This window comes from Platichthys flesus, chromosome 16, assembly GCF_949316205.1.
Source record: "Platichthys flesus chromosome 16, fPlaFle2.1, whole genome shotgun sequence".
NCBI classification, from domain to species: domain Eukaryota; kingdom Metazoa; phylum Chordata; class Actinopteri; order Pleuronectiformes; family Pleuronectidae; genus Platichthys; species Platichthys flesus.
The window spans coordinates 13,722,615-13,793,750 of record NC_084960.1 but is presented as its reverse complement, the minus strand read 5'-3'; the positions used below and the strand labels follow the sequence as shown (position 1 = coordinate 13,793,750).

Here is a 71,136-nt window from a genome sequence, read left to right as displayed (position 1 = left end):
CTCTTCGGAGACAGAAAAGACAGAATAACCCAGTTCCATATAGAAAAGTTCAAGTGAGTGAGTGAGAGAATTTAAAGTGCTGCCATGTTTTCAAGCCAGCAAAAGAGGAGGAGGAGGAGGAGGAGGAGGAGGAGGAAGAAGAGGAAGAGGAGGAGGAGAGGCCGGATGGGTGTCCGGGGTGTCTGGGTGCCGTGATGGGGTTGGCCCAGCAGGGGGCAGAGGTGTGATGCAGGGAGTGGGAGGTGACAGCTCAGTGTCACACTAGCACACAGGGTGTCACCTCACCAGGCTGGGGGAGAGAGAGGGAGAGAGAGCGAGGGAGATGGAGATGGAGCGGGTGAGAAAGTGGACAGGGAGTCAGAGGAAAAAAGGTGAGAGATCAAACTCAAATGTGTCCATGAGCGTGTGTACAGCTGAGTTTTAGACCTTGAGGATGTTTCGGTCTGTCTTTACTTCTTCGTAGACCTGTTGGAGGATTGAGGTTAAGATTAGGTTTAGGAAATCAGGAAACATATTATGTTATCATGACGAAGACGAACTTAATGAGATATCAGAAGTGATTCGAAAACAGACACTATCACTTTACTACACGAAAACCTCAATGGAAATCCTCTTTAAATGTGTGCGTTGCTTTTTATCGGACAACCACTATGGGCTTGGTTTCTTTGTGTGAAAGTGTGTATGTGTGTGTTCATGTGCATGTGTGTAAAATCCTTTTTATTTCCTCTTTCTTCTCTCTCTGTCCCCTGTATCTGTCTCCAGGGACTCACTTGGCATCTCTCCCTACTTTTAATTCTCGCTCCTCAAACTGCTGCTGTCTGAACACAAGCTGGCGACGCACGCACACACACACACGCACACACACACACACACACACACACACACACACACACACACACACACACACACACACACACACACACACACACACACACACACACACACACACACACACACACACACACACACACACACACACACACACACACACACACACACACATTCTTGGTTTCACAAATGCACCCCCCCTCCCCTCCCACCCCAGCCCAAATAAGCAATGAAAGACACCCACACAGTCGCCCCTCATGCGGTTGAAATGCAACACACACGTTCCTATTTCACGTCACTGTCATCTGAAATATTGGAATGGAGCTCACAAACATATACAAGGGACATCAGTGACACAGTACAAGTGGAATTCAAAGAGATAAACACAAATACACACACAGTGATGAAAGACTGAGATGCTCGCAGCCTCCCAGGAAACACACACTCACTCCCACAGTCACACACACACACATTTCATCAGTGACAGTAGCTGAGAGACACAGGGGCAGCATCCCCTCCACTCAGAATACAAATCCGGTGTGAAAGGAAAAGGCAAACTATGAGCCCTAAACAGAAATCAAGGAAGTAAAAAGGACTTGAACATTTCACGTGTATTTGTTTGTTTCAGTCGCTGCTAGCTGCTCCTTCAGTTTCAGAGCCGCCATAATAACAACATCACTGTCAGCAAGCGCTCACGCAAGCAGCCGCACGGATACAAGTTCCCCAGAAAAACACACAAACACTGACAGGCAGGCGAGCCCGACTTCAAAAGCAAGAAAGAAATAAATTAAAGACGAGTCTGATAGGGATGAATAAATAACATGAGGAGAGAGAGAGAGAGAAAGAGAGAGAGGCAAACAGGAAGGAGAGACGGAGAGGAAGTGATTTCTGGAAGGAGGCTGGAGGTGCAGGAGAGAGAGAGAGAGAGAGAGAGAGAGTGTTTGTCACACACATCTCCAGTCTTGTTTCAAGTTCAACTGAGCTCGAATGCAAAGATGGGAAACGATCCAATGATTATTTTCATGGTCGATAAATCTGTCGATTATTATCTTGATTATTTGATTAGTTGTTCAGTCCATAAAGTTACAAAATGGTAAAAACAATGTTGATGATTGTCCCCAAACCCCAAGATGGCCTCCTCAGATGTCCCGTTTTGTCCACAAACCAAAGACGTTCACTTCCATTAGAGGGGGAAAGAAAGGTGTAGGTGCAGAGTGGCTGAAAGACGCAGCGTGAGGCCGGGTGACTCGCTCGTCTGCTAAGTTTCCTACACTGTCTTTTTTGTAATGATTTGGAGAAGGGGTGCGAGTGTGAACGCAAATATGCAAATGAAACGGTTATTATTGCGTTGCTCATCAAGCAGCGCGGAGCAGACATTAATAGGCTGATGAATATGCATGTGAATTTGTTAATTAAGTTAATTATTCTGCTGAAAATGCATTCGTCTTCCAAGGACATCTTCCCCAGGATTCCAACCTGCTCCGCTCATTAGTCATGCGATATTTTACACTGGGCGCTGGGACAAGAGGTAGGGGAAGGAAGGAGCGGAGAGGAGGGGGGGGCAGCGGGGGCCACCGGGGTTGATACGTATACAATATAAGGGCATCGCGGCTTTCAAGTCCACTTATGAACAGCAGTGAGAGCCTCAGAAAGAGATGTAACGGCGGTGTAATGACGCCTAATCATTCATCAGCTCCTCAAACGTGAAGGGTCAGTGGGAGAGACGGGGCGGCCGCGGCGCGGGACGAGCACGCGCTCCCGCCGTGGCCAGACGCTCTCGCTCCGTTCCCCGCTTCTCTCTTTCCTCTCCAGCAATTCCCCCTCTTCGCTGCTTTTCCTCTAATTGCTTATTAAAACCCTCTTAAATGAACTTTTTGTGCCAACTTTCCAACACATTAATTAATTGTTGTAGCCAATTAAGTGTCGCTGCGCAAATGAGCTTCAGCACAAATGGTCCTGCAGGGCCCCCCTACACACACACACACACACACACACACACACACACACACACACACACACACACACACACACACACACACACACACACACACACACACACACACACACACACACACACACACACACACACACACACACACACACACACACACACACACACAAGCCCACCCCTCTCCCGCCACCCCCCCTCCCCCTCCCCACACTCCTCCTCTTCCACCATACTCACCGACTGCTTTCCCAGCAGCCCCTCTGCCCTTAAAGCGGCAACATCAACACACACACAGACAGAGAAGGAGAGAGAGAGAGAGAGAGACAATAATCTTGCCTTGGTCGTCGAATTGAATCAGCGATGAGATGAGACCTCGCAAAAGTGCTCGGGTTCACCAAAGTGCAGCCTCATGCAGAGGGGGGGGGGGGGGGGGGGCGTGTCTGTGGCTGCGGAAAGGTCAGAGACAGATTTTTCTTTAGAAGTCAGCACATCCTTCGTTCTGAGCTCTTTCTACACGATTATTGATCATTGGCGGAGCAGGCACAAATCAAACTCCTCAGCGCAGGTGGAGTTTACACCGACACAGTCATTATTCTCATTTCATGACCTGACACCGGTGACTTTACATAAAAACCAACGCACATCTGTGTCGTCGGGCCGACTCCTAAAACATAAATATAAAAAAAAAAAAAAACTCCTGGGTTGGTCTCACTGCTGTTGAGCAATCAAGAAATAACGAGTGTGTGTGACAGCAGTTTCTCACAAAACTATAAAAATGGGAAGAAATGGAGATGGTGTTATGGCATCAATAAAGCATGCTGTTGCAGCAGTAAAGCATACATCAGCTGCTGGGCTAAAGTCAATCAATTTTCAGATATTTCATAAATAAAGATGTAGCCATAAACGAAATGACTGACATTAAAATTTGGTCTGATAGCAAGACAAAGGAGGGATCTGATGAAGACAGCACAATTTGCTGCACCACCCGAGAGGCATTCATAATTAAATCGTTTTGTTCCTGTGATAAGTGGCTCAACTAGAAGGGTGAAATGCAGAAACTGTGACAAAAACACACATTTTCAACTGTTAATGTGATGTTGGACATGTTCATATATTAAATCATGCTTTAAATGATCACTGTGTGTGTGTGTGTGTGTGTGTGTATCTGTCTTAGATGTGGGACTGTGGGAGTCCCAGTCCCCCTCCACTGAGTTTACACATAGTCACTGATCAAACAGCCCCAGTCATCAAACTCAACATCAAACCGTAGCACGGCTCCGAGAGACAGCGGCGGCCCAGATTTACACTGCACAAAGGAGATACCACACACACACACAAACACACACTAACACATACATACATTACCTGGGCATTTAGAGCAAGAAATACAACATGATTTTAAAGAGATCTCTAACTAAGAGACTCGCACGGATCCTGTTTTCGTTTCACATCCAAATCAAAATAAATAAATTTATCGCAGTAACTTGCAAGAACAATAAAAGTGAATGATGGAATTTATGGAGTAGCTCAGCTGCCGAACGCATAGTTAATGTTTTTTGTCTGCATCCGTCACATCTCGTACTCACACTGTGGAATGTTAATGCTGCGAGGAGTTAATAAATCTAAATCACTATCTTTATCTAAAATGCTGTTTGTGTGTAAATGTTTGACTGACTCGAATGTGTCCTCACACTGGAAGTTAAAAGTGTGGGATCACACTTCTCACAGCCGCTGGGTGTTTGCCCGCTTGTCCATCGCCCCCATCGTCTCAGTTTGCACGTGATCGTCTTTGTCCCTCTCCAGCCCGAGTGAGTTTGCAAATGAAAACATGGCGCCCGATGACGGCGCCTGATTATTTTGTGTTTTGTGACGTCGTGGGCAAAAACATGTGCTGTGCAGTGACCTTCACCCTTGACCGCCAAGATCTAACCAGTCCAGCCGGAGCCGACGCTCTCGCCAAACTTGGAGGGATTCCCTCATGACGGACGGACAGATGGATGTATGGGAAAGACAAAATGCCTCTGGCTATGTCGGTCGCCGGGACAGACGCATTAAAACTGCAGCTTGGAAAGTTCGAGCTTGAGAGGAGCATCCTTAAGGTCCCTAGACGGAGGATAAGATTAAATCTAACTAATTGTGGCAACTGTTGAGACAGATTTCCTTTGCTCTGAATTTATCAGCATTTTTGTCTAGTGGGTGGTTGTGTTTTTCACCATAAGGCTACACAAAACCCGTTCGCCCCTTTGTGTGACGCGAGAGCCGGGTTCGTCATTTTACACAATCTTTAGACGGAGCTGCGATTTGTTCCGGGGGATGCCAGATTTCACACCGAAGAGAAAAGGTATCCAACTGTTGAGATCATGGGAACGTGCATTGCGGATTCCAAAATGGCCGCTTGCCCACGATAATTGGACCAAGCGGCGATATTAAAAATACACTTTCATGAATAAAATTTGGCATAAACTGACTGAAACCGACTGTCAATCAGTCCCCTCCTTGTCTGGACGTCTACCAGCAATCGCTGTAGCTGACAGTCAAGCGACGGCTTCCAAAATGGAGGCTCCGTCTTTGAACGCCGCCGCCGCCATGCGGTCTCTGCCATGGCGAGAACCGTGCTTCACACTGGCAGCGTGGCACATTTATGGGCATTCCCCATAAGGTGCCTTTCTGATTGATGGCACAGCCTCGTGCACCTCCCTCCCTTCACTCCTCAGTCCTGATTTATTCGTCTAGTCTCTGTGACTTGGCACTGGCATTGCCCACTACTTCTCGTTTGGAAATTCCCTCCGGGCACATTCACTATTATTTGGAGTCCCGACAGGCACAAGCATCAGACAGAAACATACATGTACACACATACACACACAGTCACACACACAGGCACTAACTGCAGCATCCCATCTCATTCACACTGAGCCCGTGCAAGAGGGCAGGTGAGCCTCCCACCGCCTCCACTCTGAAAGGATCTCTCACCCAGAGGGCTCAGCTGCTTGGCGGGCCAGAGGGGTAAGCGGCTCTGTAACGCTGCCAAGTGAGGAGCGGGTCTGGGTGTGCATGAGGCCAATCCTAGCACACAAAATGCACACGTGCATGCGTGCAGACACACACAAAAGCATGCAAACACAAGCGCAAACACACACACACACACACACAGCCAGTCTGCCTTTGCCAATCTGAAGTTTATGATCCTTGTCTGCCTGTCAGGATTTTTCATAAAGAGATCAACCTGCTTGGTGGAGGAATGGACACAAATGCGACAGACGCACAGGAAGCACTTTGTGTTACTGTCTGGCTCAAGCTATATCACTAAATTTCCTTCGGGAGCAGTTTATCTATCTATCTATGAATCCATCTTGCAGAAATATACTTCAAATAGCAGGCAGTGTGCAGGAAAACAAATATAAACCCAACTGCATTTCACAGTAAAAATTAAACTATATATTTAAGTCTGCCACACATGTCTCTGTTGTTTAAAGTGAGCTGCCAACCATTTGTTCTTTAAAACAGTTTGACCAGATCCAGACGGTTTATTTCAAAAAATCGAATCTTAAATAAGAAAAAAACACCTTTGATACAAATTCAAAAGAATAAATCAAAACACCAAAATGTGTACCCTTATTAAACCTTTTCCATGTTTAATAGGTCATTATGCAGAATTTTTGATTGATACATGTAGCCTTTTTTAAATTCTGGATATGAATCATGTGCACTTTTAGTTCAGATTTAAGTTACCTGGGCCTCTTGTACGATCAATGATTTCCCCTTGATCTTAATGTCTTTATTCCCAGTATCCTGTGAAATGAAAATGAGCAGACATGAGTTACCTGATCTAAGTTATTAAGCGATACTGAGAACCTGACGTGTAACTTGGCTCATTCTGCAGCTCTTCACTTCAGTCAGATTTCACCGAGATGACTTTGAGCAGCCCGAGCTGCAGCGTGAGTGAATGCCTACCATCTAGTGGCCGCTTCGGGAAAACAAACATTCAGAAAGGCCAGGAGAGACGATTCAACTGGTCACATAGCTTCCTTTAATAAACCGAACCAAGAATGCACATATTACAAAATATTGTTTTGCTTTTTACATACACGTGAAATAATTTTCTCCTTCCTTTCCTTTTCCAAAGCAAAATATGGAAACAGAAACATGGACCGTTATTTAATTTTTTTAGAGTGGATCATTTTCTTAATGTAGGAAATAATCGAACCAGAAAAAAGAAGAAAGAAAGAAGCTTTTGTTGCACACGTTGGTAGGGAGGCGAGTGGCAGACATGTTAGACGAGGCTTTCAGGGCCCACCAGTTAAATTCAGTTTCTGAGTGTGTGTGTTTCTAGCTTTATACTTCAACTAGCAGAGTAGCATGTGTATTACGGAGCAGTCCATATAAATGGGGTGGTTGAATTCATATTTCAGACATTGACATGATCACAATCTTAGGTTTGTTACGACATAGAGGTTTCCTGTATGTAAAAGAAGGAAAATCTTTACGTGGGCCGAGAACACGTTGCAGTTCAGCTGAATCGATGATGGATTGAATATGTCATGGGGAGGGGGGGGGGGGGTAAAAAAAGAAAAGTGCAGCCTTGGAGATGTGCACTGTTGTAGGTGACATCCAAAGCAGAATCTTAACCGAAACATCCTCGCTACAGGCCGAGATCATTCAGGGGTCGCTGGGGGTCACTAAAGGAGGCACAGGCTGAAAGCAGGGGGAGCCAGCCAGCATGTAGGTTAAACACAGTCCTCACAGCCTTAAATCTACCCAAACTTCATCTTCAACAGACACCCCTCCATCACAGAGCAGCGGACAATGACTTGAATCCCCAAAACACTGATAACCTTGTTAAAAGTGGGCACTGCAGTGGACATGACAATCATTTGTTTAAGGGGAGTTGGGGAGGGGGGGAAAGGGGATATCACAGCTGCTTTCAAAGTCGAGCGCCGGCTGCATGGCACTCAATTTGGAAGCTTAACTTTCATTGGAGGCAAGACCTTCAGTGGGGAGGAAAGAGCAAGGGACTACAGGTGGTGACAGTCCTGAGCGGGACAGGTAAAGGTCAGATCAACCCCTGTTCTGAGCACAACAGCACGTCAGCTTGTTCAGAGGGCAGTGGTGTTCCTGGTCATACCTGAAAAGGCCCTTAATCTTTTTCTGTCAAGACATTCATATTCAGAATCTTTGATTCAGCTTCCACTACCTGCGCTCTCTCCCTCTGTCTGTCTCTTCGGGTCACGACTGCAGCAGCCATCCCATGATCCCTGGCTGGGTCTCACTGGAGAGGGTGTGAGGGTCAGCGGGCGGCTCCGTGGGAAAAGCGGAGGTCCTGGTCCTTGGGGAACTGTGCAGCATTGGTTGGAGCAGCAGTCACCAGTCCCGCCGGGGCCTCGGCTGCAGCAGAGGGCTTACGCGGAGAGTCAGTCGCCCAGGATGGAGAGGGCCGTCCCCGGGCCACGGCTTCCACAGTTGGAGAGGGGTCCTTGCCGTGCTGAGAGGCCCCAGCTTCCGAGTCCTGCTGAGAGATGAGCTGGAGCAAGGCGGCTGCCACGGCGGGACTGATGTCCTGGCTAGGTTGGGTATCTGAACCGGCCTGAGGAGCGTTTCCATGGGGAAGAGCTGATGGAGGTGGCCCAGGTGGAGAGGGTGGACGCTGCTCACCAGGCTGAGACACCTGCTTGGCACTGGGTGGTTTCTTTTTTGACACTGCACCGTCTGAAGGGACCAAACAGGACAGAGGACAATGTTAGGTATCAAGGCATATTTGGCATATAAAGACTAATGTCAACACAATGTGGATAGTCTTTACACTAAACCTTCTTTTAAACATATCTCTACAGCTTAACTTTCAATGGCGTTAAAATGTGTTTCTGTCCAACAGGCCCGACATGAAGGTGAAGTTAAGAGTGATGTTCCAGCCTTCAACACAAGAGGGAGGGCAGAGTGCTTTAAGTGCATCCTCATACCAACTATAAGGACTTACTTAAACTGTTTTATGACCCTACAGTCACTGTGTAGATTTGTGCACAGTACATATTTTACATGTTCAGATTGAAAAAGACCTTCCATATATTATATCTCAGTGACAACATGGAGGAAATGTCCTGTTTTTCCAATGTTTTTTACTCTGATGAAAAACTTCAGACTCCACTGCTTTAAATGAAAGTAAAATCATGGGAACCACATGAGAAAAACTTAAAGGGTACATACAGCTGGATAAACAGGATGGGTGACTTATCTGGGACAATGTCAAGTATTCAAAATGGCTAGTCAGTGATTTTGATTGATAAAGTAAACCAAGGCTGTGAGGGTTTCACAGGCCTTGAGAGCATAAATAACCAGAAGAAAACAGGACCGTTACCATTCCAGGGTCAGCAGCAGAGTAACGTTTTATTCAACTTACTAATCACATGTTTTTAAACTAATATGAGTCAGAGTGAACAGTTGAGGGGGGGGAAAAAAACAAAAAATGTGTGACAAACCAAAAAGTTAAGAAACACATGCAGGTGAGGTCTAAAGATTCAAAGCATTTATTTGTCACTTTATAATTTATTAGACTTTCTTCATAAAAAGGCTGACATTACAGACCGTTTAAAGCAACATGTTCGACTGTGAAGGATCCATGACACCTGCTGCGCAATGAAAATGAAGTGAGGACGAAAAAACATGTGAAAATGGGACAGATACAGAAACAAGGACTGTGAGGAGGTACCGAGGAAGAGGGGGAAGATGTGGAGGGAAGAAATACAGTGTGAACCTTTCTTTTTACTGAAATGAAGAGAACTACAGTTTCTTCTGGTTTATGGGGTACACAAGGAAGTGATGGCCCGTGTGCACCAAACCTTTAACTGGTTACTGAGGTCACATGAAGATCAACACCAGACAGATATTTCACCAGCTTTTTCATCTGCATGTTTTCTTAGGGAGGGACGAGGGTGTGTGGGGTTTTCAGGAATGTCAGGGATGAAGAAAGGGGTGGGAGATTCATAAGTCTTATAGCCCAATTCATTTGGTTATAATTCTTGATTAAGTCAAGTATTCTAATATAACTAATTTGAGTATATAGGAACCTTGAGTGTCAGCTTCTGTGTTCACTGCTCAGTTCTCATTCTTGCAGTCCCCAGTGATTTTCACCTGAACCTTGCTTCACCCCCCTTCTTTTCTCCCACCCTCTAAAGACTAAACCCAGACTTGCCCTTGCGATCAGTAGTAGAGGCGGAGGAACCGCGCGACAGTGCCTCCTCTGATTGGACGCCATTGCTCTCGTCGCCTTCACCCTCGGTTTGAGGCTTAATGATGTGACCCAAAATTAGAGCTAGCAGGTTTGCTTGGTCTTCCTGGCTGAGCGGAGGCTCTCCAGATGTAGGTGAGGGTCCCTTGGGTTCGGGAGGTGGCTCTGGGGGCTGGGACCTTGCTGCAGGCTGGGCCTGGTCCTCTTGAGCCCCCTGGTGGTCGGAGGCCTCGCTGAGGGCAGACAGCGTCTGGCTGAGAGTCTCTGGGTTGGAGAGGTTGAGGAGCTGGGCTACCTGCGGGAGGCTGAGGTCTGTCTGTCCCTGGAGAAGGTTCAGGAGTACTGCCATCTCTGTCTGGTTCAACTGCTCTGCCACAGCTCCCAGACCTGAACACACACACACACACAGCCACAACACGTATGACAATGCAGCACAGAGCCAACAAAAAGGTCCATAAACACTTAATTTATATTGTTTAAAATAGCATTTCACATTCAAGCAGTGCCACTGTGTGTCAAGGTTCTCTACTCTTTCTACATAATGCAGCTTTGCTGAGAAAGTATAGTCATGATGGGACAATCATAGCTATGATGGGGGGGGGGGGGGGGGGTGATCATCCAATCACAAAATCCCCAAGTCAAATCTGGCCAGCTACTCTATTTACTTCTCTACTGTTGATGTCAAATAAAGACATAATATCCTGAAATATTGTAAATAGATTATACACGATATTGGAGGAAAACAATGGAATTGTATATTTTTCTGTGATTGACATGGGGACATGACCATTTGAAAAACTGTTTTTGATTAACATCATCTTTTCCATTGCAAAAACATTCCACACAACTGGATCTTCCTTTTCTTTCTCCGGTTCCTTGCTCATTTTCTCAGGTCGATGACTGGTGGTGGCCGAACTGGCTTTTCTTGTTTGATGAAGAGATCGCAGAATGAATGTGATGACAAAGTTGGTGCACAGTCTGCACGTCTCAATAAGCAAACACAGGGTCAAAGAAGCCTTAAATCTGAGTAAATTCAATTACGTGTAATTTGCCTAACTTGACACTGCACATGCTCACATGATGATGACAGTGATCTATCAAGCAGCCCTAATATGAATTAAACCTTAACATTTCCTTTATGGTTGAATGTTTTATCAATGTTACCCAGATATATAAATGTCCCATGTTTTTTTTTAAGTCAAAAAGTCAATATTGATACATTTCAAACAACTAAGTGCATTTCTGCTGAGAGGTATGCATTACCTGACAACTCACTGTCTAGGTTAGCTGTGGAGGGCGGTTTTCCTGGCAGAGGCGGAGGGGCTCCAGTCGGGCTGGGTTGTGACCGACTGTTCTCTCCGCCAGAGGTCCCTGACGCATCTTTACGGGGCACTTTGGGCACAGGCACATCTTCGGGCACCCCACTCTGACGCGCACGCCGCCTCTTCTTACTCCAGAGCTCGTGGCAGTCCTGATGGTGCGGAAGACTAGGAACAGAGTGGGCAGACATATCAAACATTAGGAATGACAAAACAGACATATATAAGAAACAAAAAGGATTCACAATAAAAATATGGATTTAATACTACATAGATTAATAAATGTCAATATGTTCATGTTATGTGTTCTAAGGGACAGTTTAGATAATCTAATTGTATGGATACATAGACCATGAGCTACTAACTCTGGTGGCGGCATCCTGCTGGGCTCCACATTACACAAGAAGTCACTGATGAGTGCAGTTTCTGCTGAGCAGCGTCGTGCAGGGTCAAGGGTCAGCATTCGGTCCAGCAGTTCCAGGGCAGAACTAGGTAGACTAGGTTGGGAGGAGAGATTTGTAAATTGCAGAAACAGGCAGCGAGTTGATCACAGCAGCGACTTTGATGAAGCGCAGCAACATACAAGGCAAACTCCTCCCGTAGTCTCCGTCTGTACTGCTTCTTGGGTTTCATGGTGTTGAAGAGGGGAAGTTTGATGACGTCCGGCCACACTGCAGGAGAGGGGCTGCCACACAGACGGCTGAAGGACAGGACAGAGATGTGGGGTTAGGAGATTGGGGGTGTGACATTTGGAACAGACGTTATCACTGGAGATGTCGTGTCAGCAGACCTGATGAGCTCCAGCTGCAAAAGTTCCTGGTTGGCCTGGAAGATGGGCTTCTTTGTGAAGAGCTCTCCCAAAATACACCTGAGCCATGACAGATAACGTGGAGGCGGTGAGAAATGTACATTCTAAGTATATGACCTATATTTAGTGCCACAGGCTTAATAAAACCTCTGTTATAAACAGACCTGATCCATCTAGTCATTTTCTTTGTTAGCGAAATATAATAACAAATTGCAAAGTGAAATAATGTTCACAGCCTATATGATGCAATTTTAAAATGCAAAAAATCCTATCAATTTCAATAGTCTAATTAAAAAAATATTTGATTAACTTGAATGAAAGATTGCCCCACCAAAGTACATTGAAATGTACATAAATGAATATATAGGACCCGTTACTCACAGAGGAAACTCAAATACATAAGTTCATGAAGACAGAAAATGAGATCTGAGAAGTGTGGATGTCAAAGAAGAAATAAAGTGGTAGTGAAAGGACATTCAGCTGCGTCAGTCTTACTCACCCACAGCTCCAAACATCAATTGCTGGAGAATACCTCTCCTCTCCCAGCAGCAGCTCAGGGGGGCGGTACCATAGTGTGATGACTTTGTTAGTGTATGGCCGACTGAGTGCAAGGAAAGAGGAGACGAAGTGAGACCCTGGCTAAACTGTGTGGCGAAAATTACATCAAGATGAAGTGTTCACATTAGTCGATATCACAATAAATGTCACATTGTTGTTTATTTTAGGGTTAAAGACAGAGTAGGTTGTGGTTTTAAACCATTTTATGAAAAGAGAATGACAAACAATTGATAAACTGCAGACATTTACAAAATCTGAGGTCAACCCATTGTGTGCTATACCTCCTCACTATGCTTACACAATGCATTAGCAATATATCGCAACACATATGCCTAACACTTGTTATGCTTTGTGACAAAAATGATATTATGATCACTTTTATTGTTTCATTGCCCAGCCCGAAGTGAGACTCTGCATAAGCACTTGGGCGCCCTAATCATCTCAGCTTTAATTAACCAGGGCCTCTCTGAAGGGTAAACAGCCCCATCTAGTGGGCAGTCATGTAAAAATAAATAAGCTCATGAGGCGCAATTACAGCTTCGATGATCAACACTTAATCACATATTCACTATAACGTCTCAGGCAGAGGAGGTGTCCATCTGTTGCATATATGTACAAAGATGATAAAATAAACTCTTGTCTTACCTTTCCTCTGAACTGTAAAGTCGGGCCAATCCAAAGTCCGCCAGTTTGATCTGACCTCTGGACAAAGAAACATATATAAAAAATCTTTGAAAAAAGTACCAAAAAAAACATGCTCGGCCCAGAAAAATCTAGCCCTAAATTTCTTATACTCCAGAATAAGCAGTTTATTTCAAATTATTGTAAATCCTTCTTCACTTCACTCCCATTGCCACAAGGAGTTTGTCTGTCTGTTTTTTACCCCGGTGCGTCACGTACAACATCATGAACGCACTGAATCCTGAGGTGATCTCTCAACTCCCTCTCTTGCCAAAGTTGCAGGTTCACCCAGGAGTCACATTTCTATCAATGCCAATTGGATCTAAAGTGGATTAAAACCTAATTTGACCAAGGCACACAAAAGCCAGATGCAAGTAGGTTTTTTGACCATTGGAAAAGTGGCTTTACTTAGCATATCCATGGTCTGATCCAAGTTATTAAACCTGACACCAAAATCAATAATTCAGCAATGATGTACAAGGCATTTTCAGAAGGTAGAAGACAAAAGAATATGTAAATTGCAGACTTTGTCCACACATCTTTTCTCGCAAATGTCCAAACCCCAAGTGCAGCACAACAATGGCCAGTAATTGCACGACAACCACAGCATGGCTCTAAATGCTCCATTAAATCCAAAAGCCACATTTTATTTTGTTTCTTTATTTGCATTTTAGCTTCCGCAGCTCATTTAGCTCGGTTTCCTTGTGCATCCTGTCATGTTTGCAGTTTGGATGCAAAACTGTCCTAAACAACCATCTGTGAGAACTTGCTGTACTCCTACGTTATTGTATATGATTAAATTAGTAGCACTGTAATTGGCTTTGCTGCGGATGCAATAAAAACAATTGTAATCTGATCATTAAAGATGACATTCGACTGCTTAAGGTCTTGAGTTTACATCCTGCAGTTGCATTTGAACATTTTCAAAGAAGCTGGGGTGGGTAATGCTGCAATCAAAGCAAACCTGTAGGCAAAAATGATTAGTCGAATTTTCTGTGTGATGGCTACAGCAAATGCACCACAACACATAGTTCCTGGTGTGTGTGCTCTTCACCTGTTGTTCAGCAGAATGTTGGAGCATTTGATGTCTCTGTGCAGGAAGTTGTTCTTGTGGCAGTAGTCCAGGCCCTCCATCAGCTGCCGCATGAAGCTGCGGACGTGCTCGTGGGAGAACTGGACCAGGCCCGACTCCAGCAGGCCCATCAGGTCGTGGTCCATGTACTCGAACACCAGGTAAAAAGCACCTAAAGCAGAGGGAAGGTGCAGCGAGAAATCAGACCCATCTACAATGGCACTCAGAACACATACTTCCTCCTAGGCCCAACAGTCCCTTTTAATCCAATTCAGCCACAACACATTTTACACACTCAGTAGACATCACTCGGCTAAATGTGCCCGATTCTTTCATTGAGATCCATGAATTCTTCCCTGGGAAATTGGTGACAATGTCGTAAAAACAAGCAATGTGAAGGTAAATGACAATAATGTTTCCCTTTCAACCATTGGCCCAGAAGTTAACAAGTTCTTCCTTGGCCCATACCCCTCCCCTCTATCATGTTTAAAAAAAAAAAAGCCTGTACATTAGACTTTGCGTAATCCTGCCGACAAACAGTAAAGATATTATAACCTCTTTGTTGGGGGGAGATGTTGACACAATAATAGAGTCTGGAGGCTTGAAATGTGGACATGTGATGCAAAGGTTGCTCTGTACTTTGACCAGAAAATGTACACCTACTTCACTTTGGTTTCTCAGAAGCTCAGAGCTATTGACAGGGGTTTTACTGAAACTATTGATCTGTTGTGTGAACAGCAATGCTACAATATGAATGTACATTTAAGTTCAATTAAAAAAAAGGTAAATCATTAATAATATAAGGCCAAAATAAATGAGGTAATAGAGCTGGTTTTTAATAGTTTATATTAAATTCAAATATCATCTTATTTGACAGTGTTTGTACAAAATAGGGCATCGCTTCTTTTGCGACAAAGAAGTTAAAACACTGTGTTGCGTTAGCGGGAATAACTTCTGTCTGCAGGTGTGAGTGTGTCTCTCTTCACACACAAACTGATAATCACACGAGTGCCACGGTAAATGTATTCGGAACCGAACATGTTCTCTACAGGCTTTTCAGTTTGGTACAGACGTCTCAATTCTGAGGGACAACTTTTGAGAAGGAGCGCATGTGCTGTAAGCAAGAGGATCGTTCAAGGGCTGTATGCAGACATTGCGCAACTGCTATCGGATATGTAGCTGGTAGCACATCGAACATGCTGACTCGTTTGAAACGTCATCACCTGAGTGATGTCCACCAGCGTTAGTGGGGCAAGGGACAACAACTAGTCCCGTGCAAACCCAGCTCCCCGCAGCAGCTTTTTCTAAATACTTCAGACCGTGTCAAAGCAATAACAAACGACATGTGTTTATATAGCAGCGGACATGCGATTGTTCTCCGTTGTGGAAAACACAGGGTTCAGTTCAAACTGAAAGTAAATCGGCCCTGTTACGAAGTTCCCTCTTGTCCACACTTCAGCCAGCGAGTAACAGCAGCCCTTTATGAACCTCTGTTAAGAGTGTTCTTCAGTGAAGTCATTGTTCGTACCAGCAAGGCCAGCCTCCACAAACTATGTGGACAAGTTCCTTATTTTGAATACAGAATAAATAGATATACTTAATAATGATAATAATACAACACAATATCAGTGCAGTTTAAGTACAGGTCATTTTCTACATTCTACACCTTAAAGAATATTTATTTGAGTATTTTTGTTTATTTCTGAGAATGTTTTACTTTAGTAAAAATTACTTAGGTAAGATGGTTTTAGTTATTAATCGATGATGTCGGATTATGACACCAGATTGTTCCGGTCAGTTTAACCCTGATGTCCTGTCTGTGCTTGTCACGTTATCTCTCGTGTTTTGTAGCAGGTTTAAACATGTGTCTCAAACTCTGGATAAATCCAACAAACACAAAGTAAACGTCTGTCTTATACAGTTCCTAATAATGTGTTATCAGTGATGGTCGTTTATTGTTAAAGTGTAAAGTGAGAGCAGGCCAAAGGAGGAGGGAGGAGAAAGCAGACTCCGACAGAGTCTGTCCGGATCCTGAAGGTGCGGTTATAATTATTCAGCGGTGGAAAACCATTAAAACAACAGAAACCATGAATCCATTATGATGAGTCACTGCATCGATACAGTGTCATCCTCCCCTATACTGGAGCCCAAATATAAGCATGTGTGCTGGTGCTGGTCCTACACTCTGTGCTCCTAATCTGACGTGGCTGTTACTCTATTCCAGCAACATGATTTTCCAGACTTTCTCCAGAGTTTTGTCCTGCGGGCCGACTAGTTAAAAGCTCAAGAGAATGTATCCCATGGTGAAGAAGAGGAGCCTCTCATGTAGAAGAATGTTTCTGTGTTGTGTTAACACGTTTGACCGGGTTTTGCTGTTCTATATGTGTGAAAGGCCAACACATGAGGCAGAGTGTGTGTTATTGCACTTGCATTTAACTTTAATATATTAACTAAAATACATCATATATAAATCGTATATAAATGTCAACTGCCATTTCAACAGCAGGGGTAATGATGCACAGGGTCATCTTTTAGACCATGAACTCTATTTTGCTTAATGTTTCTATCGGTTTAATGTAAGTTAAAGAAAACCCACGTCATGGTGGCTCTTCTTTCAAACATGTTGCCGGTCTGTCCTCAACCTGATGCGATTTGTCACAGCAGCCGTTTGATACGTTATCGCAGATTAAAGCCAGAAGTTTAAGAAAAAAATCTCTAAAACTTTTCAAAAGTTCAGCTCCATATTTTGCATATTAGCCAGTCTTGTAAAGGATCATTCTTACCTTTGTCCTTTTTAAAGTCAAGTGCGTCCTGCTTGTCGGTGACGATTTCCTTCATGTTGACGACACTGCGGTGCTTGAGCTGCCGCAAGATCTTGATCTCTCGGATGGCTGTGATCGGGAATCCCTCTTTTTCATTGTCTAAGCGCACTTTCTTCAGAGCCACCAGCTCACCTGGGCATTTAGAGAACCAGATATAATAATTTGCTCTGTGACACAAGTTAAGTGGTATAGTGACTAAATTCAAGCTAATATTCCCTTACCAGTGACTTTGTCCTTGGCCTTGTACACTTGACCATAAGTGCCTTCCCCTATGATGCCAATTATATCGAATTTATCTACACAGCGTTTGCCCCAGTCACTCTGGTTGTGTTTGCGCTCACCATATCGCGGGCAGCAAATCCTGGGAACCATCAACAAGAAAAACAGTTCAGACTTTTGTGTGGGTTAAGCAGAAAAAAAAGAGGACAAAGGGGAGTAATAAAGGAAACTGACTTTGGTCTCTTCTTTAGGGCTGTCTGGGGTAGCGGAGGAGCCTGGCGGATGGGGGACTGTGGGGGTGAGGAGTCAGCTCCATGTAAGGTGGGTGGTAACGGAAGGTCGGTGAGTGATGGCCGGCTGCGAACTTCTTTCTCCTTCTCCTTCCTAGATAACCTATGAGGAGGGGTGGACTTCTTTGGACTGAAGAGGGGAAAAAAAGGAAATTTTAGACAAAATGCTGCAGTTTAAAGAGAAAAAAGCAGAAATCCTATTTATCTAAAAAAAAAAAGGTGCTCTTTAGATTGTGTACCCATGATCACCATATTGTCAACCTGGTCACCGTCAAAGGTAAATCAACTGTGCAGGAAAAAACATGCAACTGAAAGGGTGTGGCAGGGTCTTAGCTGAAAATCATAGAGATTCTGCGTATGTATCTTCTATAACCTGTGAAATTGATCCAGGTATCAGATCAGTTATCCTCTACTCGTTTTTTTGTAATTATGAGCCAAGCGGTTTCCCAGAGAAATGTTGGGGTACAGTCACCCAAAGGGGTCTAGTGCTGATCACAGACCACACCTGTCGATACTAAACTCCTTTGAAAAGTCTGATACAATGTCACTATTCTTGTGTGAGAATGTGAAATTAATTTTAAACACAGCAGGTCAGTGTAGCCGAATGGAAGTGAGTCCAGGACAGAAAAATCTCTAACAAATAAAACAAAAGTCAGCAATAACAAGATTTGCTCATCAGAACTTTCAATAGTTGAAAGAGATATTTTGTGTGCTCCTGTTGGAGCAGGCCTCACCTGTCCTGAGCGTTTCCCAGCAGTGCAGGTGGTAAAGGCAGGAGGGGCAGAGTCGATGTCTTGTGGAGCGGGGTCTGGCGGACTGGGCTGCGTGTGGGAACTGTTGCTGGCGATTTGGCCTGGGTTGTAGTGGAGGGTGTAGGAGGCTGAATACTTTTTTCTGCCTGAGGTGGCGGTGGTGGATTCTGGTTGGTTGAACCAGGAGGCACAGGAGGAGAGGGTTGAGGAGGAGCAGGTGCAGGGGAGGAGGTGGAAGAAGAGGGGAGAGGTGCAGAAACTTGATCTTCAGCACTAGGAACGTCCTGGGGTAGTTGTACAGGTGGAGTGGGCTGAGGTTCTGCTGCCGAGTCTCTTTCTGGTGGCGGAGCCTCGGTTTTAGCCGGCCGTGAGGAGGGGACGACTGTAGATTTACGTGCTGGGGTAAGAGGGGAGGCGGCGCCGCTGGCACGAGCGGCCGCCTCAGCAGCCTGACGTTCCTTCTTCCTACGGCTCAGTTCTGCTCCCAGGCTGGAGTTAAGTGGCAGGCGGGAAGTGGGAGGGGAGCGGCTAGCTGGCCGACTGCTATGGGAACTGGGCCCTGCTCCAGAAGACGTGTGCCTCTTAGTGCGGGAGCGAGATGAGGAGCGACGGGAAGAAGAGTAGTGCAGAGGGGAGCGACTCCTGGAGCGGCCTGAGCGTCTACAGAAAACAAATACAGGTCTTTAAATATCATAAAAAATGACAGACATCTTGGATTATTCCTGCAGTCACAATAGGATTAAACATGATGCTTGCTATTTTATATGTAGAGTCGGTCATCTCAAGCAACATCATCAAACTACAAAATAGCACTTGATCACATAATGAAAACCAAACCATGCAGGAGATGTTATTAGATATAAAAATGCAAACGATGGAACAGTTGAAACTCTCAAGATACACATTATTCAAGGTTTAAAACTTTACAATGAACTGATGATGTACGGTGTGCTTCTTGTCCAACTTCCTAATTTGCATTTGCCACTGTTTTCCTCAAAATAAGAAAACAATTAATGGCAGGAATGTCAATTAATATCTGTCCTTGGTAAATTTTAACAGACGTTCAGTTACATTTCTGAAAAAAACAAAACTGGGAAAGACTTACCATTACCAGTAAAACAAATGTTGAGGGCTCTCACCCACAGGTGATATGATTTTAGAGCTAATTTCAAATTGGCTTTTGAAGAGAAAGTGGCTTATATCTAATGTAAATTAAAAAACATATTCTGCAGTAGCATGGAATGAAACCAAAGATTATGTTTTACTGAAATTTTACAATAAAATACTTGTCACCTGCCTGTATTGAGATTTAGGTCCATTTCGACATGGAGAACATATAATCCATTGTGACTCTTGCAGCCAGCTTTCTTTTACAGTAGATGGTTTGCTGGAGGCTGAAGAACTCTGCATGTTCAACAGGTGTGTCTGAATATAAACTGGTTGAATTGAATGGCCCATTTAAAAAAAACTGGATCATAATAGGACTAGCAGAGAGAAATGTTCAACAAGGCCTCAGATACTGTACACTTCCTCTATCGATGTATATAGGGGGGTGCATGCGTAAGCCATCTAACTTTTCCAAACAGACCTGCAAAGGATAATGCACGCAGTCAGGGTGCCCTGCAGCATATACTCACCGAGACATGGGGCTGGTGCTGGAGGACCTGCGTGTACCGTAAGGGCTGATGGAGCGTCTCCTTGAGTATGGGCTGCTGTCCCTCTCGTAGCTGGAGGACCTGTGTCTGCTGCCATAGGGGCTGTCTGATCTCTGTCTGCTGCGACGAGACATGTCCCCATAGGGACTGGGGCTTTGCTGAGCTGCCCTCCTCCTGGAGTAGCTGTCCTCCCCCTGCTGACCATACCCGCTGCCCAGTGGACTCTCGCTGCCGGCCCCTCTCCGGGGACTAGGCGACAGAGCAGAGCTGGTGCCCTTCCTACGAGGGCTACCCCTACTTGAGGACTTGCCCTTGGGGCTCGACTTGTGGCTCTTGGAGGACTTCCGGTGGCTCCTGTTCCCCTGGCTCCTCTGGGAGGAGGTGCGGCTGCCCTCCCCTCGGCCTTCCCTCCGCTGCTGCCTGTCTTTGCGGGACTTCCCTGAGCGGCCGCTCTCCTTGCTGCGGGATGAGGACGTGGAGGACGTGGTGCTGCCCACACTGGCTACAGGCTGGACCTGGGAGGAGAGCATCAGCTCCCCGCGTTTCGATTCCCCGTCTGGCTGGACCAGGCGCTTGGAGGAGGAGGCCGAGGAGGCAGCCTTCTCCTTGCTCTTCACCGACGCCCCCTTCTCGCGGTCTTTGATGTTCTTTTTCTTGTACCCACGCTCCCCATTCCCAGATTCAGCGAGTTTATTAGGGTCCTTGGACTTTTTCCGGGGTTGTCTGTGCTCCCTGGTCTCGCTCTCGCCTCCTTCTCCTCCGACGTCGTCCCTGTCGTAGTCGGGCGAGAGCTCCAGCCTGTCCCCGCCCCCCCTCTCAGAGGGCCTGGAGGACAACGGGTCCGAGAAAGTGTCCGAGTCGGAGCTGATATCGTCGTACTCAACCAGAGGCTTCACTGTGTTGACACCAGGAGGCGCCGTATCGCCGAGGGTAAAACCATCGTGGGCCGCCGACTCCCGATTATGTTTGTTAGATTTGTGCCGTTTGCGTTTAGAGGAAGAGGGCATTGGAGATTTTAACTGCACCTTGCCACCCTTGCTCGTCATGTCTCCCGCAGAGGCACGGGTCTGGGTTTGGTTCGACACACCGCCGATGCCGGATTCCGACTTCTTCTTGGTCCCATGGTGTCGGTCCGACCCAGGCATCCCTCACGCCGGCGTCGGTGCCTCTCCTGCGACTGGGCCTAGGCGGTCCAGGCAGGTCATTCACGGGAGAAAAGCGGCTTCTCCCAAAAAAGTGTTACTAAGCAGAAACAGCGAGTGAAAAACACACGAAACAAACACACCAGGCCGCTCACGTCCAGTCCTCCGCAGCGACACTTCACTCCATCCAGGTCGCCAGCATAGCTCGTCAAAGCAGGAACAAAAAAAGTCCACAGCGGTTCTCCGGTGCTGTGAAGTTTGTACTTGGAATTAGTCAGTGAATGAGAAAGATCCCGAGCGGACATCGGAGCATTGTGGTGTCGTCTCCGTCTCAATTTAGCTAGCACCGCTAGCTAATGCTCGGCAGCTAGCGAGCTGACTCGCAGAAAAAGAAAAAGTCCCTCAGTGAGAGCTGTCCGTGTCCGCGGTCTAGTTTAGTGAAGGAGTTTTTTATTCCACGGAATCACGCTGTTTGCGTTCAGAAACAAGGGTCTTCATTTAAAGACGCTCGAACAAAATGAAAACTTGACCCGGTTGGTTTACATGTTCCTTTTAATGTAACTTTTATCCACTATAAATTCACTATGGATTAGAAATCATAATATTTTCGTGTGCAGTAGATGTTCCAGTTTATTATCAATGGCTCTGGGAGTCAACCAGGCCTGTATTTAGGACGATGCTGGTGGATTGAATATCATCCACAGCCCTATCTGAAGGAGACTACAAACGCCATTGTGGCTCCTGTGAGTAGCGGAGTCTGTGCAGAGCGGAGTGAACCGGAAGCAGGGGCGCTGTCACTCTCCGACGTATAAACGCAACGACCTATGGCGGCAAAGAGCCCGCCCCCAGTGTTGGCTGTGGCGCGACTTGGACGCAAAAACATAGAGACGAGAAACGCTTAGATATGAGTAAAACGTTTGTCTTGACTTGTTAAGTTATAGCAGGGGACACATTTAAATGATTTATAATAACAAATGTACGGCAGGGAAATTAACCGATATGGTGGGTTTGGATTTTTAACAGACAGGAAGCAGCAACAAAGGATGTGATATTTACCCACGCAGGCAAAGGTTGAATTACAAACAGGCAAAACCTACAACTACTCTAGAACAGTAAGGGCTCCTAAATATCTGTATACAGTCTATGTTGCCAACTGGTATCTGCTAATACAACTTAACAAAAATGCACTTATTCGTGAGGTACAATTTTGTACTGTCTTTTGGCACATTTGAATTCGGCAAAGCACTTGTTTCATTTCCATGCAGTACTTGGGTAAAGGATCATAAAGAAATACAAATATACAGCAATATAGAGGTGTATTTGTCTCTTGGTGTTTTCAAGACCTGCTCCTTGATGCTGGTGAGAACAGGGCTTATTTTATCCAGAGTCAAACCACACAGGTCCCCATTGCACACAAGGCCTTCTCCCTAGAATTCAAGGTGAAAGTATCACAAGGATAACTCAGGTCCAACCAGTTCACGTCATGTGTCAAGTTCCCACACCTGGTTCATTAGAGCTGCATAGTATCACATGGGCACTACACTGCGTTACAAGGACAAAATCTATAATGTATCTCAGTTAACACTGAATGATGGCATAAGTTACTCATGATAATACCCCTGAAAAAAGCTCATTAATCAGCTTTACTCATGTTTTCTAATGTTACATAATTTCCTTTTCTCATTTAATGCCGTCCTTTTTGGTTGGGTTGGGTTAATTTATAACTTTATTCTAACAATGTATTATAACCTTTTTACAAAAATTTGCACTTTTATAATTTAGAAAGCCTAATGAGGGACTGAGATTGGAAATTAGCCCAGGATTGGACTCAATTCAAGCTCCTGCAACCTGTTAAAATGTTTCTACGCGTGGTTCCAGTCAAATAAAAACATAATGAATCAAAACATTTAAATTCCAGCCTTGTGTGAAATGTGTGTTGTTCTATTTTGCACAGAAGACGGACCTTCACTACACTCAGGATGATATATGTAAGTTTGATATGAGATGGGTTGTTTTTAACTTTGTCTGGTGAAGGTGTCAATTTACTATGCTCAGCTAACACCTGGTTTGGAAGCCAAGTCTCGTTTAATAGGCAACTCATTCAGAAAGTTTTTAGAAACTTAAAGCCCTTTTACAATTTAGCGGGAATAATCTTAAAATCACGTGGAAGACATTTTGAATCCTGTTATTCAATCTATGAAATTAAAATGTTTTCTAAAAGACATTCTCAGGATTTGTCAGTGAGAGTAGGTCATACTTAGAATTATTAACCCGGGAATTTCATTTTTCATTTTTCATGTTATCATTATTCCCTTCACAATAACCTATAACTGCACTGATATTTAGCATTTTTTTAATACTCCTTGAACATTTATGATACACATATAGCAACAATTACACATGTATATTATTATTGTGATTATTACTGTGATTATAGGTCAAGGAAGAAACATGGGTGACGTATCAGAAATGTAAATAAGTCCACCAAGATGCATAAATGTTGCACTTTAGACCCAATGACCTGTTGTCAAGCGATATGATGACGTAGCGTGACGAAGAGCCACCTTGGATGCTGATTGGATTAGCTGTCTGCCTTGGGCGTGGCCTCCGGGAAACAAGGAAGTGGCGTCTCTTGCAGAAATAACAAAGTTGTTTGAGGAGATTAAACGTGATAAAATAGAGAAAAGCCACATTTCAACGGTTCATATTTCACAAAACACCAAGTCCTCTGATTCTGTGGTCGTCTATATGCACTAAGATGAGCGGTACACGATTAATGAACGCTTCAATAACAGAGCTTTCATGGAAATCAGTTATTATTATTATACGTAGATTTTAAGAATATTTGTCACTTGAGATTCTAGGAGAGAAATTAGAACTTTGTATATTCTCACTACTGTTGTAATCGTTGTGCCTGAAATACAACTTTTTTTTTCACAGATTAATTAAAAAACTATTAATACATCCTGTTGCCTTCATCCACGTATTCATTATAAGGAATTTAATGTTTGTATTTATTCCTGAGCTTGTTGCTGGGGCCCTGTCTCAATATGAGACAAGCCAACAAGTAGGCAATATAAGGCAGTGTCAATATTAATTTGTTTGGGGGGAATTAGCACTTATTCGTGCCCCAGTGCGACATTATATGTATTATTTCCAATGTAGGCGTAGTACCAGCTCCATGGTAGTCGACCAGCTCGTATTCATGTCGGGCTTTTGTGTGGATGGATGAAGGCTGCACAGGGGGGAGGAGGAGGTGAGGACGAACCGAGCAGAAGAGCGACCACTGGCTCATTGGCCGGCTGGTGCCAGTAGCCTCCTGAAGCCCGTGTATTATCACAAAGTCTGCGTTCCTGCTCGAGACCCAGCGGCACCGCAGCCCCGGAGCTACCGAGAGGACGGTAGCATGATAGTCGTGGAGGGGACTCGGCAGGTAGAGGGCCCGTGTCTGCTTTTCACTGCGCCTACACCGAGTTCACTGAGTCGGTAGCCGTCAGCGTCCCGACATGGGGAAGGAGGTAAATGGTGTTTCCCGGAGCCGGTTTGAGGTGAGTGTTTTGTTTTTTTCCCGTCCATGGATGTGAACTTGACAGTCGTCGCCTCGCATTCAAGCGGCTGTTGTGAACGTTCGGATCCGGGCCTGCGTGAGGACAGTCGCTGTGTTTATTGCAAAACTGCGCGTACGGTGAAGGCGACGGGCTGATGCAGCTTCCGCAGTCGGTCGGTGTTTGGGATTAGGTCAATCGCTTGTTTTGTTGAAACGACACAGCCGAGGCCCGGCGTGTCAGCCTCCCGGGACACAGCTCGGTGTTTCCCCGCAGCTCCTGTCGTGTTGTCCGGCTGTTAATTTGGTAGTTCTCTTTAAAACGGTGTCTAAAATATTGTCCTCATTTTCTTTTGCGCCGTCAAAACAAAGACAATGAGGCTACGGAGCACGCCGAGGACAGCCCCTGTAGATAGTAACACGTTTATTAAAACATTAAAAGACATTCACTGACTCAAGTTTGGAAATAAACAGAAGCTGATATATAGATTTGTCTTCATATCTACTTATGTGACTTTTGTATGTTTGTCAAGCGAGTGTTGTGCCTGTCCACGGCCGCTGCGGCTGTAGGGGGCCTCGGGTTGTGATGCTACACTCTCGCTATGTTAGCACACAACTTTGCAAAAGCAGGCCCAAGCTAGCACACATGCAACACCACACAACATGGTGCACAATGCTAGCAGATAGCACCTGTACAAACGCACACGTTTGTTAATGTCGTCCCAATGATTTTATTATAAACTTTGTGTCGCAGCGACGCAAGCGTAGCTGCTTTTTGTTTTTATTATTTGGGGGCTGAAGCTCGCGCAGTAACGCCACACGTCCGGCCGGTGACATTGGCCCCGTGTCGCCTGTAGTTTAATCCCCGGTTAGCGTGGGATTTGTGCGTGGTTTTATTTATTTTTAACGGAGCAACAGCTGACGACTCAGAGGATCCAGGCCGTTACCTTCTGGCCCGACAGCTATAGCAGAGCCGCTGTGTGAAGTTCACGGGCCATGGCACAACAGAGACACTCGGAAGTGGCGCTACTTTGTTTTTCAAAGTAAAAGCGAATAATCGCAAATCACCCACCCTTTATTTTTTACCATGCTGCCCATCTTGAGTGAAGGGAGATTGTTGGGTGTGGCATTTATTAGTCCCACAAATGTCTGCCTGCCCACAGACATGCATTGTAAATCTGGTGCAATTTGGACACGCAATGCGTTGAATATTACCTAAACATAAATAAAGAGGCAGACAATATTTTGTGGGGGCAGGGCAGTGTGCCTTCAGTCTGAGGATGGAGTTGAACATGTCCCCTTTGTGTCCTACTCATATTTTAGCATCAGATGTGAACAGTAATAAAACAATTCAGTTTCATTTTAGGAAAAAGGTTGACGAGAAAATCCTAAGTGGGATGAACACAGCTACCTAATTTCACTCTGCACCATAGACTGTTAATATAAATCTCTGCACCAATAAAAACGCAGTATATTGTAGAACTGTTTAAGGGGGATTCACTAATGACACAAAATACTTCTCCAGTAGCTCATGTCAAGAGAACAGCCCATTTAAAATAAGTGCTGCCATTTATGCAAGTTTAATGTGTGTTCATGTTTTGAATGTGGAACTGCAAAAGTTGTATATACCCTATACAGTTCCTTCATACTACCATTTATGACGTACTGTGTGGAAGGGCGGGGAAAGAATCACTAAACCAATCCTCTGTCTTCAAAAAAGAGCCAGATGACTTAAAAAACAATACTGATTAGTTTGAGTTTTATCTACCAAAATGAATTAAAATTCAACCCACTGTTAGCACACACAGCTAAATAAATTATGCTTGGCACTAAATCTTTAACTTTTTTCCTCTATGCCATCACAAGCACTAACTGGCGAGACATCTATTGTGTTGGTTTATTTGCCAATTAGGAGTTTTACTTTGAAAGGCATGGTCGGTTGTTTTCTCTTATATTCTGTCTTTCTTTCATGCTCTGGCTGTAGACACTGAACTCTTGTATACCAGCCCTTAACAAAGCACTACAATGCTGTAAAAACAAAACACACATGACTGCTTGAAAATGTCATTTTCCCAGTTAAAAAGGTAAAAACTAAAATAAAGGCCGCATTGTGATCGCAGAGCTGCTATATTATTGTGTGTTTAAGTTTGTTGAAGAAGCTTTTATCTATAAACAACAAAACAATCCGACCATTGGGTATTACACATGTCTATTAGTCCTGAACATTGGGTTTAGTGGAAGTTAAACTAAATAACTGAGCTCATTTTAGCCACTTATACAGTGTCAATATATGCTACACACAATATCAATTTAATCTGAAGAAGGGGTCTTTTCAAGAAACCAGAAATGTTTTTCTAAAAATATTTCCAGTTTTTGTTTTGCTCAGTAGCTGGAGGTAACAGCTTGCCCAGCCTTTTACCTCCTGCCAGGGCCTGCAACACAGACTATAGCTGACCAGTGGAGAAAACATAATGCTCACATTCATGCAGCATCAGGTTCATTTTATGTTAGATTACAAAAGGGGACAGTGTATGCCCGTTGACCATGTGCATCTGGTTCTTTGTAAATGGCCCTGGATTATTTGGCCAGAGCCTAGTGCTGTGGAAGGCTAGCTGTCTGAGGCAGCTCTCCCCAAATCCAAATGGCAAATGTCTGTCTCTTCTTTCTCGCTTCGAATTTTACATGTCTGTGCTGGCAGGCAGCCCCTGCGTAGACAGCTGTGTGTCTGTGAGTGTGTTGGAGTTTGTATGTTTAACAGGGAGACATGGAGCGGCCGGGAGAGGCTTTGACCCAGAACTGACTTTTCTATAAAGTTCCAGTTAATCATTTCACATTGGTATACTTGTTTTTTTGGTGCACATGTCTGCTCAAGTCCCTCACAGTCTGGAGCTATTGTGAATGTGGTTTAAGGATAAACGCCCATAATAAAAAATGGCACACAGGATCCTCCCTGAAAATATGCTAATTTGCTATTTTGTTTAAGCACAATGAATAAAACCTTAATTTATTCTTGGGTCACAGAGTCTTATTTATTTTTGTACCTGTAAGAAAGTGCAAACAAGGACAACTTGCAAATTCCTTGTTGATCTTGTCACAGATGTTTGCCTCTGTAAATAACATGCCTTCCTGCACTTTTTTTTTATTTACACACCAAAGCCCCCACCCTTCAATTACCCGGTCCCCGCATGGTTTAGATTTATCTTTCTAAATCTATGGAGGAAAAAGGATTGGGCCAGATGTTGCTTCATTCGCCTAGTCGTGGTTAAGTGGATGCTCCCAAATGCCATTGTCTCAGCATAATTGCATTTTATAGTCTATCAGAGTATGATTTACCACACGTTATGGTAACCCTGCAGTCCTCAGTAAGTGGGTGTGTGAGCATTTGTAATAAATGCTAATTTATGTAATTTTTTGCTTATTGCAGCCTTGACTGTAGGTTACAGGCTAGTATTTAAGCTCACACATGATGCATCTATTTGTGTGGAAATTCATTAGCTGTTACTAGGAACTCGAGCTGTTCGTCTCGTCTGAGATTCACAAGAGATATATTGTAAAAGTGTACATTGCTGATTTGGACACTGGGACAGACCCAACACTGTAAACAACCCAGGAATTGACGAAAGAAAATGCTTGAAGACCAGATAGGAAGAAAGCAGAGGCCATCACCGCTCTGCAGTCAACAGTCAAACCTGTTGTTCTTGCTGGGAAGACACGGAATCCTGTCTGCTTCATCCTCAGTGTTTTATTAAGACTTGACATTGTCGCCATCTCAGCTAATGAGATTACTATCATTTATCCTTGCTTACGTGTTGGGGCCGTCCTTGGGTGACTAGTGAATGGAGGAGGGCGGGCGGCCATGCTGACACTGAACTAACATTATCCATTGCATTCTTACAGATGTTCACAAACAGTGACGAGGCAGTCATCAATAAGAAGCTGCCCAAGGAGCTGTTGCTGCGGTGAGTTGCATTTTGAAACCCTCCAGTCAGACTCCCTGCAGGGTTATTATACTTTTTGTGAATGGAAACGGCATGTAACAAGCGTCGCACTCCCCTGCCTGTTATCGCTCCCCTGCTGCACATCAGATCATGCGCAAAGGCACAATTTGCTTTGTAACTTCACACACATAAAGTGTATCTCCCACTCGTATGCTGCATGCCCACCAGGCCTTTTGCAAATATTGCCTCTGAAATAACCACTCAGATGCAGATTTCCCCTCTGTACCCACCTCCCCTGCTCCCCCTGGTGCTGAAGCTGTAATAAAAACTGATGCTGATTGATTTCAGACAACAAAGAAAAAACTTGTGTGCCTGAGCAAACAGAAAATGAAGGCCATATCTCAAGCCTTGCCAGCCAAGCTGCCGGCTCTGCGGCTGCTGACGCTGTGCTGCATCGCTAGGTGCAACAACCCTGATTTGTGAGGCTGGCAAGCTATACTGGGACTCACCCCATTCGTTCTTCAACACTAACACAGATTTTTGCCGCATTGAAGGATCCTGAATTAAGTTTCTAGCTCTGTTCATTAGCATCATATTGTGCGTCTTCCTTGCCAGGACCCCACTTTGATGCAGCTATCCTGCAAACGGGGCAAACGCATCTATCCTGCTGTCAATATTAGCTGATTAAATCCCATCCCTGTGCCGTGAGCGGCAGCAAACGCAGGGTTGAGTTTGATGCAGAGGCAAATGCAAAGAGGAAGCTTCTGGCAGCGGGGATCAGGCTCTCTAAAACCTCCCCTGTCTGTCTTCCAGAATCTTCTCCTTTCTGGATGTGGTGACACTCTGTCGCTGTGCCCAGGTCTCACGGGTGAGTCTGTGTTCACGAGTGTGTAGGCATGTGTACGTGACTCTGATTGTTGTATTCTGTGTGTGTGTGTGTGTGTGGTGTGTGTGTGTGTGTGTGTGTAGGTTTGTTTTGTAAGTAAAAAAAAAAAGACTTGACCCTTAACGTTTGTGTCTCCCTCCCTGCTTTCAGTCCTGGAATGTTCTGGCCTTGGACGGCAGCAACTGGCAACGAATTGACCTCTTTGACTTTCAGAGGGACATTGAGGTGAGCATCTCCGATCTACCCGTCCATCTACTTCTCTCTTAAATTGCAACTTCAGTAGTTTGCTGTGTATCGTCACCCCTGGTTTCTGAAACACTTACTTATTGAAATCCTCGTCACGTCCCGATAGCCATAAATATATAAAGTTGTCTGAGAGAAAAAAAGGAAGAAAAGCTGGTGTCTGTGTCTCCTGCACGATTGTAATAAACACAACCAAAACTGTGCCTTAACTACACATGACTTCATGCTGGAGAGACAGACAACGCTGAAGCAGAGGCAATAGCCGAAAGATAGTAAGAGTCATGGAGAAGTCAGCAATGTTGTCAGGCAGTTTGAGTTCATGTGTTTTGGGGTCGTAGCTTTGACGAGAGGTCCAATGGGAGAGGGTGGGAATGTATCGCTTGCATATTGTAGCCTGCTCTTACTAGCTTTTCCAGGCTAACCAACCCTAGCTTTGAAGTCAAGGTGTCCGAGTCAATGCAGCAGGCTGAATGGATTGTTTTTGTTCCAGGGCCGGGTGGTGGAGAATATCTCAAAGCGATGTGGGGGGTTTCTCAGAAAGCTGAGCCTGCGGGGGTGCCTGGGTGTGGGTGACAGTGCCCTGAGGTGAGTTTGGTGAGAACCTAGCCCCACAGAAATGATTGTTCTAGTTCAGACCCTTGAGAGAAAAAGAGGAATGTTAAGTTTGACAGCCATTAAAAAAAATCTTTGGGCTTTTTTTTCTACTGTAGGACTTTCTCACAGAACTGCAGGAACATTGAGCTTCTCAGTCTGAATGGCTGCACCAAGATCACTGACAGGTGTGTGTGTGGTTCATGTAACACAGCTGCCTATGAATCATGACGCAGTATCTCCCCTTCAAAACACTTACTGTCTTTTCCCTCTGCAGCACTTGTAACAGCCTCAGTAAGTTCTGCCCTAAGCTGAAGCACCTGGACCTTGCCTCCTGTACCTCAATCACCAACCTGTCATTGAAAGCTCTCAGGTGTGTAGGCTCAGCAATATGTGACCTTTGGATCCTACTGTATGCATTTCTTGAGGGAATATAACTTCAGAAGAGACAGAGTTTGAGAGACAGTTGATACAATTGTTGTAGAAATCTGACCGTTGCATCTTTTGTCTTCTTTCTTCTCCTCTAAGTGAGGGTTGTCCCCTGCTGGAGCAGCTCAACATCTCTTGGTGTGATCAGGTCACCAAGGATGGCATCCAGGCCCTGGTGCGCTCCTGCCCTGGGCTCAAGGGCCTTTTCCTCAAAGGCTGCACACAGGTACTGCTGGAGATACAGACCATGGCCTGGGCCGTGTGCCTTTAATCCGTGGACAGAGTTGAAACTAACTTCTTGTATGTCCCTGGACAACCTACAGCAACTGGTGGCTATAGTATCTCGCCTGCCAGACCATTTTGATAATTTGTCCTTATCAGCTCACCATATAAGACTGACAGACATTCACAAGTGTTAACATTCATACACTCACTTCACTTCACTCACACAGCACAACCTTCATTTGATTGTTGCAATACTTTGTAACAATCAGAATTACTGAGCTTTTATGTTGAAAAGTTGTGAGTTGGTTTCAATTGCTGAACAAACCTCTTAGGTTTAGAACAGGCACCATAATATCATTATTGAATTGATTATTACATTTAACTGTGTAACTCTGAAAGCAGTTTGATATGTGGAAATGATTTGGTTCCATTAGAGACTTTGTAGGTGCAGAGTGAACTTTTACAGCTTCAGTATTTTCTCGTGTTTTGTCACTCTGGCTTTTAGTAATTCTAACTAAACAGAACAACGTTGTGGTACCACAAACACAAAATGTACGACTTCCTGTGCAGCACATGATGTCTGAGGAAAAACATAGCAGGCACATTTAACAGAAAAACCCTAGATGGGACTTCCCTGTTATGTCAAAGTTCAACTTTACCGTGGGAAGTGGTCCCCATGTATTTCTGTGAGGTGACATATCATTCATTTAAAAGATAAAATACACAATACAGAGGAAACACTGAGCTACCAACAGTTTTGACTCAACTTCCTGATTATTTAGCTGTAGATGTAGAGGCTGTAGTGGTTTGTGTTGTGTGGTAGAATTGTATTTTATTATACCAAGAGGCGTTGAAGGACTCAGTGGGAGGATCTCAGTATTCCAGTGTCGTTTGATTTCAAATGACCAATGTCTTTCCTCTGACCTCTTTCACAGCTAGAAGACGAGGCTCTGAAGCACATTGGGGCTTATTGTCCAGAGCTGGTCACGCTCAACCTGCAGACGTGTTCGGTAAGTAAGATAAGTCATTTTCAGAGAATGTATGATGGTCACCAAGTACACACTGTGCTAGTCAACCCAAAGTTCCCTGTAGACAGTCCCATCCAGCACATATAACCGAGAGTCTGCGTGGCCTCCTCCGACGATCCAGATACTTTTCTGTGATTTTACCCATTCTTACAATTTGCCTTCTTTCAATAGTGTCTCACTCCTCCATCATCTCATCTCACACCGCAGGAACTCTCGGTCTCATCTTGTCCCAGCTCTTCCTCCTCTTTGTTACCGTCCATTTTCTGGCCTTGCCCAGTCAGTTTTTTTACCTCAACTCCCTCTGTCTATCTCCTCTAGAGTTTTCTCTACAAATTTTAAAAAGAAAAAGACAGGGGACACTTATTCTTTTTCCCCATCAGTCAGCACAGGAAAAGTTGGTATGTTTTTGCATTCAAAGTGGAAGACTCCTCACAAAAACACATTTTGTCTTTCTCCGAGCAGCAGATCACAGATGAGGGCCTCATCACAATTTGCAGAGGTTGTCACCGCCTGCAGTCTCTGTGTGTGTCAGGCTGTGCAAACATCACAGACGCCATCCTTCACGCCCTGGGACAGAACTGCCCTCGCCTCAGGTAAACCTTGAAACACACACACGCACGCACACACTGAACTTAACTACTTTTTGGCCTTCTAGACTTAGTTAAATACTTTTAACTCTCCATCATGTTTGTGACATTAACTGATGTTTAAATTAATTTATGATTTTAGCTTTTTTGAGATTATGCAGAAACAATTTGGTTAAATTTAGAAAAAGAGAAAAAAGCTTAAAATACTGTGAAAATCATGAATAAGTTAAATTAATATGAGTCTTTCTGCAGTAAAGCTATATAAAGCCTTACTGCTGTAGCTCTAGTACGTTTTAAAATAAAGTCTATGCTCACAGCACAAAAACTCAGAAAGTGATACTGCCAGTGTGCAACTCTTTTCTCTTGTCCTCCTTTCAGAATATTAGAAGTAGCCCGCTGCTCCCAGCTTACAGATGTGGGTTTCACTACATTAGCAAGGGTGAGTATGTCTATGAGTTGTACACACACAGTCAAACACAGAAATCCCTGGAGCATTAGGGTGAGGGTTGGTGCAGAGGCAGGACATTCTGTTAGGTATTCATTTCCCTGCAGAGATCACATGTTTTTGTCAACAGCAAATCGACACCGTTACCGGCCCTTTTCAACAATAGCTCGACATCTTCGACACTGTCTTCTATGTGTATGGAACCGCTTTTCTTACCTGGAGATATGTCTCTCTTTTGTGTTTGTCAGCTTTGTATTTGTGGTGTGTTTAGAAATTCCATCCGCTCACTCAAGGGGGAATCCTCCGGAGGATGTCTTGCTGTTTTCTTACATGAGCTCATTCTGACATTATCTGGAGTTTTTACTTCAGACATGGGGGAAGGAAAATCTGGAGCCTCTCACTTGGACATTTGCGTTTTCAAAAACAGCCACTCTGGATAATGTCAGGAGATTATTTTGTGTTCTGTGCATGTCTGACAGCAGCTATACAAATACACAGCAACCAGACTTTAATGTTCAAAATTCAGATTATGATCATTTTTTATGTCTGCAAGATTTGGTCACAAAAAGCTAAATGCACACTAATTCATAACGCTGTCTCTGTTTTTCCTGCTGTAGAATTGTCATGAGCTTGAGAAAATGGATTTGGAAGAATGCGTCCAGGTAAATAAACAATCTGACTACATAAATAATGTTTCTATTATTGCTTTCAATTATGACAATGGTTGTTTTTCCACCTTCGCATCAGATCACAGATGGAACCCTCATCCAGCTGTCTATCCACTGCCCTCGTTTGCAAGTCCTAGTGAGTGTCACTTGAAACATATTTTACTTCTGTAGCACCAAATCCCAGCTTGTTCAAAGAAACGGTTGAGTCATCGAGTTCCTGCGTTGCTATCGCTGTGTTCCCGTAGAGTCTATCCCACTGTGAGCTGATCACCGATGATGGCATCAGACATCTTGGCAGCGGCCCATGCGCTCACGACCGTCTGGAGGTGATCGAGCTGGACAACTGCCCCCTGATCACAGACGCTTCGCTGGAGCACCTGAAGAACTGCCATAGTCTGGATCGCATCGAGCTCTACGACTGCCAGCAGATCACCCGCGCGGGCATCAAGAGACTAAGGGTAAGTTGTGGGGGCTGACGGCAGTGAGTAAGCCATGATTCATAGGCAGAATGAACTGTCATCACCAATGCTGTAAACTCAACATGCTCCAATATAGTCTCACAAATGTATACAGCTCAATCAGATTAATAGGATATGCCAAATCAATGTGTTGGGGGGAGACAACCATGCACTTAACTAAGCACTTCTATTAGTTTCGGTTTACTCGACTTTTACCACAAATTAATAAAATTTCTCATAGATTATTAGTAGATGCCATGGTGAGGACATTTTACCATCAGGTGATAAACTTGTGAGAACGGACCCTTAACAAAATAAGACCGTGTTGACTTACCGTTGGATATTAGTGTTAGCCGCCTCACTGGAAGTTGTGTGCAGTGTTTGATTACCCAAACTGTGACGGTCCACGCCTCATAATAACGTAGAAGTTTTTGCAATGTTGCTTTATGGCAACGGTTTAGTCAGGGTTTGGACATAAAAATCACAATACAAAATACAAAAAACGGAGTAAATCATATTCTGGTACTATTGGGGTTATGTGCCGGACTGTGTCTTGGCCAGGCACAGTGACATCTCTTAATCGGGAGCTGTGGAGGTTTGACATGGTTTTGTTTTCTTTCAGACTGAGTCAGGTTAGCTTTCTGCCACCTTTCTTTGCTGAGCTAAGCAAAATGAGGCGACATATTTGCTTTACACACTTGAGAGACGTATTGATCTTCTCAGCTAAGTCTCAGCAACAAGTATACAATTTGCTCAGTATTTCCCAGAATGTCGAACTAGTGTTTAAATGAGGAATACCTTGTACAAATATCAACCACATCAATTTTTAGGAGTGTAGTTTATTTAACACTAACAACACCGAGGCAAAACATGACAGTAGACAACATTAATGATGCAGGAGCATATACGCTGCTACAGTGCAACTTGTGGTTACCACTAGCCACACTGAACCTAATACAAAGTGGAGCAACAGTTGTAAAGCAAAGGAAGAAAGATTCAGATTTCACTGTGATATGCAGAATGGTAAACCTCCATCACAGTCCATGTTCTTGACAGTTCTTGACAGTTTGCAGATACTTGGACAGTTTTTCCTGAAAACATGGATTTGTCATATTGAATAAGGTCAAAAAAGGGACCATTTTGTCTCCTCTTGCTGAAATGCCATCAATTTCAATTTTTTTGCTCTGATGTTTGAGTCACCACTCCACCCACACATGAAGACTCAAAATGAATGTATGAAACCCAAACGGTCTCCTGGAGAGCAGTGAGTGAACACTCTGTACAAATGGAGCAGGCCTCAATGGTTTCTCATCTGTGACTTTTATTTTGATATAAATCATAATTTATGTCGGAGAAAGTGTTGCCACTGATGTAAGAAGCTATGGTATCCGTACTACTACGTTTTCATCTGAAAATGCATCAACTCTGCTACAGGAATGCCTGGCCATGACACTTCAGTGGAGTTTAAGAGCCGTTAAAACTGAGAGGTTGTTAAACGCTGCTGAGCCTGTTGAGTTTGGGCACTGGGCCTGTTTATTTAGTCCTGAAGGGCAGAAACCGAGACGGTGGAAACAATAAAGTAGATACTTAAAACTGCTTGCTTGTCTTTTCTGTTGAGACGTCCCCTTCGCTGATTCATTAGCCTCCTATCACATGACCCCTTCCGGAAGAATACAAACATTAATGTTATAATTAATCTTCTACAGCGGCATCAGCCTCAGCTACCAGTTTTAGAAGTCAACATAATAATCCTAATCAAATTACCCTCTTGTCTTCGCTAACAGCTGTTCTGCTGTTTTAAACTTACGAGATGATTGTGCGGACAAAATGCAGATTTCAAGCGACAACGTAGTAGTATGGATGTAGCCCAAGCTTTTGTATGAACCATTAACACTTTTTCGCCTGTGTCCTTCTTTTCCACCACAGACCCATCTGCCTAACATCAAAGTGCACGCGTACTTCGCTCCCGTCACTCCGCCCCCCTCGGTGGGGGGCAGCCGTCAGAGGTTTTGCCGCTGCTGTGTCCTGCTATGATGTAAAGACAACTGCCCCTCCTCCTCTGTCCCCATGTCCCTCATACGCGGACCCCGCAGCCTGTCCCTTGACCCATCACGACCCGCTGTCCACCCCAAACGCCGGCCCCTTGTCAACGAGTACATGCTGGTGTGTCCCCTTTTTGGAGCTTCAGAGAGAGGGAGAGAGACAAACAACGCCACAGGGTCTTGGGTAACTCTCCCAAAAACATTCCCAGCTCTCCCCACCACAAACACGCATTCAACTGCCTTCTACACGAGCTGAGATGCAGACACACCTGTACACAGAGATTCAGTCTCAGAAGAATGTCAGAGCATTCCTGGGCTGCGTTCAACGGACAAACCAGTATTATAAAGAGGGTAATGTAAAAATCGATCTTGATTTCAAGCATTATCAAGTCACGCAGAAACAGAATTGTTTAAAGAATTGCACAACAAGATCTTCACATCCAAAATAATCATCCAGTATTTGCAAGCAGCGAGACTCTTCATATAACTTAGCACTTTGAGACAAATTACAGCGACAGCTTTCAAGCAGAATATTTAAATAGGCTGAAAGATCCCGACTTAACCCCTTACACACATTTCCCCTTGAGTGTCAAAGGTCATTTAACCGCTATCTCTAGACGGGACCGGCACTTGAGTAAGACCTGTGTGAGTTTTGTTCTGCAGGATGTTCAATTAAAAAAAAGAAGAAAAAAAGAAAAAATGGGGCAGCCTCCAATAAAGCAGCCGAAAGCCTGTCATGTGATTTTAGAAAATATATATTTGCAGCTCTTTGCACTTACAGTAAAGCAATTATGAGACACTTTAAAAAAGACCACAATTTCACCATCGAAGACATTTTACTAACGACACACACACAAAATCCAAATCCTCACTTGAATGCATACACTGAGCTTGCCATACCTGTACCCTCGCCTCTCTCTGTTACAATCAGAAGCTTCAATATGTTGAAGAGGGAAAAGAAAGACAGTTTTAATATTTTTCTAAAAGTGACACCAATTGAGACTCACAAGCGGGGTCTTGAGAAGATGCCAAATGTTGCATGTAACACCTCTAGTTTTTTAAAATCTAATTGTACATATATGAGGACCGTGGGAGTCCGAGAGTCGAAGCCAGCTACACAACAGATGATCACGGGAGATGTTGATGGGTCTTTCCGAGGAAACTGAGAGAATATGTGCCGGAGCGTTAAAAAGGAGCCAATACTCCCCCTGGAGTCGGACAAGTGAGCAGATGCTGACCAGTGAAAGCTCACGTCAACGGCAGAAAAAGTTTTAAAGACAGTCTTTTGACAGAGGGGAGAAAAATAACAAAAAACATCACTACAGAAAATCAAGCTGTCGGAACAGGACAATGGAAAGATAAAGCCAACCGAAAACAAATCATATTTTCATTTAGTTTGATTTGCTCTCGTTTTTGCATCGGCGATGGTTCCTGTTGACGAGGAACTGGTGAACCAACACGCAAGCGGTGAGAGGACGTGCCCCAGCGGCAGCGTGGCATTAGCAACTCCTCAGCTCCCATGAGGCCTTGCAGGGTACGTAGTGACAGTGTGTAACACCCTGCCACCTGTGACCCCCCCCTTCCCCACCGTCTGTCTGGGACCAGAGACTCTGATGGAGATGACGACCAGATCAGACCGGTGGAGTCAATTCGACGGAATTCTGAGCGCACAATTCTGTCTCGCTGACAGATCTGATGGAATGATTTGTCACAACAGAGGGCTATACTGAACATGAGCCCCTGCCCTATGAAGTATTGAAGCCTTTTCTAATGGAATATCTCCTCCTGCACTTGCACCTGCTTTATTCTGTGTCTCTTCTCTTCCCGTTTTCATTTTATAAACGTGTCTTTTTACTGCTCTTCTTTCCCCTTTCCTCTGGATCTCTTACCCTTTTCTCTTTCTTTGCTCTTTTCCTGTTTTTGGTGTGGTTTGGATTGCGCCTGCTTTGTGTTTGAAGTCACGAGTTCAGTGTCTCCAAGTTGAGTTCCTATTTTTCTCGAGCCCTCTTCCGATCCTCAGTTCGGATCTGAGGGAGTTTGTGTTTTTATTAAGAGTTTCTTGTTACTAAATGTCCAGAGCGTAGCCTTTGTCCAGAGGAAGCGTTGGCACCAGTGCAATTGTAATAAATGTTAAATGTGAGTTGGATATTTTTATGTGAATCGAGGAGGGAGTTGATGATGACATGTATGTATGTATGATGTAGCTTATTGAATGTTTCTATCACAGAGAAGTCCTCAAGATGGCTGTTCGGGCATCGTGTGCCACTCTTGCAAAAACAGGTTTTTCTCCCATAAGTGTGCTTTTCCTCTCCAGTTTAATTTTTTCATGGCCTGCTTTTTCCAACAACCGCCATCCCATAATGCACCACGCCCAAAATACATCAATCAAGGTATAAATTGGTTAACCCATTGTGGAATGTGGATCGCTCTCTGGTTTGAAGCATTCGTGCCAACAGGCAAGAACCTTTTATAATCATTCTATTCACTTGATGATTTGACAGCTACAACGGGCCGGATAATACAAACTGAGATGAAACCGATGTGATCCACTCTGATCTGTTTTGATTGAGCAGGGGTTTTTACGGAAGGATGAACAACAAAGAGTTAAAATGGCGGAGGCATCTAATTCAGTTTGGGGTTAAGACAATTGGAAATAAAAAGTCACAGGGTTCACTGTGTGTGTGGCACAAGCTGAGTCACCAGTGCAGCTGACATGTGCTTTCAAGCCCAACACTTTGACTGGATTACAGGTAATAATACTCCACCTGCCCCGGATGGTTTTATTTGTAAAAGGAACTAACCTGACTTCAGCCTCTTAGTGGTGCAAAGTACACTACGCGTCTCTGCAAAGCAAAACCCCGCACTGACCTTTCCTGACATTATCAAACACCTCTGTGTCCTTTCGTTTCACTCTCACCAGTTTACTAAGATGACGGGTGTCCACGCTCTGGATCCAGAGGGCAGGAGAGGAATCTACAGCGTGTGCCCATGGTAGATTGAGAGCAGAGAAATTTCAAAAACAATTTTGACGATGACTGTAGTTCATAAAATTACTGTAAATCTTTTCCTTTTTTTCTTTTCTTTTCTTTTTTTTTTTTTTTTTTTTTTTTTTACAATTAACCGATATAAATGAATATGTACGTATGAATAAATATATACCTATATTATTAAGACTTGCCTAGTTTTCTCTGGCGTTGAACTTGTTCTAGTGTTTACCTTGTTGGTGCAGTAGATGGCAGCAATGAGCCAGTTATAACCAGTGAGATGGAGATGGAGTCAGATTTTCACTGAATCCATTTGATTTGCTTTACTTTGTAGAATTGAGCGAACACTGAACTGGGCTTGAGTTAAGTGTGCTGTTTTCAATAGGAAATAATTCACTGTCCCATAAGTAATCAGTCATTATCATTACCATACCCCCTAAACCAGGGGTTCCCAAACTTTTCATCCTCTGAACCCCACAAATCTAAGTGTCTGACCCCTATTATCTCTGCAGTTGGTTCATGCATATTTATATGAGCAAAAAAAAAATCACCATCACAATCATTTACTCCCAATTTAACGACAATCTGTTTTCAACTCAATGGCTCAAGTCCTCCTTTGTAAATTGTATTTGATTACTGGAAACCATCATGCGATCCTCTTCAGTGTGTTGCGAGCCCCTCCAGGGGGTTTGGGAACCACAGTCCTTAACAACTGAAGTGAATGGGCTCTTGCAGGAGTTGGAAAAAAGTGGACATTTTTATATTTCTGTCTGTTCACTGGAAACAATTTCCCAGTGATGCTCTTCATCTGCTGTTTGTCTGAGGAAACAAAGAAAGAAATGATTTCTTAATCACCAGTCTTAGAATTGTATCTTTTGTCTTATTGCTTCTGTTTGTTCTCTTCACAAACACAGCAATTTTCAAGAAAACTGCATCTAAACACACTTCTTTTACTGCACCGGTGGAAAGCGGTTCCTCACAGTCACTTAGTGGAAACTCTGGGGGCTTATTCACAGTGTTTCTGGGTCTCATGCGAAATGCAGTGCTGGATTATCAAAATCTATTTTAGAAGATTCAACATTCACCTTATTCTGATTTTCACCACACAAGACAGTGCAGAGTAGAACGAAATTACATTTGATCCAGCTCACGGATGTCATTATTAATGCTATGGTAACCTGAGCATGTACAAAAGCTTTCTCTAATAAAAAAGGAAAAAATGAAAAATAGACAGATATGGTGCAAACGGACTTTGGGATATTGCACGCAACTGGATGAAGTTCCAGATATTGAATATTTGGATAAATTAGATACAAAAAGGTATGAGGCGTGACGTAGTGTATTGTAAAATAACAGTTGCACATTGTAGAACAATAGTCGGATGTATTTATAGTTTAATATGAAAATTGGACCAGGTTCTGCTTGCTGTACTCCTCCCTTCTGTTCATATTGGCATGTGAAAATCAGTCTCTAATTTCCTTTAAGTAAACAAAGGGGTCCATTGTCCTTGTTCCATGTAGGGAATATATTTCACATATAGGCTTCCCTTGAGATTTACATTCAAAAGAATCTCACACTTAAAGAAGTGTTGCCTATATTAGTCTGTGGCTGAAGATGCTATACTCCCGGGGGCTTTAGTGACCTGATGGGCTCTTGGAGCTCGCATGCAGAGTCGGCTTTCTATATTTGTTTCGGCCTACGTACACACACGCGTCTGAGGTGGAAGCACAGACGAATGGTGTGCATCAATTTAGCTCAGCGGAAAGAGCAGCAGCTCTGGTGGCTGCACCATGACGACCGCTGTCAGGGCCGGGATCTGTCTACAGCCGCTTGGGACACATTCTGCTCCTCTCATCCTCATTACTGCCCCCCCCCCCCCCCCTTCTGTCTCCAAATCACTGAGAGATCAATGTGTTTCCAAGGTTCACTTTTAAGCAGCCGTGTTTGGACACCTGGGGTATCACATCGAGGAGGAGAGATGGGGGGCTCAGACGGAGAAATTGAAGTGTGTGTGTGTGTCTGTCTCCCTGCTTCAGCAGCCCGCCAGTTCAGCGTGTGTTTTTGGAGCACGGACAGATCAAATCACAGCTCACTGCACACCGCCCCACCAAGACATTGTGTTTCTGTTTATTTCTGACAGCAAATCCTCCTCCTATACACTAGAATAACTTTTTTTTTTTTTTTTTTACTTCTTGCAACCTCTTTTTTGTATTTTTCTTCCTCCCCTCCTTTGCACAGCTTTCCTTTCAGCGGTCAGTCACTCTGCTATCTGCTGCAGTGCCCTGGCTCTGAGTGAAACAATAATTAGTCTGATAACAGACGAGTACACAGTGAGACCGTCTTCTCTTCTGTCTCGTTTCTCTAACACACCCACACCAAAGTCTTTCTGGCGGCTTAGAGCAAACTTTGATGTCAGGCTTACGTGAAATGCTGCAGTTCAGATTCAGAAAGAAAAACACTTTAATCAACTTGAGGACTATTTCCTCTTTGCGTCAGACTCCGAATGCTGCAGTGAAATCCCTTTGAAAACACCATTGTTTCATTACCTTTTCCTGTTCTGCGCCGTCCCCGGGTTGATCCAGAAATCAGCGGCTGTGTGCACAACTTTATCACTCCACTCTCTGCCATCTTTCATGTGTTTCATAAAAGGGGCGAATTAATCGAAACCCCAGGATGGTGGAAATGAGATTCCATTTAGAATCGGAGTTAGAAGAACCAATTATCCTCCGGCCTCTTCTTGCAGCTGCTTTACACAAATCACAGCAAACTGAGGCTCTGCGGCTCCGCAGGGCATTGTTATGGAAGTTTTCTGGAAGTTGGTGAAAGGAGAACTCCGGCAGCAGCTGATGTCTTGTGTAGAAGATTTTTAATGTAGACTTGATGCATCAAGGAGACCAGAAGGTGGAACAATATACAAACGCTAATAGAGTAAAATGAGTAATTGTCACCCCCACGTCTGAAGATGTCTCCATCAGCATCCGAATATATCTTCCCCTCCTTGCATCATCCATTCCAACAGCACATCCATGAATGGCTAGAACTGCTGTCACTCTCTATGTTACATGTAGGTGTTCAGATCCTATTGGACAGTTAAGGTTAAAGTACGAGTTAAAGAGTTATGAGTTGAAGTTGGTGTCTCTCTGTCTGCATCTGTTAGATATGGAAGTCCCTCAACGTGGACACTACATCGTACTGTTGGTTGGCCCGTTATCTTTAACCTGACCTTGGGTAGTGCTTAGAGAGAGAAGGGAGTATCTTTGGAATTAGACAGGCACTATTCTCCTGTACAGATATAGTGTAATATACAATAATATAGACAGCAGCAGCGTCGTGCACGGTGCTTCAAAGGGCACACGCAGGACTGAACACAGCATGACTGATAGCAGAGTAGAAACTGTGGCTATTTCCTCCGAAGCTCGGAGACAAACTGAAAGTCGTCCAGCTCGTCCCATATGGGTCATTCTTTTCATTCCGCTGAAGGAGGAGATGACTGCTCTGACTCACAGCTTCGTCAACAAACTTCTGCAATAATGTCCTCCGCCCACTGTCTCTATACAGTGTGGGATCTCAATCAGGGGCCATAAAAGGGCCACAATGTACACGTAGGGGACAATTATATGTCCAGCCTCGATGCACAATTCATGATTCAGTAAGATTCGCATTTATATGGCTACATCCATCCTACTACTTCTTTTAAACTATCTCTGTCCACGCAAGCATTTCATCTCGGTATCAGTTTAAATCCTCGTCCATATACTTACACGCCTAAAAATACATATACTGGGTGTGTCAACTGAAAGCCATGCATGTCCCAGGAGACATGCATTTGTCGCAGATTGCTTCGACTAACAGGTCTAAAATGGCTGTTAGCAAAGACAACACGGTCAGCAATGCTTGTACCTGATTATCCATGTTCTTGGCCCCAATCTGAAAACAGTTCTGAGAGTCTACGTCATTGTTTCCAGACATCTCAGTTTTCTACCCCTCGAGACCAAAACCCTGCCCTGGAGGTTTCAAAGTAAAACGGGGCCAGCAGCGTAATTTTACTTCTCAGGTTTAGCGGCTTTAAAACTCTGGAGCAGTGTGGACAGCTGGCGTGTAGGTAGCAGAGATGATGCATTTTCAAATGAAAACATAGAAGCATGTATGCAGATCGGTTAGCTCCATGCCTTTGGGGAAAGCCACACATCATTCAATATACATTACAAAAATTGGTAAGTTGATCAAGCACTTCAGAAAAAAGATTAGAAAATAATAACTCTTAACAAATTGTTGTATAGTGTTAGTATATCCAGTAACGACTACTGACAGGACAGGGGCACTTCAGAGGCTATACAGTCCCTGGATCCGTCCAGTTTCCTGTAACTTTCACATCAATGTGGAATGTATAATAATATCCTAGCGATCTATTCATCTCGTGGTGTTATTGATATTGATCTGATATAATATTCTTTAGCAATTGGCCTATGTTGTGCCTTATAGATTGTGTCTTTATGGTGGCTTTAAAACAATCCCATTCCATACCAGGTCGAGTTTACGTTGCATGTCTAGTAACATTCTGGCCTGTTAGACCACAGCATGTCATTGCAAACCCTTCACCAAGAGAAAATAATCTGCCAACAAATTCCACATCATTCTTCGAATAAGCTCCCGCCCACGGCCGTGAATCCTGCTACCGGTCTACGAGGATCCTGGCAGAGTTGTAAAAATTTCCCCAATCATGCGCCTCGGACGCACGGGAAGGCGTGCCTCGCATTGCGCTTAAATTCAAGTGTGAGCAGCGGGGAAGGGCACAGTTTGCTGTGGATCTCACGCGGCTACAGTCCCTCTCAGAGCTGAAGCCGGTGTAGAAATGTGGATCTGATCTTATTAATTTGATATTCTCGTATCGTACCTTTTGCAACTGGAGGACGTGATTGTGCCAAATTGGAGCTTCTTTTTTAGGGGGTTGCGACGCGCGGCAAAGGAAGGAAGACGCAATAGGCCATCCGTACGCGATGGTCCAAGCCTCCTCCTGAAGGCTCCGTGTCCTCACAAAGCACCAGCGAGACATAAACAGCTTGTCTAAATAAGTGTAAGTGTGTGTTTATGACTCGCTCCATCACAGACTCGCAGTTGGAGCGCGGAGAGAGTGTGGCCACCGGGCGTCCTCCTGCTCGCAGCGCGCACCGGTCCCTCTGATGTGGATCCGTCTCGCCGTGTCGAGCTGTTGTATGGCCGCAGCCGGAGGATCCGCAACGACAGGACGTGGTCTTCGGAGTTAAAACTTCTTATCGCTTTGGGTCTCGAACCACTCTGTCCCGCGCTACGCCCGCACCATGACCGAGAACAGCGAGGTGGAGAGTGAGGTGCAGCTCCAGCGCTGCCCGAGCACCATGTCCATCCAGCCGATGACATCCAAGGCAAGTATAGCAACACTTCTGAGCCTTGTTTGTGGAAACTAATACAAGTCAACTGTCTTCTACAATTACCTGCCTGGTAGCTTGTACTCTGACACATCTAGATTCAAGCATGAACTTTACACACACACATACACACAAACACACACCGGACACAAACACACACACACACACACAGATAGAGAGAGAGATCACACTCTTTCCATTATTTACCTGCTGTATGATTCATTTTGGTTTTCACCCACTTGTACTATTCAAACGGTTTGTGTAATATTCATGACACTACTTCACAAATGCAGTTGTAGTCATCATGACTGCGTCACTCGGTGTAACTGCACACGTAAGGTCTGATGTCACTGTCTCCACCTTTATACACTCTCTCTCTCTCTCTCTCTCCCTCTATCCCTTTATCCCTCTGTCTTTCTCCAAACCCATATTGCAGACAGGATTTATTGCAAACATAAAATAAATGGTCCTGATGTGACACTTTTCATTCGTCCTTGTCACGATTTGCTTTTACTCTCAATTTCATATTCCTGTCACTTGGCTGCTCTCACAAATGTTTCGTTAAACAACTGGTTGCATTGAAATGTGCATAAATGGCCACAGTTAATCATGTGCACTGCTTAGAACGGGCTGAGTCCTCCTCAAACTGTGGGGCAGTCTTGAGTTAAAAAACTCTGCGCTCATCCCTGGTTTATCTGCAGTGAAGATTTTCACATTTTACAATATGAAACAGAATTTGCTTTATTACTGTTCATGTGTGATTCTTATATACGTTTGATTGATTATCTGACCAGCTGTTTTTTATTCATGCATCGCACGATATTAAGACCCAAGTTCACAGCTTTTCTTAATTAAAGCTCTGTAATTCAACTCAATATAAAGCATTATAGCAACAAACGCAATGTTGGGCTTCTACTTTGAAGACTCATTGCTGATGAGGATATTATTTCATGAATGTAGCTGACAAGAACAGCAATCAGTACCTGAGACACATAGAGAATGTCTGTGTCAGTCTGATATGGTCAAATGGAAAAAAATGAAATTGTTAACCGGTGTCTAGGTGGACCCAAAGTTTGACCCAGTTGCCGACTGCTGCTGTAGTTTATCAGAGGATGAAGAAGAAGACATGAAGGCAACCTGCCCCGCCCCCACTGACTGTGTGAAGTGTGAAGCCAATAAGATGAATGGTACATATGTAACAGATGTGGATTGGGCATCGTTCTGTTACACATACATACAGACAGACGTTTTTGAAATTACCAAGTTTAACGTGTACCGGGTCTTTCTACTGTGTAAGGCTGCCTGCACTTCTAGTGTCCTTACAAAGTCTCCTTATGATTCTATTTATATTTGTTGACGTGACAGTATAAACAAAGATTTCAAGGGCCGGCCTCCGAGAGCTTGAGCTGTGAAAGCCTTCTCAAAGCCTGCGTTTTCATTGGAGGGCTTTCAGAGCACTTGATTCATTAAAGCCCAAAACACTTGATGTAACTTCAGCCTTTGTCTTCTGTCTCCATTCCCATTCCTCCCATTGCTCTCTCTCTCTCACACACACACACACACACACACACACACACACACACACACACACATGCACACGCACACATGCACACGCACGCGGGCACATGCCGTTGACGTGTTTGGAGCAAAGTGACACTCCCGCACAACACAGTGAGATACTTCACCAGGCTGCTTCATCTAAATATTTGATGTCCTCCGTGAAAAACATGAAAGTGGACTTAGTTTGCAAGCCTTATTTTATCACCACTCACCTCGCCTCGCATGACCCTCTGCAGTTGTAGCTCCCCTGTCCCCCGTACCCCCCCCCCCCCCCCCACACACACACCCCCGCCAGCTGCTACTAAAAGGAAATTTGGTGCAACCCGCTGCCAGGTGGGGTCCATCTGATTGGTATTTTTCCTCCAGCATCACCACATCATAACCATTTCTCTCACAGACTCATCGGGCTTGACATCCAATCGCCAGCTCCGCTCCTCATCTGCCTCTGCTTTCCCAATCGATCGAGGCAGAGCTGGTGGAATTAAAGAGCCCTGTGTGGTATAGATTTCACTTTAACGTTCAGCTCTCAGGCTCCTGCACGGCCTGTAGATATTTGATGTTCAGGTTAAAGGTCAATTGCAACGTCTTTTGAACCGCCGCTAAATGTAGAGTTCGAATAACAACTGAGGGTTCGGAGTGAATTTGCCACCACGCAGAGGTCCATTAAAGGGATAGTTCACGAAATTGACTCAAGTTTCAGGGGTAAACTTTGTTACAGCCTCGGGTTCTGCAATTTAAGTCAATGGTGATTACTTCATCAGATGTACTAAAACAACTGAAATAAAAACATAACGTGCCTCCATATTGCTCGTGTGGTGTCATCCAAGCGTCCAACTCTAACACTGTCACCCACCCCTCCATCGGCATGGTGGTGAGTAGATAATGAGTGAGTTTTCATTTTTAGGTGATCTATCCCTTTAAGCTCGTCTCTGAAACGTATAGTCACAGGAGAGTCACCCGTATGTATCTTAGACATTTTATCGAGACCGTCCTGAAATTAGAAGATTCGCCACAGGGTGTAATGTTTGAAGGAATCTAATCAGACACACAGCCATGTGTCCGTTGTGTTTTCTAATTAGATGAGGATGATGGGGAGAACAGATGCTCCCAGAAATCCGCCGGAAGCTAATTTCTCACGAATCAGAACTTGAGAACTAGGGAAACACAGAGCAAGAGGATTAAGGAGAAGGGGAGCATGGACTTTTTCTCCCTGACTCCCAACAATGTAATCTGTGGTCTATTGCCAAGACTGGCAGGAGTGTGAGCGGTGGGCCTAGCTGATGAGATGCCCGAGTAGCAACCATCAGCTTCTATGGTGCAGTTTTTTTAATGTTTTTTGTTGAGAGGTTGTTTGATCTGTCAGGGCCACTGATGCATGGAGAGGCGTCTCTATGACGGAAAAGCAAAGGTAAATCTTTTTGTCTCTGAGATAACCACCTCTGAGCCCGGAGATATAAACACTTAGAATAATGGTTCGCAACATGTTGAGGGGAGATTGGCCCATTTGTCAGCCGGCTCACTTAATGGCGAGACGTAACGGTTCACCCGGGTGCCTCCTCGGGTTCCTTCATCCAATCGTAACCAGTGTGAGGACATAAACACACACACACACACACTGAGTGGGAAAAGGTGCGTGGCATTGCAGACTGGCTGGAAATGAGAACTTGTCCCTGCGCCAAAATAAAAAAAGACAAGTCATCTTAAACCCAGACCATTTTTTTTTTTTGTGAAAGAAATCTTACACTCCAGGTTCTTGAAAACACATTATGTTGAGTGAAAATAGATAACTCGGTTTTGTTTTGTTTTATTTCTACAGTTTTATCACGCTGATATTGTCATTTGCTGATATGCATTTGAATCCATCTTGAGGAGGTTTGAACTTGCAAAACACCGAATACACATTTAGCTTTTTCCCTTCCCATCCTCATGTTGGCACTAGAAGAAAGATCACTGGGATACATTTTTTTCCAGACCATTAAAAACGGTGTAAAATGCTATGACAATGCCTCCAGTAGTTCTGTGATATTTCAGCCTGGGCCAAACTGAGCGAGCAAGCGAGCGACCAACAAACTGACGGGAGTGAGTCAGAGAGGGAGCTTGACATAGCCCAAGGTCTCAATTCATTAATGTAACACCTTCAGTGCTGCGATGTTTATTGATGTGACACTACAGAGAGAGGTGTTGAGCTGCTGAAGTGCTGCTACAAGTAGCTTAAAAAGAAAAAATGGCAGTTTCTGCTGTGTGTTGATGACGCGAGGCAGAAAACTATGTCTGTTATGGGAGGATTGCTTGTCACTGATGATGCTCGCTCTGAGGTAGTTATTCCCTCCCCTCGGCCTGAGACGGACAGCCTTTGTGCTGTGTGCTGTGGGATGGCGTGCGTGGACAGCGATTGGATGAATGCAAATGGGTGGATGATGAGTTGCCAGGGCAAGGCTGCACGGCAGGGTTTGCTGAATTGTGTGCTGCAGTGAGGAAAGTGGTTGTAATAAACACCAGAGATTCACACAGAATTTCTCTCCCATTAAACAAGGGGACAGACGTGTCTGTGGGTGTCCGAGCAGGCACATGATTGGCTGTGCGTGCACTGTGTGTGTGCATGTCTCTGTGACATATCTGTGGACAGAAGAATGGAAGCAGCCTGTGATCATGAATCTCTTATCTCCGAGTTTTAAGTAGAAACCTGCCAGGCAGACCCAGAATGACAAAGAGTTTCCACACCCTAAAATAATGGTTTGTTATACACACCTTTACTTAAACTGATGTGACTGTAATGGTGTTTCTGACCCCATCATCAAATTCCAGACGGCTAAAGCATTGCAGAGTATTTATTTTAACCTTCACCACCTCTTAAAGAAGCTTTTCTAGTTTGAAACATTCGGCACTGGGTGCAGCAACTGTCCACACCAAAGGATGTAATGGCCACAAACTGAATTTATCATCACACTCCCAGTGGGGCCATGGCATTGTTGTTCAGTCTTGACCTCTGGACAGACGGGAGCTTTCTCCAGATATATCTCAGTCTGGCCCCTGCCTCCATTCAATGCTGATTGAGCGAGGAAGAGACACATATTTTTTTGAAATAAAAGCTTTATCATTGAATTATGAGCGCTCAAACCCTGCATTGATTTTGGACATTTATGTTGGCAACATGTGAGAAGGGCTGGGGCGTCGCTGGGCGGATCGAAGAAGGTAGAATTATGGGCTTTTACCAGTCCACTGAGGCATCTCGTCAAAATCTTCAGCAGAGAGATCCCTGCTGCCTGAGGAGTATCGACTGCAGGTGTGAGTATAACTCCGGGCATCGTTATGCATTTTGCAAAGCGTTATAAGTCACTTTGTGAATCCCATAAATAATTTGTGAGGAGAGAAACGCCGTCAAGCGAGGTTTAACCTAAAATCTTCTTCGGGGAGAGAGGCATTCTGGGAGCTTTTTGTCTGAAGTGGGATGAGATGAGATTGAGGTGCAACCATTTGCACTTGACAAGCATCTTCATGATACTGCTGGGGGAATCAATAGCACATATGGGAGCGGATCATACATCACAGCCGCTGTATCATCCGTAGGGAAGCTCGGGCCACGGAGTCCGTGCTGACTCCGTGGCCATCAGCATCTCACCTGTCACAAAATAGTCATGCGTGGCTGATGCACACGGATAGATGCCTTGCGCTCTCGTGACCCACATGTAAAATGGCCTCAGGAGTGTACGGCTAATTTACGGAATGGAAGCTAACGGGAACACTTTTTAGGCCTGCAGGCTGACACATGATTCCATTAGCTGTAATTGAAACGTGCCTTAGTCAGAGCTGTTATACCAGCGCTCATCTGCTCTGATTGAAAGAGGCAGCTCGAGACTGTGATGCTGCGCAGAAAGCACGTCGAAGCTTCTTCAGATCATTAGTAAAGATTATCAAAACAACTTTAAACGGTTTGTTTAAAAGGTATTCATTATGAATGGCTCGTCAAATGAATAATTCATTAATGCTTTAGAGTTTGATAACCAGAGCAACATTCGGTTGGCCAAATTGTAAGAGGATATCTGCTTGGCTTGATCCTCCCTTAGAAAATGAGTCATAAAGAGTCATGACGTGATTAGAATCTTATCAATACATCATAAAGTATTGATAAATGTTTAAGAATCAATCTGATCACCACATGTGTTTGTGGCTCTCAGGAGCTCTTCAGATATGTCTCACAATCCTTCCAAGAGTTTCTGCAGCTGACGTGGAACTCAAATCTCTACCTGGGCTGTCGGTGGAGAAGTTGCTTCGTGGGTAAAGTAGTCCCCAGGGCTTTACAAGGAAGAGGAATCTGTGGCATAAAAAAAGAAGACGTCTCGTTATTTCAGATTTTGCAGTTTTAAATGTGCTGTGAGTTATAAAACAGGTTTAGACGTTCGTGCTGAATATCCACTTTGAATGCAGAAGGGGAGTTTAAGACGTGCTGCAGTTCCCCTGCATGGTACAAACTGGCTACTAATGAATTCTGGTGGTGGTTTAGTTTACACTGAGGAATTATGAGTCGTCTTCCAGAGACTAAAAACTGAAAATAGAAGTCAAGGACATGAGTCAGACAAGCGATAAATAAACTCCAGTCTCTGCTCTCATAGCTATAACAGCAATATAATGCACCACATTAGTCTCCCCTATAGCTTTGTCATCACGTATGTCGTCTGATCAAGAGACATTTCTCAAGGAAACATACAGAATGGGCAAATTTGCCTTCATGCACGTCCGTCTCGTTTTTCTTATTTACCTCCCTGTAAGAGCTCTCCATGTTCACATACACACAAACACACACACACACACACAAAATCAACTAGACAAACTGTTTTCATACCCTATTCCCAGACTCACAGAGCTGTAAACAGCATGTCCCTGTGAAGGGATTATGTTTGGTCCTGAGCAGAACGAGCGCAGACAGGCAGACGGACGGAGAGTCTGTGGCCTACTGATTATCAGTCCGCTCGTCTGTCTGCGTTGATCCATTTTTCCCCCCTGCGACACGGCCACACCCTTATGATGCTCTATCGCAACCGCTGCACGTCAGGGTAACAAATGGTCGCCCGCCCGTCTGGGAAAGTAGGATCATCATCTGTCCACGGAGCCGGAGGGAAATGTCGGGACACATGCATTTATCTGGCCAATCAATGTTAGACGGCTGCACAGGTCTTACAGAACCAATGGCCGCCGATGTGACATTTTTTTTCTCGCCTAATTGTTGGGCTCCTGAAATACAGCTGCCATCAATCATTGCAGACCGTCTGGTCAATACAGCTTGTATAATACAAGCGAGGATGGTAAATCGATATTTACAAGTGCAGGAACATGCTATTTGGTATGATGGCCCCGTGAGTTTGGCCCCTGCGAGGAGGGATCCATTGGCTCTGTGCGCTCTGTGCAACCCTGTGGAGCAATCAATGTGTCCAATGAGCAGGCTCCATCAGATTGAGAGCGCTGAGGATATGCTGTTCATACATGATAAGGCTGTGTAAACTGTGCTGGATCACCACTACCAAGGAAATGCTGTCTACCTGCAGGGGTCTTCAATGTATGGCTGTTGGGTTTGGCTCACAAAGAAAAGGCTTATCTTGTTTAACCATGGGCCAAATGCACATCAGCTCTACTGCAGCCGTGTAAAAGATGCGCTCCATCTTCTTGGAACATACACTTTGCTCTTAATGTGCTCTTTCCTTATGAGGTTATATTGCATTTCATGATTCACAGTCTGCAGTTCACCGATCAGACCATAGTGTTGTGTTTGTGGATGCCGGGTTATTGCCTGTGCTGTCCTGAGGGCGTAGGGGACACTTGTTATTACTCCCAAATGTGGCACAGCATTCGTGCTGGTATTGTGTTTAACTGTGGCGTACCCTCTTTCTCTTTTCTGATCCTGTCAATGTGTGTGTGCAGCTCCAAAGGCTAAAACGCTCCATGTCCTTCAAGACCATCATGCGCAGTAAGAGCGTGGAGAACTTCTTCCAGAGATCCTACAGCGACGCCCGCCTGCCGCCGGATTTCATCACCGACCCGCCGCCTCCTTCTCCCCCTCTGCCGCCCGGCTCTCCTCTCGTCGGGGAGCGCTCGCCATCCATCTCGCCGTCCCTCAGCCCCAACCCCTCCATCTGCTCCCACTCCCCCTCTCTCAGCCTCTCCCCATCGCTGCCCATCAAGCCTCCGAGGCCACAGGTCACCCACTGTTTTCAGGACCACGTCTTTCGCAAGCCCACCAACTGCCAGCACTGCAAGCACATGATAGTGGGTAAGGTTCCCAATTCATCCCCCTTTTGTCAAGCCAGGGTTTCGATTTACTTGCAGGATTCAAAAGATTTATGGCCTCATTACCTTTGTTTTTATTTCTTTTGCAATGTCTTGATGCAGGAGTCTAAAGTCCTTAAAGCAAAACACTGACACCACTCTAGGCAATAGAGCCAAGCAGCGACCACTCACTTTTTGAATGTCTCTGGTTCCGGAAGGACATTATTACAATTCATTTTCTCATTTGACCTTTCAGAAAATCCTTATACATACATACATACATAAGAGTTTTAAGGCCAACAAGCGACAAGATGAGGGTTCAAGAGAAATCATGGTTGCTCTGTGGTAAATGTAATCTAATGCTGAACCATCCGATCATAGGCAACTTGATTTTTTGCGGCAGTGGTAAACATTTCCATGGAAGCAGCGAGCTCAAACAATCTGAAAGGTTGCCATTACACTTGAGAATGATGGGTGGTGTTGTTCTTCTCTTTGACACTGTGAATAAAACTACACAGAACCACACTGTTGAGCTCTATATACATCCACTATAGGATTACAGGATAGCTTAGCTTAGCACAAAGACTGTAAACAAGAGGAAAGAGCTTCCCTCTGATGAACTATCTCTTTTAAAGTTAATGTAGCAATAGCATCCTTTATTGAAAATCAGATTCACTCGACTGTTTGTCTTCAGTGCAGCTCTCACACTGTTTATGGCTGAAGAAAACATTACATTATTAAGAGGTGCAGGTGTACGAGTGCATTTATTCCTCATTTGCCGCAAGCACAAACTCCTAGCCGCAGCTAGTTCCTCTGCTAAATCTACTTCCTGTCACTATGATTGATTACGGACTCCAACCTGCTCCTCTTTATATGCACAGGTGCAGGTTTTTTTTTTGCATGCTCTGTGGTTTTAGTTATGTAATACATCACTTTGATCTAGCTCCATTCCTCTGCAGTCCCCGAACACAGTCGGGTCCGGCCTCCGTCTCCTCGTTAGGCTGATGAAGTAGAATGTGTGTTTTTGTTTTTTTTCCCTCCAAAGTGAAAGCGGTGTTTCAGTTGCGCCATCCAGTTTAATGCCATTGTTGTTTCCACTCCGCAACAGATCAGCCGGTGTAATCGCATCGGCAACAAATCCAGAAATCTGTTATCCTTTGTTTGTAGGATAAAAAGGGAACTCAACCCCCTAATCCTTACAAAACATTCAACAATCCACAGAGGATTTCTCATTACGTGACAAATGAGCAAGCATGAGCAACTCTGCGCTCAGGCGCTTAAAAAGAGAGATGAAAAAGCGAGATGACTGAATGCCAAATCGATTATGATTGAAATATCTCCAGGCTCGTTACAAATCTCTCCTGGACGTTTTGAAAGAGTTGCTGTTGGTAATGAAGCCGTTGGTGTCAGCTCTGTGAGCGGCGCCAGCTTGACAAAACTGGGACTCTGCTTGTTAACAGCGTCTACCTGAGCAGAGAGAAACCTGTTTGTGTGATCTGAAGGCCCCTTTGTTTTGCTGTCACTCTCTGTCTGTTGCAGATCTGCAGCCTGCTGGGGTTCTTCTCCTTGTTAATGCCTCTGTGTCTGCTTCCCTTTGCCCTTATTCTATCGTCTTTGTTCCTCTCCACAGGAAACTCCAAACAAGCTCTGCGGTGTAAAACGTGCAAGATGGCCGCTCACCTGTGGTGCACCTCGGAACTATCGCAGCAGCTGTGTCAAGGGAAGGTGCGAATACACACACAGAATGCTACACTCATTTGTAACACTGGTTATATTTTTCATCGTAGTCACAGAACGAATGTCCTGGTTTTCTCTACTTTTTATCCGTCATCTGTGAATCGACTGTTTCTATAATTTGGCAACTTCTTTGGTGTGAGGTAATCACTGCTGTGGTGTTTCTGACTGTGTCCTCATTTGATTATATATTTATTCATTTTCATTTGACTGCCTAAAACCACAGGAGTGAGCAGAGTTAATACCTCAACTGAAAGTATATTCAAAAAGGTTTATTAACAAATAACAATAAATAAAAACATTAACATGATCAAAAAAACTTTATATTTACCGTTAAATGTCCGATATTGTCTCTCAGTAGGTGAAACCTTTTGTACAACGCAAATGTTGTTCCTCCTCCCACACAGGCCGCTCCTTGGTCCTCTCGTTTGCCATCACCCACTCGAAGCCATGATTCCCAATTCAGGGGCGCCATCCTTCAGAGGCTGCATTTAGAAATGTATTGCATCAGTGCGATTTGGCTGTCCCATTTCAAAGGCTCCTTTAAATGCTGCGGACAAATGTCATGTGAGCAACAAAGAATCAAATGGGTGGATCTTTCTCTGTTGCAGCTCTCCAAGGATTCATTAAATTGGTGGCAGAGCTTTAGTAAATGCAGTCACTCAAAGTCCCTGATGATGCAATAGTAGAAGAAGGACAAGCTGGTGATACAAATAGGAAATCCTATTAGACCGTTGGATTTGGGCTTGGCCTCCACTCAGCCTACGGAGGCCACTTCTTCATAGAACAAGTAGAATGAGTTTCTCTGAAGGATGCAGCCCCTGCATTGGAACCCAGCTCATGTCTACAGATCATTATTTAACATGTTCTTTTATCATTTTTTTTCCAATCACCACAAAACCCAAAGTGTCAAAAAGATATTTAGCCATTTAAGGGGAGCTTACACTCTAGAGATAATGTTTGACCTGAGAGCTTTCACTTACTGGAGTGTCGGCTGGTTGCTTGGCAACTGTTCCCATCCAATAAATATTGGGGGTCTAATGTGACTCATAAAATGAACCCCCCCACCTAATCCTTTTAGAAACATCCCAAGATTTAAGGATTTGTGATGATAGGGAAACGAGAGACCACTTGCAAGAACTCTTAAAATGTTTAAAATTCTACCTCAAAAGAGAAAGTGGGATCATTTACACATCGATCTAGGGAAGTTTGTCTTGATGGAGGACATTTGTGTTCAATTTGAAATCTCCTACTTTCCCGACACAGTTTTAACAGTGACATTATCAAACCACCGGAAACATTAAGTTTGTCTTGCAGTCATCATTTGAGTAGTCTGAGCAGAAACTGGGTTACCATGGTAACAACCTTGATTTGACCGACTTGAAATTAGATGCTTACCAGCACTTAGAAATTAATTTGTTACGTTTATGGGCAAAGGCCAATAACGCTGCTGACGGCGAAAAAAATGTATGAAATTGAAATGAAAGTGTTGAATCAGTCAGTGTCGTATCACTGAGGCAATCGTGTACATGCAACCATCTGTAAATAAAGTTGGACGACATGACAGTTCCCCAAAAGTGAAGCCAAAACATCTTGATAGCCTGATCACCCCCTGGTGGTAGGTTGCAGTGTAGGTCATAAACGACACCTCCTCCATGTCAGTGGATGGGACATGGACCAAATTCAAAGTCAAAGTTCAAGTAAAATAAAGGATGTTATCAGTTCTTATTATGGTTTTAATTAATTATTTAATGCTATAAAAATGTCATAAATTAACACCTGAGACTGACTTGGGATTCGTCGAGTGAGTGTAGTGGCTCCATCTAACAATCACTACTGTAAAGACTCTGGCTCCAAAAAAGCACAAGATGGCGGTACCTGTATTAAGGTTATTTAAGATTCATATTTGTACAACGTTTATCTTTATAAAGGCCTTACGTCTATGGCCAAGCCATGATGAAGCAATTGAAAATAACTGATTACTACACAATAATTTAAGATAACAATACTGATTGTTCAGAGTGAACTCTTTCTAAATAGGCCACATGTAAACGCGGCCAGGCCTGGCTTTTAATAGCCCGGCCACACACTGAAAACCCAGTTCTAATTAAGAGGGGGGATTTTCTTTCTTTCTTATTTTATATAACGCAGATCCTTACACCTTAAATCTTTATCCCAGTGGATTATACATCCTTAATCTTGATCACTTTTAATTGCAGAGTGGTGTACTGCGTTGGACGTTTCATCGTGGCATTTGGTCAAGTGTGCAGTCGTCAGATCATTCGGAGCGATTTCAGTCCGGGGGTTGTGTTTTTATCCCCCAGTGCAGAAACATTAGCATGCAGCAAGTGTCAAGAGCTTCTGAGAGCCACTTGGGAAAAACATTTCTAAAGCACGGTGTTGAAGATGGCTCTGTGCTGTTTGATAGAGGAGCACAAAGAGGGAGAGAGAGGTGGGGGGAATGATAAGGGAAGGGAATAGGTAAGAATGTCTTCCGCCCAGAATCTGGGCTCCGGTTCAGGGGCCGAAAGGTGCCGCCTGCTACCTCTCGGTCCGCAAAGTGTTTGTCTCTTCAGCCTAATTTGATAAAGTGACTGGCTCATTTGCAAGTCAAGTCAACGCAATGGCAAACCGATATCCCCGCCGAAACACTTACTGTGCTTAATTCAGTGTGAAATTGCTATCGTGCGCACACACACACACACACACACACACACATGCACAAATAGACTCACATGCCTGTGTGTAAGCCATGTGCATACAAGTTAGTGCCTGAGTAAATACATTGCTCCTAATTAACAGCAAAGAGAGCTAACACTGTTCCTCCATTTGTGACTCAGTTGCGGCCTGTGTGCGCTCCCGGGTCTGCCTGTGTGTCGACATATGTTTCAATCATTTGTACTTCATTAATGTCTCTAATGAACTACATGGAACCCCCCCCCCCCACCCCACTTTAACACAGCATATCAAAAGAGAAGCAGTAGAATCTGGCAAATAAAAACAAAAATCATTATTCTTTCTGCTCTCCCCCATTAGCCTGGAGCGTTCAAGCGAAACTTCAGCTCGCCGATGCTTGTCAATGACCAACTGGCTGTCGTCAAGGAAGTTCAGCCGAGCCAAGGTGAGATTAGTCTGAGTGTGTGAGCGCGTGTACATGTGCACTTGGTTTGTTCGCGCCCGTGTGCTTTCGTTTCGTCTTGTTGCTCTTGTCCCGGCCGTTTTCGGTTTATTTTTAGATTTTTTTTTTTTTTTTTTGTGCGTGCGTGTGTGTGTGCGCGTGTGTGTGTGTGCTTGTGCGTGTGCTGTAATAAAACCAGAACTGTCTCCATCTCACCTGACACCCGAGGAGCGTGAAGTGGGAAAAGAGAGAGAGGAAGAACAAATTCAGCTTCTCTTGGAGGCTGACGGACGCTCAGCACCCTGAAAGTATGTGAATAAATATTTATAAGTTCTAATGTTTGTGTTTCTATATCTTTGTTTATGATTTGAACTGTATATGTATCGCTGGACTGACGGAGGGGGGTAATCAATCGCCTGATGCTTTATCTAAATATTATAATTTTGAGTAGTACTCTACTTGATGTAATACATATACAGTATAGAAGTAGGACTATTGGGCCAGTATTGTAGCACTAATATTAATGCTTGTGTGTGTGTGTTTGTTTGTGCGTGTGCGTGTGTGTGTGTGTGTGTGGAGAGAGTTGTGTAGCTGTATATCAATTAGTGTATGTGTAATCAGATTTGTAAATGTGTAAAATATCCGCAAATCCCTGCTAGAATCTGTTAATGAGTATTTCGAATCTGTATGTGCATAATTCGGTTTCTTTATATGTGCAAAAAATAAAGACAAATCTATAAATGTGTACATAGATTTCAATGGCTGACATGTTTTTCTCAATTTTCAACGTTGCCATTTCGTTTATTTAATTTTTTTGCAAAATGCTTGAGAACAGTGACGAATAATGGCCGCCTCACTGGCCACACCCCAGCTCAGGGCTAAAAAACCAGCAGAAACTGGTCGATGTGGACAAATGCCCTCATGCATGAAGTGTAGCAAAAAAACAATGTCTAAAAATGGCAACAATAACAAACAAAACAAAAGAGGAGAGCAAACCCTTATGAGTAGGGGTCTGCCAAAATTGGAAGTAGGGGTACTGGACTTTGTCAATCGGTCCACATTGGAAGCATAGGAGCAAAACACTTGAACAGCCATCAATATCTATTTACACATTTCAAGATTTCTCATCACGTTTTCTGATCTGTGCGCACGTTTATAGATTTCTCTACAAATCTCAAGACACCAGCAAATCTAATTGCTGATTTGCATTTTCTTTACTCTAAAAATGTGATTAAGTGGATATATATGGATCGATAAACATCCCCCCCACGTACACACTCAAGTAATATTGCCACAATATTGGCCCAAACACCGTCATTTGGATAATTCCTTGTCACTTAATTGTGTCTGGATACCGAACCACTCTGCTGTCAGATCCACTTGCCTTACATGTACCTGAATTTGTTCTTCCTCTGAACTGGAGCCTGCTTTTCTCTGCCAAACCTCTGAATCAAGAACCTTGTCGGTATGTGACGCGCTCCTGCCACCTCCAGCCGCGACGTCCTTGTGCTACCCCGTGACTCAGTGTTCGACTAACCCCACACCTCCGTCGTCACCCCGAGCTGCGGCGCCACAGTGCTTGGGTCTCCGCCAGGGCACAGTGCACCCTGCCAAAACTCACTATCTCTCATGTCAAAGTGTCCCAGAACCATGCTGACAAAAGGCTCTGAGAAACCCAGAGCTCTCGTTTGTCACGTGGCACATTTTATGATGATTTTACTTACTGGCCCTCTCGTTTCCCATCAACTGCATGACAGTTACAAAAATGATTACCTACCAAGTGATATATATATATATACGATATATATATATTTACATATATCCATATATATGTCGATGCGACAGCAGCTATGAAGCCATATTACAAATAGAATTATCATCTCTTCACTAAAAGTAATGCTGAAGGTCACTGTCTCTGTAGAAGATAATCATTTGTGTGGAGTCTCTGAACACGGCTCTGATAACTCTCTTTCTGTGCAATGATTTGCTCTGTGCCGGAGTAAATCCTCCACCGAAACTGCTACAATCAATGTAAAGTGCAAAGGAGCTTCATCACCATCACCAATAAATACCTCTTCTATCGTCACACTCACTGCAGGATTTCTGTTTATCTGTCAGGAGCACGGAGGCGTTGACGTCGATACGAGACGGCGAGTTGTTAGGACCTCTCCCTCACAGACACAAACACACTCGCAGAGCATTTGGCCGTGAAGCTCAAATCATTTTGCCCTTTCATTCAACGTGTGTTGACAAAAGGGAGCACAAAAATCCCATTCCTGATTTCAGAGATATTCTCCTCCAGCACTTCCATCTGCATGAAATATACCGCGGAAGGCTCCCTGAGGATTTCCATATTTTAAATCACATCTCTCTTTTATCTTTCTACTCAACTACATCTCCAGATATATCGCGGCTATTAAAGCGGAGACACATCCCTCGCCAATAAATTATCTCATAAGTAAGTCAAAGTGTGGCGATTTATTGGGAGGTCTTGATGTCTCCTTAACTTTTGGCTGCTGTCCCCTCCCAGATCTAAAGTGGGTCACTTTGGTGCAGGACTCACTGTGTTACGACGGTTATATTTAGACCCTCTGGCTCCTCCAGATTGGCCCAGGCACAACAATCCTGATGTGCAGTTAAATATTAGTGTTCAGCTTGTGGAGTAGGAATAATTTACAAGTGCGTTTGTAAATGAAGTAGATATATGCATGTGTGTCTATGTGTGTGTGTTAGTCTTATGAGTGTGTGTGTGTGTCTGTGGTTGCAGAGGCTGGGCGGACGCGCGTCGACCCCGTGTACGCCGCCTTGCGCTTTGGGACGTCTTTGGCACAGATGAGCCGCTCCAGTTTTGGCAGTTCAGAGTCTCCGACGCGCAGCCTGGTATGACATCATCCCCCTGAGGGCGGGTGGAGAGGAGAGTTGGACGCTGTGTGATAAGACAAACAAAGATGGTTCCCTGTTTCAAGACTTAGATTCAGGATTTTTACTTCCATCCACATTAGCTGATGTCAAGTATCGGCAACACAAAACGTTAAGTTTTGTCAAGACACTTAAAACTATGCAATTATATTTAAAAAAAGAAAAGTTTTACCAACTAATTTCAATCTGGAAAATCCACTATATTCACATGAGAGTACGAATGCTGCTGTGTTGCACATTAGGAGCCTGAGTCGGCAGCACTAGCGTTCGGGGGTTTGGAGCCGCGCTCAACCAATCTCAGCTGTCAAATTTAACAGAAACATGAAAACGTAAACATACAAGTGATGAGAATAAACCATCTTTGAGATGACGTGCTTTGACTCTTCAATCCTGGTCCCATCCACTAACATGGAGGGGGGCGGCCTTTATGAAGACCAGAGGGCGACAAAGATGCTTCTGCTTCACTTTTTCAGAGCAGTCATGTTGTGAATCTTTACATACACTCCATGGAATGTATATAATATATATATATAAAATAAAAATATACAGTCACACAAAGGCTTACTGTTGAAGTATTGAGCTTAGACACCATAGAGTTTCCCCCAGCATCACTTTGCTAGTTGGGCGTCTAGAATCGTGCTTCTCTGCACCTTGCAGCCTGTTTCCCAACAGTTTGATGAGCACACGTGTGGATTAGAGCAACCAGGTGAAAAGTCACCATAACTAGATCTCTAGGGGATTGTAGGTGACTTTTTACAACTGTGTCTTTTTTTGAGGTCACTGTAGTTCCCTCCTGAGATCAACTTAATTTAAATCCTCCCTCCTCCACCTATGGTGAGGTGATATAATTGAGCACTGGGGTGTCGTCTATGAGGAGCATAATGGAGGGCGCTGGTTTTCCTCATTAAACGTGTTGTTGAACCTGTCTGCCAATCTTGTTCATGCATGGAGTGAGTGCAGGGCTCTCCTCCTGTGTGATGTGGATTCTTCAGAGCAGGGGCTTTGACATCCTGTCGCTAACATTTTATTTTATGTTTTTTCCTCTTTGAAAAAGGGGGAGGGAAGTGAGGAGAGGCAGCAGAGACAGTGCAGCATGGAGGAAGAGATACCTCAGGAGACGGGGGGTAAACGCCGCTGTGTGTCCGTGTCTCCATCCATGTGGATGCGCTCTGTGCCGACGCTGCTGTGTGTCCATGCATATGTCGTGTTTACTTGTGCATGTGTGCGTGTGAGGGATTTACCGTGTCTGAAAAAAAAAAAAAATTACATGCCTGATTGCATATGTGCGAGTGCTGAGAAAATGTCTCACCTCCTCCAGACGCAGCAGTGCCAGACCCCGAGTTGGAGAAAGAGGAGGAAGACGAGGGCGGGGCCGAGGCCGAGACTCCTGCGGAAGAGAGCAACGTGACGGTACAGTGCACACACCGTCACCTGTTCTTGTTTTCTTCCTCGAGTGCCTATGTCTGTCTCACTAATTCCCCTCCCTGCGACTCCCTGTGTCCAGGTGCCCAAGCGCATTGAAGTTCACTCCATCCACACCTATGTAGCGCTCTTCAAGTTTCTGCCTCAGGAACAGAATGACCTGGAACTACAGTGAGTAAGAGCCAAACAGACTGCCAATGTGCCAGTATTTCCATAGCCCCAGTGTTGTTGTTTTTTGTGTGCTATTGTGCGTGTGAGTGCATTTGCTGTGTCTGTGTTTTTGCCCTGGCTGTCGTTCCTGCAGGATGAAAATGTCCCCACCATCTGCAGAGGACGGTATCGGGGCGCCCTTAAGGATGACTAATTATAAACTCGGAGCCCATCACTGTCCCCCACGTAGAGCGAGCGACTGAGCCATGTTCCCAGCAGGGGAGAGGATAAAACGACAGAATAACTGAGATGAAAGGGCGGACAGGCATAGGAGGAGAGACGGCGTAGAGGTAAAGATTATCGTAGGCAGACAGAGAGAGGAGGTAGAAAAAAGAAAAATTGCAAATATAGAAGTAGTCTATAAGATGAAGGAGAACGAAAGAAAGAGAAAATAGATAGGACAGATAAGTAAAAATAAGGGCAGCTGTGTGTGTGTGGGTGTGTTGGTGTGTGGGTGTGTGTGTGGGTTTGGTGACAGCTTTCACAAAGGTACATCTGTGAGACTGTGAAAAGCCATCTGTGCTGTTAACGGCCTATTGTGTAATTGCACAATGTACAGTATATGAACTACTGAAAGGAGGAAGTTTCTTTGCTGTCTTCATATCTTGTCAGTTAGACAAGTGCCACTGCGTATGAATATTTGCACAATCGAGGTCAGACAGAAGTTGGTGCAGGAATGTGTCTGTATTGGAAAAATGTAACATTACAAAGTGTTTTATAATTTGTTGGCGCATGAAGTTCGGGATTGTCGGCGGCCAAAACATCTTCCAGCTGCTCACTTGATTTAGAAATTCATGTTTTACTTTGTCGTGTATGCCCTCTTTTTTTTTTTTATGCATCATGGAAATTACTTAACCATCTGCACGAACCATGTGTCTGCTGCGGCCAGAAAGAACAATTGGTTGTCCCTCCCCTTCCAGTGCGTGGGCAAGATGGTGGCAACTCAGTGTTTGTCATTTTATCCCCCGATTTTGTACCACTTTGTTATCACCATCCACGTACTCACATTGCACTTCATGATTCCATTAATGTCAGTGTGGAAGCACTTATGCACTCAAAACAGAAAGTGTGACTGTGGAAGTACACAAACTGACACACAGCATATGAGTGTGTGTGTGTACATGGGCCCAAATTTAGAGTTTAGACAGAAATCTGTCACTTTTCCGACTTAAAAGAAACGCAGAACCGTATTTAAACTTTATCCTGCAGTTTTAAGTGGTTGGATAAAGTAGCTCGGCTAATTCCACGGACATTTACCCTCATAATACACATGGAGACTTAAAAAGGCAGAAAATTTATATAAAATCAGGGTAAGAACTAAACAAACAACATACACACAAGTTTTAAGCCGCGCTCCTGGGAGGAGCCACTGTGAGCTGAATAATTACTCTTCAGATATATGGGTCTCACCCTAATTGGTTAGTGAACTATGTGGACACATAGTTCACTAACCACACATAGTTCACTAACCACGTGTGTGTGTGTGTGTGTGTGTGTGTGTGTGTGTGTGTGTGTGTGTGTGTGTGTGTGTGTGTGTGTGTGTGTGTGTGTGTGTGTGTGTGTGTGTGTTTGTGTGTGTGTGTGTGTGTGTGTGTGTGTGTGTGTGTGTGTGTCTGTGTGTGTGATCATATAGGAAAGTTGTGAGAGCAAGCATCCGAGGGACACAACATACAGATTTGTAATTGGGACAGCAGTCTCTCCCTGTATATCTAGGACAGTGGGTAAAATGTGCCTGTGTGCGTGAAGACATTGTGACACAGACTCGTCCAGATTCTAACCTCTACGCAGCTTTGTAACCGTGGATACCACCACTTAAGTTTGATAACTTTATCTTCTGTCCTCACACTCAAGTCCCTGTATTCCTTTTCCTGCTGACCGCTCTCGCCCTCTCGCCCTCTCCCGTCTCCACGTACCCTTTTCCTCTCCGCCTCAATCACCTCGCCTTAATGCCTCGTCATTTTCGTCTCCTCTCTTTTAGTCCCGGTGATCGGGTGCAGGTCACGGACGACTCCAATGAGGAGTGGTGGAAGGTGGGTAATAAATCACTTGCAAACATGTGTATGTGTGTGTGTGTGTGTGTATGTGTGTGTCTGTGCTAATTGGTTCGTACATCTGTATTTAAATGCACTGAAAAGTGTGTCAGTGTGTGTGTCCTCATTATTTTATGTCCCTGTTTTTTTGAATCCACATCGTGTAGTTAAATGCACTGAAATGTGTTTGTGTGTATTTGTGTAGGCTCATGGATTTGTTTTCTTCAATCCATATTGTGTATTTCAACTTCTGAAGTGTGTGTGTGTGTGTGTGTGTGTCTGTGTGTCTGCATGGTGCGCATGTGTTATTTCAATTCTTTTTTAAGCCTTTAATTCTCGACACCTGCTCTATTTGAGCCTGTCATAAACATGCAGGCAGCAGCCACAGACGGAAATAGAAACACAATTTCCTCCGAAAATTAGCAGAAGAGTTAAACGTAATGAACTCGACTAGTGTTGCAACCTCACAGAGCTCGTTAGTGGGTCTGCAACGAGCTTCACTCACTCTCGATGGAAATGAATGTGCGTCGATGTGGCCGTGTGTCCGTGCCTTTCAGTCTAAGACAAAAGAAGACGCACTCAGACTCGCCTAAAGAGCACAGTCTGTGTGTCTTCAGTATTCAGGGCTGAAAGTGAAGCAGCAGTCATTTGATTTGTAATCAGCGCTCCCAGTTCTTTAAATTAAAAACGATGAATAGTTTATGAATCACTTCAATAAAGACTTCACCACCTGAGGACCAAATAATGGAATATTGCTGCATAATGACTTTCGCTCAAACCCCATCAGCCTTCACCAGAAAACAAGGATGTCATTCAGTAGAGTGCATACCTCAGCCAAGACCCAGTCCCTTTATGAAACCACTTTTACATTCATTAAGTCCAGATTTTAATTTTAATCAGTGCCCAGAACATGCCTGATTATTCAAGCTCCTAACAAACACACAAACAAACAAAGGCAGATGAAAATATAACGTCTTTGGCAGAGTAGGTTCATATTGTGATTACAGTGTCTCTTTAGAGGTGCTATGTGTATAGTCTCTCTGCCGTCGGATGATGTTCCTCTATGGACGTGGGTGTCAATGATTCAGCCATTGTCGTGTTTCCAAGTCAAGCCTATGTAGCACTCGAACGTGTGTGTTGCTTTAAAGCTTTGTGCTGGTGCAATCGTAAACAACAACCAATTTCCAGCAGCAGGACACACGATATAACCGTACATGTGCTCATAGTCCTGGCAGGTCCATACATCATGACCTGGATTTTTAGTTAACATGATTTGATTGGCTCGTGCCTGATGCTCGAGTATCTGTTTAAACGAGATCTGATTGGCTGGCGCTTGTGCTGCCGCTTGACGAGTTGAAGTCATTTCATCTTCTATCGCACGCGATGCAAGAGAAAGCGATGTACCGGGACCACAATGCAGTTCAGCAACGCGTGACATCACCACACTCGAGGGGAACGGGCGGCGGTCCTTTGAAAACTCGGACACATTGTGGAGCATTACGCTGACTCGCTATTCAAAGAAGACTTGAAGTAGAAGGGAAAAGGTGACAGAAATAGAAGCAGAACAAGAGTTGCATGTGGTGTTGCTCCCCACAGCTTTAGAGAATAAAGGATGACGTTTGATGCTGAGGTTGCAACACAAAGGATTGTTACGTTAGCGGCTGTTGCTGCTAATGTCGGCTAATCAAAAACGTACAGCCCCTTTTAAACATGCCAAATCTTACACGTGGCTAAACTAATTTTTTTCATTTCAAAACAATGATCACTGTAATTTTTGTAACTATGGTGCCTGTTCTAAATCTATTTGCCAAGATGGCAATTCAAATACCTCTTTGGTTCTATTACTGAATAACAACAATAACTGCTCTAAAATGTCCTCATCAACAAGGGCCGGGACCCCCACCTGACTTTTATTCTGCCCCCACACCACAAGGATGTGTTAAATTAACACATTATCTCATATTATATTATACTGCATTACATTGCATATTGCAATCGGACACTGTTTACTGTTTTGCATTTTGCGTTTCACTTTTTACTTCACTTTTTATATCTTTTATCTTTCATATATTTTTATTCAGAAATGTTTATGTCAAAATAAATGCTACTTTGTATAAATATTGGAAAAAAGTGAGTAAATAAGAAGTAAACAGTGAGTAAATATATACTGGTTTTCTATTTTGTATTGCTTTTCCTATGTATGTTGTATATATGGCGTTTTTATGTTTCTATGTTCATTGTATGGACCAATAACCAGAGCAAATTCCTTGTAGGTGTAAACCTACTTGGCAATAAAATACTTCTGATTCTTCTGATTCTGATTCTGATGTGTCATTTAGCCACTTCAGGATCACCTTTATAAAAACTAACCTTATAATAAATGCTGACCACTGTGCGGTGCTCCTGCTTTTTTCCAGGGAAAGAGCGGTGACAAGGTCGGGTTCTTCCCTGCCAACTTTGTGCAGCGGGTCCGACCAGGAGAGAGAGTGTGGCGGGTCGTCCAGAGCGTTACCGCCACCCGAGAGAGAGGACACATGGCCGTCAGGGAATCCCAGGTACAAGAATATTATCACACTGCTTTATTATTTTAATTTAGATCTTTTTTCTTTTGTTCTTTATTTCTTCATACTGTTTAGGCCTGAACCGACAGTTTGGAAACCTTTAATTACCTCGCTCATCAGACGATTCTATTTGTGGTACTATCCTGTGGTCGCAGGAGGCTGCAGCCTGTTCCAGTCCCCACTGGCTGAGAGGCAGGGTACATCCTGCTCAGGCTGCAATCAGACTGGGATCAAAGCCCCGCCTCAGACATCATCTCTGTGTCATACCCCTTCATCCCAATTTTCACAGACACAGTATTTCTCCAGAGCACAAGTCAGAAAATCTTGAACAAAAAGGAGTAAATTCACAAATGACACAAATCCAATCTTGTGCAAATGTAAACAACTGCATATTTATAAGTTCCGCTGGTTAGAGCCTGTTCACATTTACACATTTTAGAGAACGATTAATGCACTTAGTCACACAATTCCCTCCAGATTTGATATGATTGTTGGTTATTTTCTCAACACCTGCACGCTGCAGTCACACTGACAGCTGCTGAGAGTACGAGTCAGATCGGCAGCTGTTCTAAGCTTAACTCTGAACGTTGGCAATCACAGTTTGCATGTATTTCACACAAAGAACCAATTATTCAGTTAATCCTGACATCTACCTACAAATTCCCCAAATGTCTTTCTGTCTGTCTGTCTGTGGTAACTTCATGTCTGTTGCACAAAACAGACTGAAATGGCCGACATACAATTTAAGAAAATAATATCAGTTGAGGTAATCATTCAAACTTATATAATGATATACATATATTTACAAGATATTATAAATGAACAGTAATAAAGCAAATTCAGTTTCATTTGATGAAAATGTCTTCACTGCAAATAAACCAGATATTTATTATATTATATTATATATTAATATTGATATTATTATTATTATTAGTAGTAGTAGTAGTAGTATTGTTATTGTCCCTGTAAAATTAAAAAATCAAATACATAAGAATGAATACTTCTTAATTCATCAAATTCTTAGAATGTAGTAATACTTGTTACTTTCCGACTAAAGTCCAGCTCTGCCTCCTCCCCTTCAGATCTGTGTGGGGAAGCGAGAGGACGGCGAGGTGTTTCTAAAGCTGAGCAGTGGGAAGAAGAGAGGCCTGGTCCCAGCCGACTCCATAGAGGAGATCTGAGCTTCATCCTTCCACTTCTACTTTACCTACTATCACATCTTTAAACTATCACCAACACCACTTCTTCCACAACCTCCCTCTGCAAAAAAACCACAACACAACAGCTGCGGCCTCTTTGTCCAGTCCTGACTGAAACCAACCTGGACAGAACACACACACACACACACACACACACACGCCTGCAACGACCTGGAAACACAGCTCCCGATGGACACATGGTTTCCAGTTGAGGTGGTTTGCTATTAGTCTTTAAAAAGGAAGTGTACAGTTATGCATTATGGTCCTGCTTTTACAAAGGGACTGTTTCTCAGCTCTTCTCCTGCTGCCGGTTTCTCTTTTAACACACGGAAAATAAATCAATGTTTAGTCAGACGCAGCGTGCACAAGTCAGAAATGCTTAACGTGTCTTTGCTTGGATGCTTGTTCCGAATGAGTTTCTCCTAATCAACAAGGACGTCTACCATCGTGGGAGGAGGTGGCGTTCTGTCATCGGAACATGATGCTACTGTCAGTGTCCTTTTCTTCTTTCTACCCACTCCGTGTGTCTCATCGCTGCGAGCTCGCGTCTGGATCTGTGGCCCCAGGGATGATAATCCGCTTCCTGCATGAGCCACCGGCCAAGGACGACCACTGCCAGCCAGAGAAAGTTTTCTTTTTTTGCCAGGAGGACACACAATGCAAAAAAAGTCCTCAGTCGTGTCAGGGTGTTTGTGAACAGCTAGCGCCAACTCCAGAGTGCAGAAATGAGAAGTTTCTCAAAGGGAGAATTGGACACTGTGATGATCTTTTCACAAGGAATTCCAAACGTTTTTTTTTTTTTTTTTTACCCCCAAACTTTTTCCCTATGAAATTAAAATGAAAATATGGTGTGAAAAATGCATCAACACCTTTAAAATCAGTCAGGGGACCCCGTGTTCCAGAGGGAAATGGAATGCAAGAAAAGAAAGTTTTTCGCACAACTCATTTGCCCTTTTCAACACTCATCACAGGAACTGAAACTTTTTTTCCCTTGTAGCTGTTCAGTAGCTTTTTCTTTTTGGTTAATGACTCAACCATAGAGGAACACGCAGTGAGTCTAACACAGCAGTGTTTGTCGAAGGGGGGTCACATTTTGTTGTCTTGTCTTCAACAAAGAGGATGCAGTAGAACTCAAAAGGAGGGGAGGAGAAACTGTGAGGGTGGTCCTCGGCTGTTGCGGTTACATGTGGCAGGAGCCGCTTCCCGGTTTTTCACACAAAAGGAGCGCGGAGGGTCTAAAAGGAGGGGGGGAGGCCAGCTCCTGCAGAGACCTGCTGAAGACCGGCAGTGAGTGTTGCACAGCATCTTAACATGTTCACTGGAGCTCAAAACAGCAGCCAATATAAGTCTGCCAGAAAGAGAAAAAACAACAACAACCACAAAACAACAGAGAGCTTTCTGGCCGTGACAAGGAGGACACTTTTCGCTGACGGCTTGAAGGAGGACGCAGGAAAACAGAGACAGGAGGAGATGCAGGGAGATTGGGGAACGTCATGAGTGTGTTATGATTCAGTGTGTGTGTGTACGCAGGGAGTGTTGCACCCATGGGTTCACGAGTCGTCATCGATCCAATGTCAGCCCTTCTTCTCCGTCTCTCCCGTCCTCCCGATCGTGATGTGACCGATCAGCTCCGACAGAAGGCGGAGGCATTTTTTCCCCCATGCATGTTCGATGTTGGTTTATAGACTTCTTTAGCGGTTCCTGAATTCATCAGTTGGTGTGATGCATTTCTCTCCAGAGAGAGGAACGGCACGAGATCAAAAGCACCGGGTGTAAGAGTAAAACGATGGTACCGCAAGTAATGAATAATTGAACTCTTCTTTTCCAGATCAGAGAGATCCAGCTGATATGATCATCCTTTCATTTACAATTCAATATAAGACCCTTAGAGGCTGCTACGAATAAATGTCTCTTGTAATTAGGACAATGACACTTGATTTTGTGTCATTTCCTTTTATAGCAATTTCACTCTTCAGTCCAATGGCAGATGGTTTGATGTTTTACACACGGCAGCAAATACATTACTGGAAAAAAAAGAATTGTGTCCGGGCAGAACTGGATTAGCATTTGTTAGCTGTATAATCACTTTGTCATCCTGCGTTGTGTTTCGTTTTTGTGCAACGTCACATGAGATTTCAACATTTCAAGTATGTGTGTTAGGATGTTTTTTCCCAAGCCCAGAGTCAATAAAAGATCTTTACAAAAACTCTCTCTGTCCTCTGAATGTACGCAGTCTGTGACACACCACGCAGCTGATCACCTGGGTCCGTACGACAGGACGCGTGCAGCTCAGCCCAGAGGAAGCAGGGAGACAAAAATAGAGTCATTTCCCGGCAAGAATCAGTGGCATCCGTGCACTGTCCTCCATCTACAAACATACACAGCTGTGCACGTGTGGGGGGGAGGGCAAAATTGATATCAAATCACAGCCTCGGTACGAATTACACGTAATGGCCCTGCTGGAGGGAGAGTAATTCAGGGCTTTTTTACGGCTACATATATGTTTTAAAGTGGCCATTATACATTATACATTTCACAGCAGGACCTCCGTCCAGACAAGCTCTTGGTCTACTGACACCGGCAGATTGTCTTCTCTGGTTTCGGTCACTTGTGTCTCAGGAAACAATCCACATAAAAACGGTCCTCAGTAGTGAACGTACCTTTCCCGTGGGCCCAACAGCAGTGAATTTGCTGAACCAGTTAAATTAACTAATCATTCGCATCCTTATTTAGATCTGCAGAAAATTGCACGCGCTCATAAATATCAGTCGTCTTAAATCATGCCTGATTCTCCAAGAAATCAATGAACATTTTTACAAACTGAACTATCAAGCAAATGTAAAGAAAGTGGGGGGAAACATTCCTGGAGACTTTAATGTAGATCCGGATCTACATTAAAGTAGATCCGGTGTGGATGCCAGGTGTAAACATTGTTATTCTGTTAAAATAGAGAAAAGAATGACATCATCCTCCTCATTTATTTGCACTTTTTACTTTACATTCGATTTCTGAGTTCATCATTCGACACTAACGTTCCAAAACAATAACCGGCATCTTGATCAGCAGCTGACTGATGAAGCGGTGGAGTTTCATTCGCCGCTCCGTACCTCTATTAACACTTGACAGCTCTGCCCATCTGCTGGGACTCAGAGCACGGCCAGTCCCCTCAAGCTGATGAAGCCTTGCCAGTGTGTGAGAGCACTGTCGAACGACCCCCATCTCTCTCTCTCTCTCCCTCCTCTAATCCTCTCATTTCATTTCTCTGGCTCGGGCTGGCCTCTCTCCCGCAGCCTCCTTCTGACTCTCACTCTGCAGAAGTTGACACAGACCCTGGCG

The 71,136-nt window shown here is 44.2% G+C and overlaps 3 protein-coding genes across 5 annotated transcripts; 2 read left to right on the top strand and 1 right to left on the bottom strand.

The window, feature by feature from the left end:
* Positions 1 to 6,783: 6,783 nt before the first annotated feature.
* Positions 6,784 to 22,082, bottom strand: cdk12 (cyclin dependent kinase 12). Of its 3 annotated transcripts, none has more exons than XM_062407518.1 (14): positions 20,157 to 22,082; positions 18,502 to 19,179; positions 17,712 to 17,897; positions 17,480 to 17,619; positions 17,220 to 17,390; positions 14,419 to 14,608; positions 13,329 to 13,385; positions 12,625 to 12,726; positions 12,108 to 12,185; positions 11,901 to 12,017; positions 11,683 to 11,814; positions 11,262 to 11,485; positions 9,963 to 10,385; positions 6,784 to 8,482 (listed from the first exon to the last, which is right to left on the bottom strand). In XM_062407518.1, exons 1-14 carry the CDS (start codon positions 21,317 to 21,319, stop codon positions 8,064 to 8,066), a joined length of 4,080 nt encoding a protein of 1,359 aa, XP_062263502.1. In that variant the 5' UTR covers positions 21,320 to 22,082; the 3' UTR covers positions 6,784 to 8,063. The 3 variants fall into 3 exon arrangements, with proteins under 3 accessions (XP_062263502.1, XP_062263503.1, XP_062263505.1); XM_062407519.1 differs by having other exon boundaries at positions 11,274 to 11,485; XM_062407521.1 differs by lacking the exon at positions 6,784 to 8,482 and having other exon boundaries at positions 9,139 to 10,385.
* Positions 22,083 to 24,420: 2,338 nt separating this feature from the next.
* Positions 24,421 to 39,567, top strand: fbxl20 (F-box and leucine-rich repeat protein 20). The gene is made up of 15 exons (XM_062407964.1): positions 24,421 to 24,864; positions 28,758 to 28,819; positions 29,612 to 29,666; positions 29,835 to 29,909; positions 30,418 to 30,512; positions 30,638 to 30,706; positions 30,796 to 30,891; positions 31,047 to 31,173; positions 32,108 to 32,182; positions 32,663 to 32,793; positions 33,166 to 33,226; positions 33,850 to 33,894; positions 33,980 to 34,036; positions 34,146 to 34,358; positions 36,285 to 39,567. The coding sequence occupies exons 1-15, from the start codon at positions 24,823 to 24,825 to the stop codon at positions 36,390 to 36,392; spliced, it is 1,311 nt and encodes a 436-aa protein (XP_062263948.1). The 5' UTR covers positions 24,421 to 24,822; the 3' UTR covers positions 36,393 to 39,567.
* Positions 39,568 to 44,091: 4,524 nt separating this feature from the next.
* On the top strand, positions 44,092 to 69,987 carry LOC133970369 (SH3 and cysteine-rich domain-containing protein 2-like). The gene is made up of 11 exons (XM_062407161.1): positions 44,092 to 44,786; positions 52,263 to 52,611; positions 54,238 to 54,332; positions 57,378 to 57,462; positions 60,227 to 60,339; positions 61,433 to 61,502; positions 61,697 to 61,788; positions 61,883 to 61,971; positions 63,989 to 64,040; positions 66,458 to 66,595; positions 67,684 to 69,987. The coding sequence occupies exons 1-11, from the start codon at positions 44,703 to 44,705 to the stop codon at positions 67,780 to 67,782; spliced, it is 1,266 nt and encodes a 421-aa protein (XP_062263145.1). The 5' UTR covers positions 44,092 to 44,702; the 3' UTR covers positions 67,783 to 69,987.
* The last annotated feature ends 1,149 nt before the right edge of the window (positions 69,988 to 71,136 follow it).

What these genes read in the sequence shown, in the direction of transcription:
- cdk12 (XM_062407518.1), bottom strand. Translation starts at nt 21,319, where the DNA reads ATGCCTGGGTCGGACCGACACCATGGGACCAAGAAGAAGTCGGAATCC. An exon ending in CTGGGAAACGCTCAGGACAG is followed by an intron (nt 17,898 to 18,501) that starts GTGAGGCCTGCT and finishes TCCCCTCTTCAG; the next exon opens with TCCAAAGAAGTCCACCCCTC. An exon ending in ATTGATGTTTGGAGCTGTGG is followed by an intron (nt 12,186 to 12,624) that starts GTGAGTAAGACT and finishes GTCATGGCTCAG; the next exon opens with GTGTATTTTGGGAGAGCTCT.
- fbxl20 (XM_062407964.1), top strand. Translation starts at nt 24,823, where the DNA reads ATGGGGAAGGAGGTAAATGGTGTTTCCCGGAGCCGGTTTGAG. An exon ending in CTGTCATTGAAAGCTCTCAG is followed by an intron (nt 30,892 to 31,046) that starts GTGTGTAGGCTC and finishes TTCTCCTCTAAG; the next exon opens with TGAGGGTTGTCCCCTGCTGG. An exon ending in GTTTCACTACATTAGCAAGG is followed by an intron (nt 33,227 to 33,849) that starts GTGAGTATGTCT and finishes TTCCTGCTGTAG; the next exon opens with AATTGTCATGAGCTTGAGAA.
- LOC133970369 (XM_062407161.1), top strand. Translation starts at nt 44,703, where the DNA reads ATGACCGAGAACAGCGAGGTGGAGAGTGAGGTGCAGCTCCAGCGCTGC. An exon ending in CGGAAGAGAGCAACGTGACG is followed by an intron (nt 61,789 to 61,882) that starts GTACAGTGCACA and finishes CCCTGTGTCCAG; the next exon opens with GTGCCCAAGCGCATTGAAGT. An exon ending in CAGAATGACCTGGAACTACA is followed by an intron (nt 61,972 to 63,988) that starts GTGAGTAAGAGC and finishes CCTCTCTTTTAG; the next exon opens with TCCCGGTGATCGGGTGCAGG.